This window comes from Tursiops truncatus, chromosome 6 (genome assembly GCF_011762595.2).
Source record: "Tursiops truncatus isolate mTurTru1 chromosome 6, mTurTru1.mat.Y, whole genome shotgun sequence".
NCBI classification, from domain to species: Eukaryota; Metazoa; Chordata; class Mammalia; order Artiodactyla; family Delphinidae; genus Tursiops; species Tursiops truncatus.
In genome coordinates this window covers 74,482,807-74,554,895 of record NC_047039.1, presented here as the reverse complement: position 1 = coordinate 74,554,895, position 72,089 = coordinate 74,482,807, and positions in this window count along the sequence as shown.

The window sequence follows — 72,089 nt, the reverse complement described above, 5'->3', positions numbered from 1 at the left end:
TTCTTAGTTTTCCTTTGATGTTTTGTATATGCTTTTCACGTCTAGTTCTTTGTATGCTTTACATTTTGCAAATATATTTTTTCAGCATTTTCCACGCTTTACATTTTTATTATATTATGGTTTCCTTTATTTCATAGAAATTTTATATTTTGATTTGGTCAAATTATCAGTCTTTCTCAAACAATTTCCACTTTTTGAAATTCATTTAAAAAGCTCTTTATTATCCCAAGTTCATAAACATAATTCTCTTATATTTTAACTCTTTAAATCAACTAAACACACTTAACATTATCAGCCTACTAATTATGTTACCCACACTGTATACTTAATATTTTTTGTCTGCTTCCTCTATCGGTTTCTGTAAAAGAAATTTTTAAATCTTTCACTATTATTGGGAATTTGCTTCTTTAATTTAGTCAGCTGTTGCTTTATACAGTTCAAGGTCTTGTTGTTTTTCTGTGTTCTTATGCTTCATGTGCTTCTATTATGAACAGCACATAGCAAAATTTTATGTATGTGTACATGCTTATCCAATTTGAGAATATCCACCTTTTAACTGGTGAGTTAAAAGACATTTACTGTGAAATTGATATTTTTAGATTTATTTCTATCATTTTTATTTAGTGCTTCCTATATACCATGCATTTTCATGCCTTTCCTCATTTATAACCTGATTTTCAGTAATTTTTTATTTTCTGTATTTTTCTTGATTTTTTCACTCTAATGTCAGCTGTGGTTTAGAAGTTATACAAGACACATCTACTCCTTTAAAAATAACCGTAGACACTTTAATATACATATTTAACTTAACATTCACATATAGAAGTTAATTAGTGTACTTATAAAACTTAAGAAGTTTTCTTTCCCTCACTCACTCTAGCCTTAAATAATATTGTCTCCAATATTTTTAGTTCCATCTTGATTAATAACTCTCAAATTACTTAATATTATTATTCTATACAAAGTTTGTTAGACTTGTCAATGTTTAACAGTTTATTTAATAACCATTTTTTCTTGAAACTCAATTCTTCTCTCTGGGTCCAATCTCTTTCTTCCTGAAATATATAATTTTTGTAATTCCTTCCCCAAGTCTGTTGTTAGTAATGTCCTTTTAGTGTGTGTTTGCCTGAAAATGATTTTATTTAGCCTTGTTCTTTTTTTTTTTTTAACATCTTTATTGGAGTATAATTGCTTTACAATGTTGTGTTAGTTTCTGCTGTATAACAAAGTGAATCAACTATATGTATACATATATCCCCATATCCCCTCCCTCTCTCATCTCCCTCCCACCTTCCCTATCCCACCCCTCTAGGTGGTCACAAAGCGCCGAGCTGATCTCCCTGTGCTATGCAGCTGCTTCCCACTAGCTAGCTATTTTACATTTGGTAGTGTATATATATCCATGCTACTCTCTCACTGCGTCCCAGCTTACCCTTCCCCCTCCCCGTGTCTTCAAGTCCATTCTCTACGTCTGTGTCTTTATTCCTGTCCTGCCCCTAGGTTTATCAGAAGCTTTTTTTTTAGATTCCATATATATGTGTTAGCATATGGCATTTGTTTTTCTCTTTCTGACTTACTTCACTCTGTACGACAGACTCTAGGTCCATCCACCTCACTACAGATAGTTGTTTTGCTTCTTTTTATTTTAGCCTTGTTCTTGATAGCTTAGCTGGATATAGCATTTTGATTATAGATTATTTTTCCTCACCATCTTTTGGTATAATTTCATTATCTTCTGGCTTCTAGTTGAACTTCCTCTGTCTGTTTTCTGACAAACTGTTGCCCTTTGAGGGGAATCTCTTTTTCTGGTGTTACTTTTAAGATTTTCTCTCGGTCTATGTTACAAAGCAGAGTGAGTCTAGGAGTACATTTACTTTTATTACACTAAGGAATACCTGTGCTGGTTAAATACACTTATCCATGACTTTTCTCAACTCTAGAAAATAATCACTTTTATTACTTCTCTCCAATTCTTTCTGTTTTGTCCACTAAAAAATTTCATTAAAATATATTAAGTTTTCTCTATATATCTTTCATATATGTTAATCTCTTAAAAAATTCAACCTGACAGTTCAAAGTTTAAATTGTTCATGGAAGTTTATTTCATAAATTGTACTTTTCATTTCTAAAAATAATTTGTGCTTTATTTATAGAGTCTCATGTTTTTCTATGTTTTTGTCCTTGTTTCATAACACTAACCTTTTTTACATATATACTTCATAGGCTCTCCTATGTGACATTTTAAGGGGTCTAATCCTGCTGTTTGTGTTTACTTCCTTTTGTTTGAGGTGACTTGTTTTTGCTCATGTTTTGTGATACTAGATAGTAAGCTCTTCTCTAGTAAGGCTTCATCAAGTAAGATTTTGTGAGGAGTGTTAGGGTGTAGCCCTCTAGAACAGTTTTATATTTAATTTTTTCAAATGGTCCAGGGGTATTACAAGCCTAGGACACTTTTGGTGGGTTAATTTCTTAGACTTTGGACTCCACATGAAGTTTTTTGTTGTTGTTGTTTTGTTTTGCTGTAAAGCAAGGTTTTATTTTATTTTATTTTTTTGGCTGCACCACGTGGCCTGTGGGATCTTGGTTCCCTGACCAGGGATCGAACCCAGGCCCTCTGCGGTGAAAATGCAGAGTCGCGACCACTGGACCGCCAGGGAATTCCTCCACATTAAATTTTTAACTCAAAATCACATGATGGTAGGTCCTTGGTTATAAAATCTTATGGGAGATTTTTGCCCGCTACTTAGAACCCTATCATGACAGACAAACTTTTTCAATGTCTTTCTGAGTCAGCAATGGGTAGAACTGTTCAGCCTTCCTTTTTTACTGAGAAGACATTCTCTAGATTTATGGGAGTTTTCCATTTTTTTCTGACCAATTCCTCATCTCCTGTCCCTTTCTACACATAATTAAGTCTTTAGAAACCACACCCTGCTTCTTGTCATTGCTTCTAAAACATTGTACTTATCTTCAGGCTCTTGTTTCCATTTTGTTTTTGGTCCCTGGAAATTATTCCTATTTATGAGTTCTACTATGTATCTTAAAAGATGTTTGCTGTATTTATCTGGAATATGTAGTTGGCTTTACAATTTAGGCTTTTTCATATTATCTAGTATTACCTCTTAAATATGTAAAACTATTGTTACTTTTAGTCAATAATTAATTAAATTTAGAAACATTTTCAGATGTTCATGCTTATCATTGTTTTATACATTCCATTTGTTTTCTATTATTCTTTTTTGCAAAGGTATATTCATTATATTAGGGTATTTTCAGGGTTTGTAGGAAATTTTTTTCAAGTATGAAAAACAAATGGTCATTATTTTGCCTTCACTCTTAATGACACTTTAGCTGAATATCTGATTCTCTTGACAGTATATTTTTCCTCAATACTTTGAAGATATTACTTCATTCTTTTCTGGCATCTATTGTTGCTAATAAAAATCTGCTGTCATTGTAATTGTCACTTTACTATATAATTGTAAAAGAAAAATAAAGATATAAAACAGCATTCATAATGTAATTCCAAGTTTCTGAAAATATATGTGCAAGAATGCTTTGTTATTTAATTCCTAAATTCTAATAGTGAGAGTTCAGATAGCAAAGAATATCCATTACCCGAATTCATTCTGTTCCCAAGTTTCACGGTGTAAGTAGTGGATATTTACATAATTTTCTGAAAGCCAATTTAACTATATGTCAAGGGGCTTCAAAAAGCTTAACCCAATAATGTCATTTATAAGACATAGAGATAGACGTTTATTTATAAAATCGGTCATTGCTAGATTCCATGTCAAAAAATGAAAACGATATAAAAGTCTAAAATATTTTAGTAGAATATTATGCAGCCTTTAAAATCACCCTTTTGAAAAAGTATTAATTATATGTAGAGTCATATATTACACCATGAAAATTTTATTAAAAGTATCAAACAACAATTTATGTGATCACATAGACTAAGTGTAAGTATGCATATATTTCTGTGCACATATCTCAGCAATTTGTTAAGAATGCCTTTTTTCTGCATGTTGGGGTTGTATATAGCATTTGTTTTCTTTTTAATTAAAAAATATTTCTAAGCTCTATATAGTGAAGAGGTATTACTTTTATAATTAAAAAATAAGTTAATGAAATATATGCACATAATAACCCTTGCTACTAAGTAGCTTAGAATGTAACATTGTTTATCACATTATTAAATTATGGCAATGGGAATAAAGTTTCTGTACAAATATGAAGAATATGTTTTTCTCACACCTGGATGCAGGCTAGCACAGTACTTTTATGATGTTTCCACTAATGCTAGAAGTACATGGACCATTACATGCCCCCTTCACACACATAGGATCCTGAATCCCTGTCCTAACTTCACTTGTTACATGCCTTCTTACTTGATCTGTTCTTTGTTTCCTGCCCACCCTACCCACCCCCCGCCCCCGTTACATAACTGGCATGCCACCTTCTACCTTTAATTCCTACTGCCTCAATTATGTTCAAGTTACTGTCCTTCTCAACTAAGGCTGTCCATCTCTACTTGGCTTTTCTTTTCTCTATATTTCTGGTTCTTCCACAGTTACCTAAGGCAATCCCTTCCTGGATAACCAGACTGTCTAGATCACCCTTGTCATTTTCTATTCCAATTTTCATCCCTTCTTTCCCTCTATCTATCTTTTCAGCTGCTATCATTATGGAATGGTATATTGGGCATAAAACCAAATTATCAACCAAATGAGCTTTTTTAAAATTAAATGCTTTTAACAAACTAAAGAGAAAATTACTTCATTCATGTTTTTATTTTTTATAAAATTTGCAACACCTTAAATTTTTAAAGTGCTCTGTCTTAAGTGAAATATATAAATGGAGTGAAAGATTTCATTTCTGTTAACATTATGAAACTTCTCATTTTTCTTTTTGCCAGGGTGAACCGATGTAATCCAGGATTTTGTTCTTTTCAAGAGAAGATGAGCAACTTTATAAGAAATCTTAAGGGAGAGGAAAAAAACTTGTATAACAAGTACAGCTTGAGTAACTGATATTTTTACATGAGGATTTTTGGCTCAATATAAGGAAGAGGATTTTTTAGCCCCAAATAGCAATCTGAAATCCTTCAAACTCATATGGACAATTTTGAATATTAGGAATTCTGTATGATTTCTTTTTAGAACTAGACAAAATTGAATTTTGATATCTTATTTTTTTAAATTAATCTGTCTTGAGAGAATACCAAATGATTACATCCAAACTGTATATAAATCTGAGTGTTTCAATGTTTCCTATCAAAAACTGCACATTATTTTGATATTAATAATATTAAAGACTAGAGATGTACAATTTGGATTCAAGTTTTGGCTTTGGCCTACTTGCTGTATGTCCTTAATCTTTCAAGGTGCTTCTTTAGAAGTGACTATTAATATCTGTCTTAGCTTCTTCACAGCATTATTGAGAGGGGGAAGAGTCAGATAATGTATGTAAAATGCACTCTAAGCTTTCAAGCACTCTATTGATCCATGACTGATATCAGATAGGACACCCTTGCTTGTGAAATTTCATGTAACAAAAATATACCTCCTCCATATCCAACCAATTCTCCTTGGCCAATAAAATTTTCATGCAACTGGCTTGAATATTCAAACACCGATTTTCTTACTAGAAATATTCTATTACCTTCTATAGGGCAAGGAGGTTCTCCTTTAGCTGTCATTTCTCTGCTTCCCAAGTAATAAGATAACTAGTAATAGCAATGCCCCAAGGCACCATGATCACCCTATAATTTGCCTAGTGATGCTATTAATAGTCCCGACAATAACAGTTAACCTTTGCTGTATGCTGCCTGTGCTTTAAACACTGTCCTAAACACGTGAACAGACATTATTTTATTTAATACTCAAAACCAGCCTATGAGACTGATATTATAATTATCCACTTTCACAGCAAGGAAACTAGAATTCAGGCAGTTTCGTTCATTTGTTTATTTAAGAAATGTGTGTTGAGTGCCAAATATGTACCAGGCACTGAACTAGACAGGGAGAAATAAGCAAGATCGAGAAGGTCCTGGAACCCATGGAATTTATATTATGGTGGAGGGAAAGACAAAACAAAGAAATGTGTACAGAAAGTTATAAGTACTCTGCAAAACACTGAAACTGAGTGGCTACATTAGGAAGTGGTTAGGGAAGACTTTTCTGAGGAAGTGTCCTGAAAGATACAGCTTGAATGTCAGGAAGAGGCCAGTCACTTCAAGAAGGTCAGCAGAGAGTCTACTGGGCTGAGAAAATAATAAGTAGAAAGGTCCCAAGATGGGAGTAATCTTGAGGTAATGATAATAATGGACAGATGTGGACAAAATGAGGATGTTTTAGAATTAGAATTGAAGGATTTTCTCCCAGGTTGTAGATGGGAGAGAGGGAAAGGGATGAATCAAGAGTGAACACTTTGTTAGTTTGTTAAGATTAAAGTAGGTGCTCTTTGGGGAAGCTGATGAAGAATGGGTAGGTTTGGGGAAAGATCAGGAGTCACCTTGTTTTTCCCCTTTTAAACATTTTTTTTTATACTGGTAAAGCATACACAATGTAAAATTTACCATTTTAACCATTTTTAGTGTACAGTTCAGTGGTATTAAGTACATTTTCATTGTTTTTAAACCATCACCATAATCCATCTCCAGAACTTTTTCTCTTCCCAAACTGAAAAATCCATCCTCAAAAAATAACTCCCCATTCCCCTCTCGCTCCAGGCCCTAGAAACTACCATCCTATTTCCTGTCTCTATGAATCTGACTACTGTAGCTATCTCATGGAAGTGGACTCATACAATACGTCCCCTTTTGCAACTGGCTTACTTCACTTAGCCTAATGTCTTCAAGACTCATGCATACCTCAGAATTTCCTTCCTTTTCCTTTCTTTCCTTTTTTTAAAAATAGGCTTTATTTTTTAGAGCAGTTTTAGGTTCATAGAAAAGTTGCACAGAAAGTATATAGTTTCCAGATATTTCCTGCCCCTGCCATACACAACACACAGCTTCCCCTACTATCAACATCTCCTACCAGAGTAGTAACGGTTGTTGTAGTTGATGAATCTATATTCTATAGGTTAACAATTCTATAGGTTAAAAATTATTGGGTCCCAACTGGAGTGTAGGAAGAGCAGAAAGTTAATTAATAATGTTTTTGATTATTTTCTTTCTCTGTACCAGTTCTGTCCCATATAATGCCCACTAGCCACTGGTAGTTATTAAACAGGATGAAATATAAGTTAGTCTGATATGCTGTAAGTGCAAAATAAACACCAGATTTTAAATACTTAGTAAGAAAGCACATAAAGTATCACATTACAAATATTTTGTATTGGAAAATTATTGAAATGATAATTTATTTTCAATTTTTTAAATTATGATAAAATACACATATCTTAACCATTTTCAAGTGTACAGTTCAGTGGCATTAAGTCCATTTACGCTGTTGTACAACCATTACCATTATCCATTCATAGAACACTTCATTTTGCAAAATTGGAACTCTGTATCCATTAAACAATAACTCCCCATTCCCCCCTCCCACAAAGCCCTTGGCAATCACCATTCTACTTTCTCTCTCGATGAATTTGACTACTCTAGGTTAAAATGATACTATTTTGGGTTTATTGGGTTAAATAAAATATATTTTTAAAATTTAATTTTGCTTTCTTTTTAGTTTTGCTTTTTTAACGTGGCTATTAGAAAATTTAAAATCTCATGTGTGGCTCACAATATATTTATTTGGAACAGCATTACTTGCCTCATATGGCTACTTAAATTTAAATTAATTAACAGTAAATAAAATTAAAATTTCAATTCCTCATTTGCAGCAGCCAATATTCCTGTACACATGTGGCTAGTTGTTATCATACTGAACAATGCAGATATAGAACATTTTTATCATTACAGTAATTTCTGTTGGACAGTACTGCTCTAGAAAGCCCAACTAAAATGGAAACAACCACAGAAAAACAAGGAAGTCTGAAACATGGTCAGGTCAGTTGAGCAAGCAGTTCATGCAGGCAACAAGGGAAAGTGATAATTAACTGACTATGCAAAGACTAAAAAGTATTGTGAAACTTGCAAGTTGCATTTTTTTATTCTAAAACACATGGGCAACAACAGACAGCTTCACATGTTTTTCCGATGAAATTTTAGATGTTGCCACCAAATGCATAACACACTACTGTGTACTGTCATAAGTCAGCTAAAACACTTGTAAACATATGTCATGTCAGTCATTAAGAAGAAGGGTATAATTACACTTTTAAATGTGGCAAAGCATTTTGAAAGTAGTGTATAATTTTCTAGAGCAGGAACCTCTGTGAACATATGTTTCCCTAAGTGTTTATACAGCCTGACATCTTCAGGTTTGTTCAAATCAAGAGCCCCACTGTGAACAAGCTAGCAGCAGACAAAAGAAGCAATTTTTTTCTTTAGGTGCCATTTCATTGAGAGAACCAGAAAGAAGCAGTGAGGTAGGCAGTCACAGACAGAAAATCAAGACACGAGAGGGTACTACCCAATTACAGCAAGCAGCTGAAAACTTTGTAAGATCTGCTTATGTTAGAGGAACAAATGTTTAATGATTGCTTATGAGCAAGATGCTAGCATAACAATACATAGTTAATCCTATAAAAATTGATGCCTTTGCACTTTTTTATTTTTTACAGCTCTGAGGTATTTCTGATACAAAAAAACTACATACTTCTAATACGTACAATTTGATGAGTTTGGATGTATGCATACACCTGTGATACCACCACTGCAATCAAGGTAATAAACACATCCATCACCTCCCAGAGTTTTCTTGTGTCCCTTTGCCTTTTTATTGCGTGTGTGGTAAGAACACTCAGCATGAGATCTACCCTCTTAAGATGTTTTTAAGTGCCCAAAACTGTACTGTCTACTATAGGCACCATGTTGTACAGCAGATCTCTAGAACTCGTTCATCTTGTATAGCTGTAACTTTATACCCATTGAACAACTTTCAATTTCCCTGCCAGCCCTTGTCAACCACCATTCTATTTTCTGTTTTTATAAGTTTGACTATTTTTAGATACTGCATATAAATGAAATCACGCATTTGTCTTATAAATATTAATGTGCTATATTAATATAGCATATTATTTTATATTAATTTATATAGTATATACACTACTATATAATTATATAATATATAAATATTATATATAAATATATAATTATACAATAATATGTAATTATATATGATATATATATATCACATTTTCTTTATCTCAGATTCCTCTGAGGATACTAATTATAATTCTTCTAAACCCTCCCTTGGACTAGATTATGAATTATACTTTCTTAAACTTTCAGTTCTTCTTCTTGTATTTTCCATTTAGTCTATTGTTTTTCCTAAAATGCTTGTGATTCTTGATCACATGCTTACCTTTTCATCTAATGCTCTTGCTGTGTGTATATTATTAAGGGTGGCATTTGGCACTCCCTATTTCTTTTACCATTATGGAGAAGATCTGAATAGACATTTTCCAAAGAAGACATACAGATTGCCAACAGACATATGAAAGGATGCTCAACGTCACTAATTATCAGAGAAATGCAAATCAAAACTACAATGAGGTATCACCTCACACCTATCAGAATGGCCATCATCAAAAAGTCTACAAATAACAAATATTGAAGAGGATGTGGAGAAAAGGGAACCCTCGTATGTTGTTGGTGGGAATGTAAATTGGTACGACCATTATGGAAAACAGTATGAAGGTTCCTCAAAAAACTAAAAATAGAACTATCATATGATTTAGCAATTCCACTCCTCAGTATATATCTAGAAAACATGAAAATATAATACTAATTCAAAAAGATACATACACCCCAATGTTCACAGAAGCATCATTTACAATAGCCCAGATATGGAAGCAACCCAAGTGTCCATCAACAGACAAATGGATAAAGAAAAAATTATGTTACAAGGGTTATCAAAGATTGCAGATCTGCCAAGTGCTTGGTCTGGCACATATAAGCTGTTTTAACCACATGGTTGGTTTTTGTTTTGTTTTTTTTAATTTAATTTTTTTTAGTACAGCAGGTTCTTATCAGTTATCTATTTTATACATACACGTGGTTGTTTTTCATTGTGGTATTATCTGCTCTGTGCATTGGCATAAATGACTACAGGGAATCAGGTCCTGAGAAATGGGAACACTCACTCTATTGGTTGCCTATAGAAATTGTCTTGAGTTAGGTACACTTGCAGCTACCCTCTACATGTACTGTTCTTCCCCTCTGTTCCCTTGCCATGCAGCAGGAAGACTGTCCCTTTCTGGGTTACTGAGAGAAGAAGAAGGTAAAGGAGAAAGAAAAAGAAAATTCCATTGTAGAAACCAAAAGTTGCATAATACTCTTGAAGAGTTTAGAAACACACTTTCCTTCACAAGCAGTGTTCTCTTAGCCTATCTATCAGACATTAAGATTTTACTAAGCTATGAATCACATCCAAAAATTTCAAAATACTACTTCAACATTATGTGTCCCTTTTTTTTTTTTTTTTTTTTTGCGGGATGCGGGCCTCTCACTGTTGTGGCCTCTCCCGTTGTGGAGCACAGGCTCCGGATGCGCAGGCTCAGTGGCCATGGCTCAAAGGCCCAGCCGCTCTGTGGCACGTGGGATCTTCCCAGACTGGGGCACAAACCCGCGTCCCCTGCATTGGCAGGCGGACTCTCAACCACTGCGCCACCAGGGAAGCCCATATGTGTCCTTTTTTTGTTACAGAACAAATGTCTCTCTTCATCTTAAAGAATGATTTCTTTAAGCATTCTGGTCAGAAATCTGTGAATTTTGGATGTAACTGGTTTCACAGCTTAGATCACAGTTTACCCTTAGGGAGGTGTATTTGAACCCTAGGAACATAATTTTGTTGCCTATAACAGTCAAAGAGCCTCCTCAGTTATGCTTGGAGCATCTCCAAGGATATGTCAGTTATTGCAACAGAATGCATCACAATAGGACCTTTAGCAGAGATGAGTATCTGGGTTATCTACAACTTCAAGTACATAGGACTATCTTCTGCAATCCCTCCTTTCTTTTCCCTTACATTGTCCTTGGTTGGTATTTTTATGGGGCGGGGGCTGAGCTATTGTCATGGCTATCTAACTGATATTCCCCCAGCTGCTCTCCATTTTCTAGATTAACCTATTTTTATCATATGGGTCTGCACTCAACAACCTTCAGTGGTTTCCCAGTGCCTATACATAAAAACCAAACTCTTTGCCCTGTACTGAAGTTGATGCACTAACCGCACTAACCCCTGCTCCCTAAAATACATCTCTTCGCCAGTCACAGCTGACACTCAGCTTATTCCTCTACGTGCCGTAGTGTATTTTCCCTCCTTGCTTTCCTGGCACCATTTATTTGAGTGGAATGCTCTAACGTATCTTTCCTATCTTTGGAAATTCTACCCACACTTTCAAGCCTATACCTTCTTCCCTAATCACCTAGGCAGTTATGGTCTCCAGTGATCTTTCTTATTAATTGAGGTATGACTGACATATAATTAATATAAATAATGATTAAATATTTGTATACATTGCAAAATGATCACCACAAAAATTCTAGTTAACATTCATCACCATACATAGTTACAAAGTCCCTCCCATCCCACTGATCTCTTTTAATATCCTTCTACACAATACTTAATATAAAGAGCTTAAAACAGTGCTTCTTAATAAAATGCTCAATAATGGCCATATTTTATACTTAGTTTCTACTTTTCTCTCTTTATGGTTATGTGTTCTCAAGGGCATGACCATCTCTAACTCATCTTTGAGCCAGCACAGTACATACCCAGTGCCTACTCATGGTAGTTCCTCAACAAAGATTTGTTCAGCAACGTAAATAGTGCCATTTGCTACTCACTGGCAGTTGCTTCTAGATTTTCTTCAATGGAACAAATTGAAAGATATTTACCAGAGAGCTATCTGTTCATCGAATACATAGATAGATACGACATTGCTGTTGGCAACTAAGATTGTCCTTTGGTACCAATTCATTATATTGGCTGAGTCAAAATAACCCTTTTTTTTTTTTTTGGCGCTGTTATTTATATCTTATTTAACTTTTGATTTCTTTAGTATCAACTCTGTTCTCTTTGTATTCTTGTCTCATTCCTTGTATTTGATGCCACTATGTTTTTCCCCAAGAATGGCCTTGGCTCCTCCTAACTAGAAGTTGGCGGAACAGCTTTTTTTTGGTCATATTTCCCTTAGTCCCAACACTCTACATCCTCTCAAATCCCTCAATCCTTGTTTTCCCAGTGAATTAACAAACTTGGGAGAGCCTTACCTTTCCATATCTCTCAAGGAGGGATACCCCAGCTTTGTTTATTTCCTAGAACTATCAGGGGAAACAAATGAATCAACATCTAAGAAAATGTACAAACTCTAAATTCAGAGTTATACCAATCCAGGGTATTATTTTAAAATTATGCTATTAAACATATTCCTTGGTGACATATCTTCTGCAGCACCTGACAATGCAGGCTATCCTAAGCAAGAAACACATTTAAAAAGAAATGTAATTTTTTATCTTGCAATGAAATTCTCTGTTTAGTTTTGTCTCCTTTGTATGGACAGACCTAGGCTGCCCATTAGCCAAGGCAGTAATGACAATTACAGAAACTGAGAAAAAAAATTTGATTAGATTAATAGGAGAAAGCTTAAACCTCTGAAGGAAAAACTCTGAAAGTGTACGTGAAAATCCCTTTTACTGGGTCACCATTACTCAAAGAAGGGCCTGTTGAAAATAAGAAATTCACAGCTGTCCTCCTGACATGGAGAGAAAGAAATCTTCAAACTAAACCTTGAAGAAATGATTTTTAAAGTAGTAGAGTTGAGGCTTGACCCAGTAATAGATTTTGAAAGGGTGTTTGGTATCTCTGTGGTAAGTCGGGTTGTCCAACAGACAAGGCTCCACACCTGAATACAACCAGGCTAGAGGCACCTTAATAGTGATATTGATTGACTATAAACAAAGACAGGAGAAAGTAACCAGGATAGCAGAGAAAAATGTATTTGGGGGAAAAAGGTTATTATCCTCCTTCAGGATGACTAATACCAGAGCCATAGAAATTCATTTTACAACAAATATTTTTTGAGATCCTACAACATGCCAGGCACTGGATAAAAGACACATTTCTAACCCTCAAGGCATTTTCAGGCTTGTTTATGTGTTTTAGGGAGGTCGGTGGAAGGAGGGAAGAATCCATGGCTTATACACAAAAATCAAACCTGCCACTTTAGCATTATCAGTAACCCACACTCTACTGAATTGCTCTGAAAAAAAAAACCAACAAAAAACTTTGCCACACAGAATGTCTCTCATTTTGTTTCTGTCACAAAATAGCTGGGTAATTTAGAGCAGTCACTTCATTTTCCTGAGTCTTAATTTCTTCTTGGCCAAATACAGGGGGCAATAGGGGGATGAAAAAGACAGTCAACAAAAGCTATTTCTAACTCTCCTTCTAATTCTACAGTTTAAATTTGGTCGGCAATTGATATGCATCTGAAGGTTAGGATGTGATCTCTAATGATCTCTGTGAACAGAATACAAGCCCTCACGCCTTGTAAGAAACCATTTGTAGCAAACCTGTTAGTGGACCTATTGAGGACAGGTGGGGATTTTGCCGCAGGGCCATTTCCGTGTCATCAGCACACCTACCACTGGTTTCAGGCTTCCCGTCTCTGAAACAGGCAGAAGCAGCTCAGGATCAGCCAGGGGGAATCGTGGTGCCGAGTGAAGCCCTTTTCCTTTGCTCCCCTTGAAGGATGAAGATTTTCCAAAGACTAGGATTTAACTGATTATTTTGGAGTCATCCAAGGTGGAGTAACTCTACAGAACAGGATACTTACTGGTGGCTGAGGTTTCTTTTGATCCGTGTATAGGATTACCTTCCAGCCCTTGCAATGGTCTTTGGTCAATCTGCTAAAGCTAGACTAGCACCCCTTGTGCTCCCAAGCAGCACAAGGGGTGAACCGCAGCAATAAAAGTAGGGAAAACCCAAAAAACCTAGTTGGGTGGGACCACTGTCTTTAGAAGGCACCCTTGTACATCGCAGGTATTTAGGACTTCACAGTCACTCCAATTTAAAAATGTTTAAGCACTTAATGTGAGGCAAGTAGCGTTCTAGGGCTGAAGTGATGGGCAGGAAAAAAAAGACAATTTGATCTTGCCACCTAAAGGGTGAGAGAGGCAGTACACACATGTGAAATCCAATTAAAAAAATAATCTTTGATAGCAGCAAGTACTATGACAAATCACAGCTCTACACGTGACTCTGGCTTTGACTGTGGCAATGGCTTCTATGCGAGCTTCAACCACCTTCCTACGAGCACAGCTTGCTGGTGTCTCTCCTTGGGCCTGGTGCCTGCTCTAGAGCTCCTCAGCATGGCTGCCCCTGGTAGCCTGCCAGGCACTCACTCACAGAATTGCCACCCTGAACAATGGGTGATGGATGATAAATGTGCTTCCTATTTCATCTCCATAGGGGAAAGTTCTGAGCTGCATTTCATTAGATACCTCAAGAGCTTTGACCCAATTGAAAAGTGCATTCTCATATGTGCTTTCCTTCCCTGTTTCACTCTCCTGTCCCTCACTCCTGCTTCCTGAGGTCATTCCTGAATAAACTGCCTTCATGCAAGCTTCTGTCTCATGTTCTGCTTTAAGATGATAGCTCGGCTACTGTATTATACAAAATACTTGTGCTTCTTTTCTGCAGCTCTGTCTACTGGTGAACTCCTTTGAGCAGAGCAGAATATACTTGGGGTAGGGGTGGTACAGGGTGGGGGGTCGGGTGGAAGAGAGGGGAGGTGTGGTGAGGGGTTGGAGGGAGAGATTTGAGGATTGTGCTGCAATAATGAAATTTCTTTGAAGTCAAGTGGTTTATGTTAAAAATTCATGTGAATTTTGCCCTCTTCACAATATTTCCACGTATGTTTTAATGTAAAAATATTAACTTTACAACATCTCCATAATAACTAAAGTCCTGCAACAGCTTATTGGTTGGCCTCGCTGTTTCCAGCATTGCCACAGCCAAACCGTGCTTCATAACACCCTAAAGCGCAAATTTGGTCAAGTCATTCCTTGGCTTACAACTTTGAAAGGGACAGACCATTTGATGAAGTCCTAATGGAGTTCAAACTCCTTAACATGATTTATAAGGTCTTGCATAGTTTGGCCCAAGCTTCCCTCCCCAGCCATTTGCTTTCCTCTCCTTGACATTTATCATCCAGCCATAATGAATTTCGTTTAATCCCTTAAGCTCTCCATGCTCTCTTGCCTCCAGGCATTTGCTCATTCTGTTAAATCAGTCTGTAGTCCTCCCCAATGCTCTTCAACCTGCCCTTCCACCAGTTCTTCATTCCTCAGCTTCCTCCTAGAAAAAAGTCACCATCTTTGTTTGAGTTAGATGCTTGCCCTGCACTCCTGTTACATCCTAATCTTCCCCATCACAGTTCATGTTTCACCCTTTTGTTCTTGCCTATTAGTCTGGATCTCCCATGGAACAGAAGCCTAGAGCAAAGGTCACTTCATTTGTCCCCGTTGCCTAGTGCCTTGCACAGTCCTGGGAACAAAGCTAATGACTGTCAAGATAGGGTCCTTAGAGTCACTGAGTTCAAATATTGCTCTTTATACCTGCTAGCTGTAGGACTGGGCAACTCATAAGCTCTTTTAGTCTTAGTTTCTTCATCTGTAAATTGTGGAAAACAATAATACCCTGATTATAGGATCATTAAGAATAAATGAGATAATTCATGCAATTTTGTACAATGACCCATAGAAAGCAGTTAAATGACAGCTACTATTATTCTAATAATAATAATTACTATAATTATCAAGTATTCAATATATAAGTGTGAAATTACTGAATGAATGCAAAATAAAAGAGAAATATTTCATACCTTTCTCATTTGTTAATGAGCAATTTAGTTTTCATTGTCTATCGATTTCTTAGAAAACGCAGTGCAAGAAGAAGCTAATAAAGCATGTAAGAGTCAGCATCCAGGAAGTATTCCTTCACTGCTCCATTGTCACAAATGCACATACACATGTGGATGTAACTGGCATTAGTTTTTTCAACCTTTTTATTACTAGGTAATTAGGAAAACAAAGAAGGGTGTGGTCAGCTAAATAATGCTCCGCTCCCCCAAAATTTCCATGTCCTAATCCCTGGAATCTCTGACTACGTTATCTTACATGGTAAAAGGGACTTTACAGACGCGATTAAATTAGAAATCTTGAAATGAGGAGATTATCCTGTATTACAGCATTCCCCAATCTTTTTGGCCTCAGGGACCAGTTTCGTGGAAGACAATTTTTCCATAGACTGGGCGGGTGAGGAGGTGGGGGCGTGGGGGGGGATGGTGTCGGGATGACACAGGTGCATTACATTTATTGTGCACTTTATTTCTATTATTACACTATAATATATAATGCAATAATCATACAACTCACCATAATGCATAATCAGTGGGATCCCTGAGCCTGTCTTCAGTTGCCACTCACTGATGGGGTTTTGATATGAGTCTGCAAGCAATTGATTTATTATGGTCTCTGTGCAGTCAAACCTCTCTGCTAATGATAATCTGCATTTGCAGGCGCTCCCCAAGGCTAGCGTCACCACCTCAGCTCCACCTTAGATCACCAGGCATTAGATTCTCAGAAGGAGCACACAACCTAGATCACAGTAGGGTTCGTGCTCCTATGAGCATGAGAACCTAATGCCACCGCTGATCTGACAGGAGGCAGAGCTCAGGCGGTAATGTGAGCAATGGGGAGCGGCTGTCAGTACAGATGGAGCTTCACTTGCTTGCCCGCCACTCACCTCCTGCTGTGCGGCCCGGTTCCTAATGGGCCATGGACCGGTACCGGAGCCCTGCTGTATTACATAGGTGGGTGCAATATAATCACAAGGATCTGTTTAAGAGTCAGGCAGGAGGATCAAAGTCACGGAGAGAAGGTGATGTGATGATAGAAGCAGAGGGCAAAAAATTCACAAGAATGTGGGGCCAGAAGCTGGAAGAGGCAAGGAATAGATTCTCCCTTGGAGTCTCCAGAAGGAATCAGTACTGCTGACACCTTGATTTTACCTCCATAAGATTTATTTTAGATTCTAAACACCAGAACTCTAAGAGAACAAATGTGTATTGTTTTAATCTACTAACGTGGTGATTTGTTGTAGTAGCAACTGGAAGCAAATACAGATTTGGGATATACAGTATATTGACTACAAAGTGGTCTAGCACAGTATTTTTGGACTTCTGAGGATAGAGAGATTGACAAGCATAAATTTATACTGAAGGGATGATCTCTTATTATGTAAAGAGAACAGAAGACACTCTGGAAATATAATTCCATCTTTTGCTGGCTATATAAATCAGTGGGAAGTGTTAGCCTTTTCTTATTCTAAACTCCAATATACGTTTACATATAGTTGGATCTGTAATCATGCTGTTTTAAATATTGTGGCTTTAAAATATATTTTATTATAATGGTAGAACTAGTCCTAAATCATTATCTTTCTTCCAAAAGTTTCCAGCTATTGTACATTTATGCTTCCAGGTTAATTTGTAAATATTCTTACCATCTTAAAATAATAGTATTTTAATTTTCTTTTGGTTTTATTTGACTTTGGAGAATTTTTAGGAAGTACAAGCATCTTAATTATATTGAGTCTTTTATTAACAAATAAAGTATATTTATACATTTATCCATTTTTTTTCTCCCAGCCACTGACGTCCTTCCTAGATTTCCCCCTGCTGTCCTTCCCTTTCCCAGATTACTATTATTAGTCACATGTGGATATTTTGAAAGCCCACATATGCCCAATGTTATATTAAGTAGCTCTGTAGAGGTCTCAGAAGCATAAATTCTTGACAAACCTAACAAAGGTAGTTGTGAATTTTACTCAATTTCTTATAAGGCTTACAAACTTTTCTTTTAAAACCATGTGGAAACACTGATTCATATTATTTATGTCATCAAATTTGCATGTGCATGGTATGATAAAAATAACTAGTGAAATCATGACTCATCAGGAATTAGGCAGTAAATTTTTCTGTGTAGCAAGCAAGCTGTCTGGAAAGTGGAAAGGTTATCTCAATGGCGCTCAAAATTTTTTGGCACTTAACACACACATACCATACTCCCTTCAGCCATGTCTTAGTACATACAGTAACTGTGAACAACACATACTCAAAATTTTTATTAAGTTGTCTTCTTCTATTTAAAATGGATTTATGCTTATTGTGTGAAATGCTGAAAATAAGAAGGGAGGAAACATGAGCATCCCACTAATGAATAATTTTTCCTCTGTGTGCCTCAACAGAGCATTATCTTTTCTTCAAAATGGGTCTGCATATTTAACATTTGATTTATTTTCTAGGTATTTTCCTGTTGTTCTTATCAACAGTAAGATTTTCTTCTATTGTCATTGCTATAGACTGAAATGTGTGTGTCCTCCCAAAATTCATATGTTGAAGTGCTACCTTCCAAGGTGATGGTGCTGGGGGTGGGGCCTTTGGGAGGTGATGAGGTTATGAGGGTGGGGCCCTCATGGATGAGATTAGTGCTCTTGAAAAAGAGATCCCAGAGAGCTCTCTCTGTTCCTTCTACCATGTGAACACACAGTGAGAAGACAGCCACTGGCTATGAATTAGGAAGCTGCTTCTCATCAGACACCAAACCTGCTGACTCCCTGATCTTCGACTTCCCAGCCTCCAGAACTGTAAGAAACGAATTTCTGTTGTTTATAAGCCACCCAGTCTATGGTATGCTGTTATAGCTCCCCAAATGGACTAAGTCACATTGTCTTTTTCTGAGCTCTCCCAGTTTTCTTTTCATCTCATTTTGTTGTCAGAGGAGCTCATGTTTGATCTCTTCCTTTTCTACTTCAGTCTACTCGCAGAGTCTGTTCTCTTTCATTTTCATGACAAATGCATTTGTTTGTCCATAATTTTCTTTTGCTTTCTGGGATAAATATTCTGCTAGAGTAAATTCCTCATTTTTCTCTTGTGTGCTGTATTCCTTTCTTTTTTGTCTTTTTTATTTCTAAGGAAATTTTGTCCTCAGTGTTTTCTTCCATTAAAAAAGTAAGCTTATTCACTGATGATGGATTCAAATCTGAGCATTCTAATAACTCTCTTGATAGTGTATGGTTTTCCTCTTGACCCTTCCCTTAGGTTTCATGCTCCATTGCTATCCTTCCTTTAGAACAAATTTAAGAGATGGCCTGGGCCTTTTTTCCCCCCAAATCTCTTAAGAACAGGAAGGTAGGGCAGAATAGCAGATCCTGGCAGCTAGAACTGGTAAAACAGATTCCCTCCCCCCCCCACCAGAAGAATAACTTAGTATAAAAACCCTTGTTCTGTGAGATCAGATTTTGGAAGGCACATGGAGGTTTATTTTAACAGTTCCAACTACTGAGGCTATCGATATGCACACACCATTAGTGGGATCATGTTACCAACCCAAGCAATTACAGAAGACCCTTGGCTCCTGGCTATTACCACATATCCACTTATTGACAAAGTAATGATATTTTCAACTTTTATTAAAGATTTGTTTTTTCACCTGACCTACATTGTTTTTTCTCAAAAAATGTATTTGTGTTTACCACATATATGAAATTGAGTGAAGAACACAAAATTCTGTTGAGATGCAGATGCTGTGTGATAGCTGCTTTCACTAGTAAAGTGACTTTTATACAAACTAACATCTCTGTCTATGCCAATTTAATTTCTTGCCACAGCAAAATTATCAGTTACTCTAGATCATGGACCTTGAGTATTCTACAAGGATAATCAAAGTTGTGAATCTGAATGCTGAAGTTCTACTATATTCACTGTAAATTTCCAGACTTTAAAATTGCATAAGCAGGTAAGGTGTTTCATGATAAGCCCTGTAATGAAGCAGTTCAGACCATTTTGTAGATAGAAAAGAGTTCTGAAAGCAAATTGTATCATTTAAGGTAAAAAATCATCAGGTATGCAGAGATAGTTACCATATAAATATAACTTAACCCTTCTGAGAAGCTTCTGGTCATAAAATGGACACACCCCCTTTTTTTCATATAATTGTGTGGAAAGTATCTGAAATATGGTTTAAGAGTCCAAAGACTAAATAGAAATGGAGAAAGACAAGATGGGGGAAATTAGAAAAGACTTGAACTATGCAAATTTTTTTATGTTGGTACTTAAGTTTTCCTTTTCACAGGCCCAAGGAAACCACTCTTTCCTGACACCTCATCCACTCAGATTTACACATAGAACTAAAATAGGCTGGCAGAGAGTGCAAAGGTCATTGAAGGACAAAGCGTCCGGAATTCAGCTTACAGCACAGGACCACTACTTAACTGGTTTTCTGTGTCACTAACGAGTTTTGAAATCCCACACCTAAAGGAAATAAAAGGATTCCAAAAGGAAGCTTTCCTTTGTTTCCCTTGGAAATGATACTCCACTTATTTAAGAAGCTCCTGAAGTAGGTATGTGAGCAAAGGTACTACAAAGAAATCGTCAATGGGATAGGACCGGCAGACATTCAGTAATGACCTTTGAGACATTCAGTAAGAAAACAAATTTAAAGATGACCATTTCTGCTTCAGAGAGGCAACCAATTAGTTTTCAGTCCTGTAAAATATGGAGAAGTGTACCCCAAATTTTGATGTTATCTTATACTTTGTCCTGCACTTACGGTAATCTCTCTCTCTCTTCACATGTAACCTCATTGCCATCACATACTGAAATAAAAATAGATCTCATTCAACACAAATAAAGAAATTTCCTAAAAATCTAAGAGAAACTGAGGGTGATAAGCTCTTGGACATCTATTCCAAGCATCCTGTTACACTGCAGGAAACCTCATTGCTGGAGGAGAAATTATTACATATCAGCAAGTGCAATTGTATTTGGGTGGTAATATCCTTGACTAAGTAGACGGTTGCAGTTTTCTGATGTACCAACCTGACAGCTGCTTCTATGATCTTTAGTTTTCTCAGTGCAGTCAACAGTAATGCTATTTCTTTGACTTCCAACATACCCCATGGCTGTGCGCACCACTGACAGATCTGTACGGATATATGTCTTCCTTCATATCAGAATGAAAAGATGAATCTTAATGGAAAACACTCTCAAGTTGACATTTAAACAAGTAATTTGATTTGGGGGAGAGAAATAATTTTAATTTATTGTCATTTTGAATCTGTATCATCCTAGTGAAAACTGATAGCAAGGCAAGATAAAGCTCTTCAAAAATACCTATGTCTTGTATAGAGGCTATGTACAAGAATGTCCTTGCCTCTCACTGTTGTGGCCTCTCCCATTGCGGAGCACAGGCTCCGGCAGTGCAGGCTCAGCGGCCATGGCTCACGGGCCCAGTCGCTCCGCGGCATGTAGGATCTTCCCGGACCGGGGCACGAACCCGTGTCCCCTGCATCGGCATGTGGACTCTCAACCACTGTGCCACCAGGGAAGCCCTGTCCTTGCTTTTAAGTTTACGGGTATATTATTAAGATGGTTTTATATATATGTATATATATATACATGTATATATGCACATGTTATATTCGTGCACCTATAGAATGCATACATATGAAGAAAAAATAGGAAGTATTAACAATTGTTAAGCCTAGGTACAGATATGCAGGAGTTACTTGTATATTTACTTTAATTTTTGAATTCTCAACTTTTTTTATAATTAAAAATTGTAAATACTAATATCAATATTAAAATCTCAAGACACAAACAATTTGCATTAAGATTTTTTTCCCCCTTATGTAAGGCCATGGACTGGAGAATGAAAGGTAAGTGTTAAAAATCAGGAAAGCACCCAGCCAAACCAGTTTGCTTTTTGAAAGAGGCTGCAGCACGGCATGGGAAGACTCAGGATCTTGAAACAGCAGTCAAGTACACATCCTTCCTTTCTTGCCTCCACGCTTCCTGATTCCGTCTGCTGCCTGCTTTTCTGCAGTCATAGCCAATAACATGCTTGGGATAGAATCGGAACTCTTTTCAACTGGAGTCTCCCATATGTTCATTATAGAAAATGTGTTTGCATTTTCACTGCAACACACCGCATATACTGACGCTGCCTGACTGTGAATTCATAGCTGGGAGAGAAGAGGGACTGGCAGATGAAGTGAAAGAAAGTTGCTGCGAAGTAGAATTCCAGCCCAAGAGAGTTTCAGAGTTTCACAGGACTTTGAAGTTCTTCTGCTTGGCATCGTTCTCATTACAGAATGCCTGGGTTGTTGTTATTCCCTCCCTGGGGCCCCTTTCCACTTAGACACAGCTATAATTTCATCAGTTATAGCAACACATGAACTTTCTCAGCATGGTACCTTGTTTGTGATAAATGTGTCTAATTTCTGATTGGTTGAAGTCTGTCTTTAAAGTGATTTTTTTTCCTGGCCACTGACAGTATTGATTCTTGTTTCATGAATGCCTGTGGATTCAGTGTCCCTGACATATTCTACTTTACCTCTGTATTATGTAGATGAATGAATGGATGGATAGATGGATGGGGAGAGAGAGATCGAGAGAGAGGTAACCATATTTTTGTCTTACTTTGGCTGATCTTAGAACCTGCTACTACAGAACACACAGGAAAGGTCTAGAATACAAAAAAATGAGAAAACTTTGTTTAGTGAATCCACATTTCTATGCTGCTTCTGAGACAGCTGTTTGGAACTTTGCAGCACCTGTCTTCATAAAGTTCTTGACTTTCCAAAGGTTTCTAACTCCTATTAATCTTGACTATCATTGAAATATTATGACCAAATTTATTTTGTTATGAATTACCTGAGATTTTCAGTTGTCTGCTATATTAGTTCGCTAGAGCTGCAATAAAGTATCCCAAACCAGGTGGCTTAAAACAACAGAAGTGTATTTTCTCATGGTTCCATAGACTAGAAGTCTGAAATCAAGTTTTCAACAGGGCCATATTCCCTCCGAAGATTCTAGGGAAGACTCTTTCCTTGCTTCTTCTTAGTTTCTGGTGATTGCTGGCAATCCTTGATATTCCTTGGCTGGCTGATGCAGCATTCCAATTTCTGCTTCTGTCTTTACATGTCCATCTACCCTCTGTGTGCATTTCTGTGTACTTCCTCACACAGCCTTCTTATAAGGACACCAGTCATTGGATCTAGTGCCCACGTTAATCCATTATGATTTGGTCTTAACCAACTACAGCTGCCAAAACCTTATTTCCAAATAATGTCACATTTTGAGGTTCCTGGGGTGTGTGTGTGAATTCTGGGGAGACACTATTCAACCCCCTAAACCCACCAAGAAATAAATGTATCTTTCTAGTTGGTGGGTTTCTGTTTTGAAGAGTTCAGAGTAAATGTCTTTGTATGAGATTTTTAAAAAATATGTTTTTCCTCTTTTCAGTTAAGAAGATACTTTCTGGATTTCTTCGTATCTTGTCCTTCTACAAACTGGGTTTCTAAATTTCATTTTGGTTGTGAAAGAAAGATTTAGAATGTTTCTGAGAATGGGCCCATTAATTTTGATTATTCATTACTTCAGAAATAAAATGTATGGACTGACTTAAGTGAGAGCTTAGAAGTGAGGTGACAAGTTTCACCCCTACACCCTCCTTTGTGAAGCTAGAAATCAAGGTACTCCAGATTCTGGCTATTAATATTGGCTGACTCTATATCCTCATGTCTTTCTGCCCTTCTTATGCTATTCCTACCAGTTGTGATGTACTTCCCCCATCATTATTTTCAAAATCCTACCCATTTTTCAAAGACTCAACTAAAAGGCTGCTTCTCTTCCCAGTTCTCTCTTCCCTACTCAGTCTCCCCAAAGATTGCATTGATTTCTCCATCCTCTACTGCTCCTATCAAAGAAGTCAGTCTCTGGCCAAAGTTTCACTGGGTCTATCTCCTGGCACCACTATTCTGTACCTGTATGACTTCAGAGAATTTACTTAGCCTTTCTTGGGCCTTGATAAACTGAGAATAATACTATCTACTTCTATGTAAATTGCTTAAAATAACACTTGGCATAAAGTAAGAGGTCAATAAATGTTAGTCCTCCTTTGTAATCATTTTCTTCTTTGTCCTGTGGTTATTTGTGAACAAACGTGCATGCTCCACTAGACAGGGAACTATTGGAAGCCAGAGGCTGTGCTTTATCTATCTTAGCATGCCATATGCCATCGAGTACATGCTTGTTATGTAGCTGTGCTCAGTACATTTTTGCAGATTTAGTAGAAAAAGGAACCCTTTTCAGATTCTGCCTGAATTCTTAACTCACATGACAAGTTTTTTCTTGTTCTCTAATGGAGTTCTGCACAGATCACACACAAGATACACGCAACAAACATTTTGTATATTTTCTTTTTTTAGGTATGCATGGTAGAAAGCTTTTAAAATAATCGTAATGCCAATAAGTTTGTATTTATTAGACACTTAATATGTGCTAGGCACAGATAATATGTTATCTTCTTATCCCGACAAGAACCATGCAATGTATTTGCCATTATTCCTGGTTTACAGAAGATGAACTGGAGCTCAGAGAAACTAAACCAGCTATAGTGCCAAAGGCCACAGTTAGAACAGGTAACAAGTCTGAGATTTGAACCCAGTTTAAGCTGACTCTAAAGTTCTTAAGCTTTGCCCTCTATTGTGTTGTCTCCTTCCTTCCCTCCCCTCCTTCCTTCCCTCCTTCCTCCCTTCCCTCCCTCTTCCCTTCCCTCCCACCTCCCTTCCCTCCCTCCCTCCCTCCTTCCTTCCTTCCTCCCTTCCTTCTTTAACTACAACACTACAAAAAACTTGAGAACTATCGGGAATTAGCTACTATACTTTCAACATCTCAACTCAATTGCTGTAAACATTTTGCATATCATCTTCTTCTCTTCTCCATTTGCCTATCTATTTTCCATCATTGATATCATAGTACACACATCACTTTGTGACTTGCTTTTTTCAACATCTCCAGCTTTTTCAGTACATATTTGTCCTATGCCATCCACCAATTATCACCATTTTCCTTTTTCTTTGAGTGACAAATTTAACATGTGGTCAATCAAATAAAAACCTTGCTGTGTTTTTCATATTCACTGTTGTCTTGACCTAATTTGGAAGGCTTTTTTTTTTCTTCTTTCAGGGAAGAAGGAGAATTCAGAGTGAAACTCAGCAGAGCACAGCCATAGATGGAGGCAAGATGACGTCTACTCTCAACAGGGAAGTTTCCTGTCATTGTCTGAAGAATATTTTCACCTCTGAAACAATCCTGGATTTCACTCTCTACAGGAAAAGCAAAACAAAACAATCACATAGCAGAGAGAAAGAGCGAGAGAGAGAGCGAGAGCAAGAGAGAGAGCGAGAGAGCGAGAGAGCGAGAGAGCGAGAGAGAGAGAGAGAGAGAGAGAGAGAGAGAGAGAGAGAAGCTCTTCTGTGATGAGTAGAGGAGAGAGAAGAGTGATGAAAGCCAGGGGATAAGAACAGAGTGGAACAGAGGGGAAGAAAGGGAGGGTTGGCAGGAGGTGGGATGAAGGGAGGAAGGGAGAAGGTGATGCCCTTGCCGTTCTCTACTTTCTTTTGAGTGGTACCTATCACTGAAGATCAACAAATGTTCTCTTTTGTCCCAAAATGTGTTTGTGGTTCTATAGACAACATCTTACCCGCTCCCCCCCACTCCCCTTAGGAACTTCTAGTTGACACCATTCTCTGTATGGATAATACACCTTCCAGCAGAGGTACTGTCATATACTCAGCATCTATCTGGAGGTGCACCCACCACTGGCCCCTGCTCCTGGTGGGAACACTATCGAGCTGTGGTTTGTCATTCAACATTGCCACCTTTAACATCTAATCCAAAGTTACAAGAAAACCATGACAGTCCCAATACAAGGAAATCAAGTTCCTACAGCCTACTACATATAGTTTACCCACACATAAATTTTTAATGTAAATGTTTTAGTTTTGTGACATTTATGTATACTCACAATAATAAAGTTAGATAATGCAGAAAATGACAAAGCTCAGAGTAAAGAAATTTACAAATAATCTATTCTCTTGGAAATTACTACACTTAATGCTAAGTGAACATTCTCAACACATGCCTATGTGATTCTAGAGAAATGTGAATAAGAGGATAAAGAGACAGACAGACAATTTTGCAAAAACTGAGGTCATCCTTTACATAGTACTTAAGAGCATACATCAAATTTAATTTTATTTGAACATAACAGTAAAAAAGAAGAAGAACATAACCAAATTAAAAGTGAAGGAATAGCAAAATTCTCAAAAATATTTCTTTATCACTACAAATATGAGTTTCCAAACATATTTCTGTACGGTGAAGAAAAGTGATTATGAAAAACACTGAGGATAAAGTCATTGTGAATATTTCAACTACATATTTTTAGACAGCGTCAATTACTTCTTGCCATGAAAAATGAGGAGAATAGCACACATAATCTAATCACATATCTCTTCTCTCTACTCCTTAACTATCTGGTACCCTGTCAATATTTTCTTATTGTCAAGGTTTATTATAATCACTTCCTTTTCTGTAACAATAATACCCATGATTGTTTAGACCTTAAGTGCTTTCGCAACCATGATTTTTTTCCTCCATCCATGTAATTCTTTTTTTTTTTTTTTCGATACACGGGCCTCTCACTGTTGTGGCCTCTCCCGTTGCGGAGCACAGGCTCCGGACCCGCAGGCTCAGCGGCCATGGCTCACGGGCCTAGCCGCTCCGCGGCATGTGGGATCTTCCCGGACCGGGGCACGAACCCGCGTTCCCTGCATTGGCAGGCGGACTCTCAACCACTGTGCCACCAGGGAAGCCCCCATGTAATTCTTTTTTCCCCTACAGCTTTACAGAAATATGATTCACATACCATACAATCCACCCATTTAAAGCATACAATTCAAGGATGTTTAGCATTTTCACAGAATTGTGCAGCCATCACCACGATCCAATTTTAGAACACTTTTAGCACTCCCCCAGAAAACTTGTACAATCATGCCCCTCTCCTCTCCTAGCCCTAGGCAACTACTAATACACTTTCAGTAGATTAGTAGGGAAGTAGGAAAGTGAGAAGGGAGTGGAGATAGTCAATACAGAGTGTGTTATCTAGAGAGTTCCACCATGCATGTCTAGGACTTCATCCCACTGCAGAAAGTCTACGATCTACTTTAAAATATATGCTCAGAGACAGCCCACTAGTGGGCTTAGAAGCTGGGGTATTCAGACACCACCTCTTTTCAGTTATCAGCTGAGACTGCTCCTGAGCACTTAACTCTCTGGTATTTTTCCTAGAAGTCTGCAAAAGTAGATTTATGATTGCATTAAAATTACCTCAGTCATACCAAGGTAATTTGCAAGTAGATTTAGAATGTCCTAAGTTGAGGAAGTCTTTCTGAAAGTCTAAATACCTTTCCTTTTATGTCAATAAGGTTCAACAGAAATATAATACAAGCCACAAATATGAGCTACATATGTAATTTTAATTTTCTAGTAGCCACACTAAAAAAAGAAATAAAATAGGTGAAATTAATTTTAATAATATATTTCACTTAACCCGATATATTTAAAGTATTATAATTTCAACATGTAATCAATATAAAAATTATTAATCAGATATTTGATATTCTTTCTTTCAAACGAATCCTTCAGTATCAAGTGTGTAAGCACTTGATACTGCACAGCATCTCAGTTCAGACTAGCCCCCTTTTAATAACTATGTGTGGCTAGTGATTATTTTATTGGACCACACAGCTCTTTGTAATAGATAATCTGAATTTTTAACTCTTGAAGTTACCCTAAAGATTATTCTTAACATAATTATTATACTTCAAAAGTGAAGTAAAAAATACTTAGAGAGGTTCAGCGACTAGTCCAAGGATATAAAGCAAGAAAACTTAAATCTGAGAGTCTGGGGTGATTATTACACAATTCTCTTCAACCCTGCAGTAGTACCATATTTGCTTCTCTTTTGTGGTAAATGCTGCTAATTGTCTACCAAACACCCATTCTCCTCTTCTTCTTAATAACTAAGCTATATTCTTGGGGGAGGAGAGGCAGTAATATGCTTAGCCATAAACCTACACTTCTCAGCTTCCTTTATGTGGAAGGCTATTAATGAGACATAGTTCTGGACAGTTTAAGTTAAAAGCAGAAATATGAAGGCAATTTCAGGGCAAGTTTCACTTTTCTAAAATAATGCCTCATTTCTTGTTCTTCCTTGATTTCATTTTCTACCTGCCTGGAATGCAGATATGAGACTAGAGGTGAGGCCACCATGGCATGACACCGAGATGACCATGGGAATGAAAGCCACACTCTACATATGATGGATAAGAAAGATCAGGATAAGAAGAGTGTCAATGACACAGAACTGGTGTGCCAGCCATAAACTGTGTGCTATCAAACTTTTTATTACCGAAGTATAAGCCCTTGTACGGTAAAGGGCTTCTGTACTTATATGCAGAATATAAGTACTTATATGTACTTATATTCTGCTGTACTCTCATGCAGCAGAAGGTCATTTGCGACTGATACTTTCACTTCAAACATCATTAAATTATTTCAAGAGTAATAGACTTTTAAAAACTTTTTAAATAGATTGTTTTTTAGAGCAGTTTTAGGTTCACAGCAAAACTGAGCAGAAGGTACACAGATACCCCTACCTCCACACATGCACAGCTTCCCCCAATATCAACATCCCTCACCAGGGTGGTGTATTTGTTACAACTGATGAACCCACACTGACACATCATTATCACTTAAAGCCTGTAGTTTACACTGGGTTCACTATTGATGTTGTACATTCTATGGGTTTGGATAAATGTAGATTGCCATGTATCCCCCAGTGTAGCATCACACAGAGTAGTTTTAAGTGTAACAGACATTTAAAGTAAAATTTTCAACTAAATACTGATAACTCTCCGCAGGCTAATAATTTTTAGTAAATATGCCAAATATAGAAAGAAAAAATAAGAAAAAGAGAAAGATGTATTATTTTCCCTTTGTCCTGTACATAGTCCTGAAAAAAAATTTAACCCTCTACATTGCTTATAGAATTTACTAGAACGAAATATGTTTACATCATAGCAGTAATACACACTATGTTCATATATGTCAACACCTGTTAAAATGGAGAAAGAGTTCTCTTTTGGATTGATGATGTGCTAGGAATTATGAGATCTTGGTTCTTTTCATGGTTCTGTCACAAACAAGTTGTCTTTGGGCCATTAAGGTAGACTCTCTGTAACTCAGTTTCCTCATCTGTAAAGCCAAAGATTAAGGTAGTGGAATCCTAAATCCCTTTGCAGCTTTAGCATTCTGCGAATCTGTAGAAGCACTTCTTCCAGGAGACAGGATTCACAGCCTGATTTCCCTCCATGTTTGGCCTCTAGGGCTGTGCGAGTTTAAATTGTTAGATTAAATTTTTGGCAGTGATAACTCTTAACCATCCGCCATTTGCAACTCTTGACAGTATTCCTTCTGCTATGGAACCCACCCTTTTAGAAGACTCAACTTATTCAGTATTGCATAAAGCACTTTCATAAAATTTCAAGTGCAAAGGATTTCGAGGAAGTCAGATTTAGTACCTATTTTCTCTTTCAGAGGTTCTGGGAAATTATTTTTAGTTAGTAAAGAAAACAGGGACTATTCATACAATTTAACATACCCTGCATGTGTATGTTTAAAAATATTAGTCTCATTTTTTTAGTTCTATTTACTATTAGGCATTATTGAAAATTCTACCTCTTTTCATTTGCTCCTAAAAACCCCCAAAGAGTCTTTTTCCAATTCTGAAAACTCTTGGCTAAATACTGGTGCTATTTTCAACTTAGAGTAACTGGCAACCTCACATTTTGTAAAGTTCAAGAAGAGCAGAAACTCAGCTTCCGAATCTGCCACTCTGTCAGCCAGTTAGAATGAACAGAAAGCAGACAATGGAAGGCAAATTTCTGGAAGCCAAACCCTCCTTGCCTGTGAAGAGCAGATTTGAATGGAGGCTAGGACGTGTTGAGGGCTGGAGGGGACCCAGTTCTAATCATTCTTTTCCATCCAGGTCATCAGTTAGACCTCTCATTAAAACTTCTATTATAAATAAAATAGTTTTTAAGTACTATTTATTTCAACACTGTTGCTATCAAAAAGCATGCATTCTTCCTCACAATATGCCTGCAAACCATGGTTTCAAGGAGACAGTGTCGCCTAATGGCTAAGAATGTCTAATGGTTAAGAATACAGGGATAGTAGAAAAACAGATCTGTCACATTGAAAAAGACTCTCATTCTTTACTAAGCCTTAGTTTTCTATTTTCCATTGTAAAGTGAGGAAAATTAGAATCTCTACCTCATATAGAATGATTTGATGACTATATGATACAGGTAAAACATTCAGTTACTTTTGGCCATGGTCAATATTTAATGACTGGTAACGGTATGTTAGCATTATTATTATATTTATCATTATTAGTTGTAGTAACAATATTTTATAGCATTAATATTTCTCAAAATAGTTTTCCTTAGTGATACCATTAAATACTTCCTCTCTGCTATTACATAAACTAGGTAGATTTCTCGAGTCATTTCAATAAACTTAATTTTGATGTTTTGATTGGTTTTGTGAAACAATCCATGCAGGATCCTGGAGAGTGACAATAAGTTGTAGTCATCATTATATGCTTAATGCATAAATGTTCACTGAACAAAATCACTTTTGGGTGACAGGTAACAGAAATGCTTTCTGGTGGCAATCACCTGCAATTTTATTCTGTTTCATAAAAAACTATCCGTTGGGGGCTTCCCTGGTGGCACACTGGTTGAGTATCCGCCAGCCGATGCAGGGGACGCAGGTTCGTGCCCCGGTCCGGGAGGATCCTGCGTGCCGCAGAGCGGCTGGGCCCGTGAGCCATGGCCGCTGAGCCTGCGCGTCCGGAGCCTGTGCTCCGCAACGGGAGAGGCCACAACAGTGAGAGGCCCGCGTACCGCAAACAAAACAAAACAAAACAAAACAAACAAATAAAACTATCCGTTGATCCTAAAGTAACAAGATGTTAAATGGGACTCTTTCACTGTCTTATAACTGAGTCAGAATTTCTCAATGGAGAGTAACAGATGCCAAGTACCTCCTCATTCTAAAGAGAGCAACTCAAGACCTCAAACACATCCTTGCAGTTCTTACAGAAGCAGGAAATCTGGTACTGTGACCATTATTGCCTATCTCCTCCAAGCCTCTTTTCAGAGATACATACAGAGAATTTGAGGGAATGGTAAAGTCTTAAGTCAGAGAACTAGGGCACGAGTAGGGGAGGAGGGCTCACCCCTCCAAATTAGCCAAGGAAGAGGTATGCAAGAGAATGATTTGCAGAGATTGATGTTTGCAAGAAGGTAAAACTGTCCTCTCATTTCCTGAGAGGTCTCTCTTAGATGGTAGACTTTCTGTGCCTTCTTCTGCTTTATGTGAGAGAGAGAAAGAGAGTGAGTGGGAGAGAGAGAGACTGGAGATTAAGACTGCAGAGTGAAATGAGACAGAAGGGGAGGAGCAGACTCCACTCTCACCTCTGATAAGATGTGAGAGTTTCCCATGGGCCATAGTGGCCCCTACAAAGTGGCCCACCTTAAGCCACCTTGCTGTTGCCCCACTCAGGAGGGCTCCAACAGTACAAACTGAGTGCAGGGAGTTTCTCAGGGACCTGGAGCTGAAGAGGGTATCTGAGGGTGTCAGCTGGAGAACATACTCACAATAGGGTCCTGTGAAGTGAGCAACCATTCTTAGGAACTCACACAGCTGCCCAGGGGAAGCCAACATTGGGATGCTGCCCCAGAAAGGGCACCAGGTAGTGAAATGTTTTGGCTCTTTGCTTGAATCCTCCCTATCTAACTCCTAATTGGGGAGCAGGCAGAAAGAAGGAAGAGGCAGAGTATCCAAAGGGCACGGAAGAGAAAAGCCTTGAACTGGATACCACACGGAAGTTATAAGACTGGATGGCAGGTTTTTCATACTTGAGTATTAAAAATTTGAAGGTGAGACTGTTCTTATGTGACTAATTCCCTCTGGAACATGCTCAAGCTGTTATCAAGGGATATGAAAGGAAAGTTCAAAAGGTCAAGCATGAAGGCAGCGATGGAAGAAAGAATAGATCTCTTTCCTATGTACTGTATGTCATCAAGACTGTTCATTGTACCAACTACACTCAAAACCCTGGGCAGGGAGGAGAGAGAGAAGCGTGAAGTAGCGAGGTGGGTAGGCAGGTCGGTCAAGATTAACTATTAAATGCACCCCCTGTCATTACAAAGTGAGTTAGCAAAAGCAGGAATTCTGAAGCCGAACTGACTGTGCCAACCTCTCTTTCCACTGCACACTCATCGCACCACCTCCTGTAATAAGGGCTTCCGCTTAGATTGCTCTTTAAAATTAAAAAAGCACTTGGGTGAACCAGTGCCTTGCCAAGAATGTTTAGTCTGAACAAAATTCTGTTTAACGAGGTGTCAAAACAACCATTAAAGATGTTTCTAAGAGCATTATCTTAGCACAGCAGGGAGTCAGCACGATACAGAGAAAATACAGGATTGGGAATCTGGAGCTCTGCGTTCTGGTCACAGCTCAGTGAGGAGCATTGCAAAAGGAGTAAGGCATTTGGCATCGGATTGAGATCAAAATTCTGGCTCTGCTAGTTAGCAGCTGTGTGACCTAAGGCACAATTCTTAACCTCCTTAATCCTCAGTTTCTTCATGCATAAAATGGGAAAATGGCATCTACTTTATAGGTTTGCTGAGAGGAATAATGAGATAATATCAAGGCCTAGGAAAATGACTGGAACTGAACCCAATAAAGGTCCAATAAGGTGTGAGTTAAATCAAATCTTCATCAGTACATTTTCTGCTCTGCTGAGCTAAGAGAACACCTGTGATGATGAAACAGAACAATATATATGAGAAAAAAACTTTCTAAAGTGAAAGCTATTTGAAAGTACTTATTTTTCTTGCTCTCTTTCTGGGAGACAGCTCTCTTTGAACTACAAGAGCACAGAGTGAAGACCAGATGAGGAAATTCTTTCTCTTTTTTTTTTAGAAAGCAAATTCTAATACCTCAGAAGCAATTTGCTCTATATTTCATAGGCTATAGTTACTTTTATTAGTATTCATATATATTTATCATTTCTTCTCAATTATAAAAGACATACATATTCTTTATAGAAAGTGTGGGAAGTATTACAAAGTATTTCCTTTCAGTTTTTTCTAAATAAGAATATTTTTAAGGATGGGGCTTATATGTATATACAGTTCTGCATCCTGCTTTGTTAAAGTTTACACTATGCAACAGGACTTTCTGACTAATCATTTGAAACTTGGTTGAATATCTGAGGCAGTAAACAATAAAAAGAGAAACTGTAATTCATTAACAAGACATACAGGATGTAAAGATAGTTCCTTAAATGTGTTTATTTTGTTGAAACACACATACAGAAGAAAATATAAAATGTAAGTGTACAATTTATAGAAATGTAAGAAACCAAACAGCTGTGTAACTACCTGACGGGTGTAGGAATAAAATATCTCTAGTAGTAACCTCTATGGGAGAAAAAAAAAAAAGGAGTGAGACTCAAAATGTTTGACAATACTTATGGCATGTCATTTGTCATGTTGCTGACAACAGTCTTTTCTTGCCAGAGGACAGAGGCACCAGGATGTGAGCCATCTCCCTGCCACTTTTCCTGTATTTTGATTTTGCTGATAGTATTCTTTGCCATGTCATTTATTAAACTTTATATTTAACTGAATTTTACAATCTTTTCTGTTATTATCTCTCCCTCTTTTTTTTTTTTTTTTACAGTTAGCTAGAAATGCTTTCTCCACAGCTAGGTTGCTAGGTTATAAAGGAATTCATCAATTTTCCTGTAGTACTCATATGATTTCATTCTCCACATTCAGAGCTCTGAGTGATTAGCAGTGCATTCTGGTATATGGTGTGAGGTATGGATCTACTTTTCTTTTTCTCTCAGTAATTTGGGATGACACTTTCATTATAAATTAAATAGACTGGATCCATTTCTATATCCTCTTTCATGTTCATTGTTGTGTTTGTCTATTCATGAACCAATATACCACACTGTTATGACTACAGGGACTTTATAACTTGTTTTAATATCTGATAAAGAGAGTCTCCCTTATTGTTGTTCTTTTTGAGGGCTTTTCCAAGTAACTTTTCAAGTTTATTTTCCATGTGAACTTTATAGTCATGTTCTCTAACTCCAAAATAAAACCAAACAAGACAAAGTAATACTGTTTGTGTTTTACTGCAATTGCATTATATTTATATGTTAACTTGGGGAGAACTACCATCTTTATAATGGTAAGATGCCCACCAAGAACAAGTCTTTTTCTTTATTCAAGGCTAGTTTTGTGTGCTTCAAAGAATTTTGAAGTTTATTTCTTGTAGATTTTGTCTATTTCATGTTAACTTTATTACTAAGAATTGTGTAACTATTATATGATGGAGTTTTTCTTTTATTATATCCTCTAAACAGTCATAGTTTATTCATAGTAAGGTTTTTGATTTTAACTTTTAAAGTATACTACTTAGTGATTTGTTTATTGTTTCTTTTTATCATTTATTCTCATGGATTTCCAAGTATCCTGTCATCTCATGTACAAATAGAGATAGTTTTAGTTCTTTTCCAATTCTCACACCTCTAATTTTTTACATAGTAGTATAGATAGTCAGTATTCTTGCCCTTTTCTTGACTTTAGGAAAGTATTTCTAGTGTTTCCCTATTAAATTAGATAGTGGCTTTAGAACTGATAAATTTAGCTTACCCCCTTCTCCCCCCTCACAAATCTGTAGAACAATCTAAGTTACACGAATATATATAAACATTTTAAATAAAATATTAACGAACGGAATCCAACAGCACATTGAACATGTGTACTTTTCATGGAGGTATAGTTCAAATACAGAAAATCCTAGATTCCCCATATTTACAGCCCAAACAGATAGCTCATATAATTAGCTCTAGATGCTGATAAAAAGTTCAACAAAATTTAACTATAATTCCTGATGAAAAAAAACTCAATAAAAAATGGAATTTGTGAATACTATTATAACATGATTAATCTATCTATAAGTATATTCATTGATAGATAGAGATAGACAGAGAAATAGAATTTAGCTCTAAATGGGGAAATACTAGTTTTCAATGGGCACATTTCCTTGAAGTCAGGAATTATTATTTAACATTGTGTTAGAAATATAACCAATGCAATCAGATGAGAGTTATAATCTTACTTAAGCCTGCACAGCTTGGAGTTACAGAAGTATGCACAATTATGACTGTTTTACCTGTAGGTTGGTTATGGCTTGGATGATATCCATGTGAGTAGTAGTAGAATATGAATGGATTTATTGTGAAACAAAGGGACATTTCTACTATCCATAGAATTAAGGAATGATTCATCCTGGGATCCAAAACACCCAGGGGAGCTTATACCTGTATGCTATAGACTGAATGTTTATGTCTCTCCAAAATTCATATATTGGAACCTAATCCCTAAAATGATGGTATTAGGAGGGAGAGCCTTTGGACGGTGATTAGGTCATAAAGGCAGAACTCTATGAATAGGATTAGTGTCCCTATAAAAGAGACCCCAGAGAGCTCCCTTGCCCCTCTGCCATGTGAGGACACAGCAAAAAAATACCTCTCTACGAACCAGGAAGTGGGCTCTCACAAAAACACCAAATCTTCTGGCACCTTGATACAGGACTTCTTTCTCCAGAACTGTGAGAAATAAATTTCTGTTTTCATAAGCCACCAATCTATGTTTTGTTTGTTGTTGTTGTTATAGCAATGCAAATGCACGAAGACAGAAACTGGTAACAACAAGTTGGAGTATTGCTGTAACAAATATCTAAAAATGTGAAGTGGCTTTGCAACTAGGTAATGGGTAGCGACTAGGAGAGTTTTGAGGTGCATGATAGAAAGAACCTACACTGCCATGAACAGACCTTTGAAGGCAATGAGCTGTACAGAAAGCCTCAATCTTCTTGGAGAGTACCTAGGTAATCCTGAACAGAATGTTGGAAGAAATATGGATGGTAGGGCTATTCTGATGAGATCTCAGATGGAAATGAGAAATGTGCTATTAGAAACTGGAGGAGAGGTGATCCTTGTTATAAAGTTGGCTAAGCTGTGTTCATGTTCTGGTGTTTTACAGAAGGTAAAACTTGTGAGCGATAAAACTGGATTTAACTGAAGCTATTTCTAAGCAAAGTGTTGAAGGTGTGGCTTGACTCCTCCTGATCACTTATATATTAAAATACGAGAAGAGAGAAATGACTTAAAAGATGGAAGTGTTAAGCAAAAAAAGAAGCAGAACTTAAAGATTTGGGGAGTTCTCAGCCTTTCCATGTTATAAAAAAATGAGAGGGAGAGAACACCAAGGGTGTGGCCAACTGACTATCTGATGAGATTAGCGTGGATCAGCCATCTCAACAGAAGCCAGGAGCTACTCTCCAGGACAACGGAAAAATGATCTCAAAAGCAATTCAGAGATCATCAGGGTTGTCTCCTTGGTTTCAAAAGGGCAGGGTGGGGACCATGGCCTAGTTTTCAACAGACCAGATAACCTTCACCCAAAGCCGGTGGGGAGCAGGGCCACCCAGAGTCTTGGGGGCCCAACTCCTGCCCAGCAAAGCTGTGGGGACAGAACCACCACCCCCGTGGGTTCAAATGGTGGGACCTCCATCTCTGGGCAGTAGGGCAGAGCATTGAGCAAAGAGGATTATTCCTGAGCCTTAAGATCTCAGGGAGTTTACCTTATAGTTTGGACTTACTTGGGAACAGTTACAGGCATACCTCATTTTATTGCACTTTGAAAATTCTTTTTCTTTTCTGCAAATTGAAGGTTTGTGGCAACCCTGTCTTGAGCAAGTCTATTGGTGCCATCTTTCCAACAACACTTACCCACTTCCTGTCTCTGGGTCACATTTGGGTAATTGTCAAAATGTTTCAGACTTTTTCATTATTATTATTTCTTATGGTGATCTAAGATCAGTTACTTTGATGTTACAACCCTGTCTGTGGGCGCTATGAACTGTACCCACATAAGACAGTGAACTTAGTAAGTACTGTGTGTCTTCTGACTACTCCACTGACTGGCTTTCCCTTATCTTTCTCCCACTTCTTGGGCCTCCCTATTCCCTGAGACAGAACAATATTGAAATTAGGCCAACTAAGAACCCCAAAATGGCCTCTAAGTGTTCAAGTGAAAAGTCTCTCACTTTAATGGAAAAGCTAAACACGATTAAGCTTAGTGAGGAAGGCAGGTCAAAAGCCAAGACAGACTGAAAGCTGGGCCTCTTGTGTCAGTTATAGCCAAGTTGTGAATGCAAAGGAAAAGTTCTTGGAGGAAATTAAAAGTGCTACTCCAGTGAACACACAAATGATAAGAAAGTGAAACAGCCTTACTGCTGATGTGAAGAAAGTTTCAGTGGTCTAGATGGGAGATCAAATCAGCCACAACATCTCCTTCAGCCAAAGCCTAATCCAGAGCAAGGCCCTAACTCTCTTGAATTCTGTGAAGGCTGAGGGAGGTGAGGAAGCTGCAGAAGAAAAGTCTGAAGCTGGCAGAGGTTGGTTCATGAGCTTTAACGAAAGAAGCCACTTCCATAACATAAAAGTACAAGATGGAGCAGCACATGCTGATGTAGAAGCTGTGGCAAGTTGTCCAGAAGATCTAGCTGAGATAATTAATGAGGGTGGTACACTAAACAATAGATTGTCAATGTAGACAAAACAGCTTTCTTTTGGAAGATGCCACCTAGGACTTTGATAACTAGAGAGGAGAAGTCAGTGCCTGGCTTCAAAGCTTCAAAGGACAGGCTGAATCTCTTGTTAGGGGCTAATGCAGCTGGTCCCTTGAAGCTGAAGCCAATGCTCATTTACCATTCCCAAAATCCTAAGGTCCTTAAGAATTATGTTAAATCTACTCTGCCTGTGCTCTAGAAATGAAACAAAAAAGCCTGGACAACAGAACATCTATTTATAACATGGTTTACTTAATGTGTTAAGCCCACCATGGGGCCCTGCTGCTCAGAAAAAAAAGATTTCTTTCAAAATATTACTGCCCATTGACAATGTACCTGGTCACCCAAGACCTCTGATGGAGATGTACAAAGAGATTAATCCTGTTTTCATGCCTGTTAACACAATGACCATCCTCCAGCCCATGAATCAAGGAGTAATTTTGACTTTCAAGTCTCATTATTTAAGAAATTCATTTCATAAGGCTATAGCTGCCATAGTGATTGCTCTGATGGATCTGGGCAAAGTCAATTGAAAACCTTCTGGAAAGGATTCACCATTCTAGATGCCAGTAAGGACATTCATGATTCATGGGAAGAGGTCCAAATATCAACAGGAATTTGGAAGAAGCTGATCCCAACCCTCATGGATGACTTTGAGGGGTGCAAGGCTTCAGTGTAAGAGAAAACTACAGATGTGGTAGAATAAGCAAGAGAACTAGAATTAGAAGTGGAGCCTGAAGATGTGACTGAATTGTTGCAATCTCATGATAAAACTTGAATGGATGAGGAGTTGCTTCTAATGGATAAGCAAAGAAAGTGGTTTCTTGGGATGAAATCTACACCTGGTGAAGTTGCTGTGAAGATTGTTGAAATGACAACAAAGGATTTAGAATATGACAAAAACTTCGTTGATAAAGCAGTGACAGGGTTTGAGAGGATTAACTCCAACTTTGAAAGAAGTTCTACTGTGGGTAAAGGGCTATCAAACAGCACTGCATGCTACAGGGAAATTGTTGATGAAAAGAAGAGTCAATAGATGTGGCAAACTTCATTGTTGTCTTATTTTAAGAAATTGTCACAGCCACTCCAGCCTTCATCACTTACCACCCCGATGAATCAGCAGGAGTCAATACTGAGGCAAGACCGTCCACCAGCAAAAAAGACTATGACTCGCTGAAGGCTCAGATGATGGTTAGCATTTTTTAGCAATTAAGTGTTTTTTAATTAAGGTATATACATTGTTTTTTCAAGACATAATGCTATTGCACACTTAACAGACTACAGACCAGTGTCAGTATAACTTCTATATGCATTGGGAAACCAAAAATATTCATGTGACTCATTTTACTTTTGTGATAGTCGCTTTATTGTGGTGGTCTGGAAAGAAACCTGAAAATCTCCAGTATGTCTGTACCTTTCTGATTTCTCCCTTTTGGAATTGAAACATCTATTATCCTGTGTCTAACCCACCACTGTATTTTGGAAGCACATAACTATATGGTTTCACACGTTCATAGCTGGAGAATAATTTGCCTTAGGATGAATCATACCTTGAATCTCACCCATATCTGATTTAAATCATATTTAGATGAGACTTTGGATTTTAGATTTTAGTGTTGATGCTGGAACAAGTTAAGACCTTTGGGGATGTTAGGATGTGATGAATATATTTTTCATGTGAGAAGGATTTTAGGGGACTGGAGGTGGAATGCTATGGATTAAATCCTTGCTTCTCCCCAAAATTCATATGTTGAAACCTAACCCCTACCATAATGGTTTTGGGAGGTGATTAGTTTATGAGTGGGGGGGACCTCATGAATAAGATCAGTGTCCTTATAAAAGAGACCCTAGAGAGCTCCTTTGCCCCTTCTGCCATGTGAGGACACGGTGGAAAGACGGCTGTCTATGAACGAGAAAGCAGGCCTTCGCTAGACACCGAATCTGATGGCACCTTGCTCTTGGACTTCTTAGCCTCTAGAAATGTGAGAAATAAATTTCTGATTTTATAAGCAACCCAGTCTATGTTATTGTCATAGCAGCTAATAAACTAAGACAATGTCCATATGTCATATATCTCTTACATCTGGAAACAAAGCCTTCCAGACCTGATCACTGAATATGTAGGTCTAGGATGCTACCTTGGAAGCTCTGTTTTAACTATGTGTTTCAATGTGCAGACATGGTTTCAAAACCCCGATTTTACCAAGCTTTATTTGTTTGTTTGTTTCCCACCTTGTTTCAGAATGGATTTAAGAACACATTAAAATATAGCGAGATCAATTTAAAGTAAATGTTTAAAAGAGAGAAAATTAAAACTAAGAAAGTGAAATGCTGGTAGAGATGAAGCTTATACAAAGGTCCACACCAGTGGACTAGAAGGGCTCTTGCAGACAGAGGGTGGGACACAAAGCCAATATTGGGATGTTCTGTGGAGTAAATTACGTGTCTCTCTCTCTCCAACTTGTGGTATCTGCATATGCGTGAAATGGTTTAAAATAAACAACAAGAGCTACTGTAGGGATAGAGGTGGCATAAAGGTTTATCACAGCCTGAGAAATGCATGTGCAAAAGCCTGGAATAAATCCCCAAACCTAGGTTATTCAGCAGGAGTCTGGGGTCTAGATGGTGGGCACAGCATCTTAGATTTTTATGTATTTAATGATTTAGCATGGCTCGGCAGGATCAATTATTTCATCTCCAGCATCTGTATCTATGAAGTTTTATTTATTATCTATGCCCTACAGCTACTATACAGAATTTAAGGAAGGTTAAATGACAGCAAACACACAGAGGTTTGTGTATGTACACACTTACAACACAACAGTTAACATACAGATAGAAAAAAAATCAGAAATCATATAAAGTAGGGAAAAGCAGAGAAATCTACAAGATACTTGTTATACAGTTTTGACTCCAATTGGTTATTACATTTAGATGTTCATTGACTAGCCAATAAAGTGAAAAGGGAAACATAACAGAAATTGTTCTTCTCTGATAAAAACAATCTTCATTCTCTTTAGGAAAGGGATTTTTTTCCCTGCTATTAAATTCTAAGAGGAATTTATCAAATAGAGCTAGCAATGAACAGCACTGAGTCATAATTCTACAGCCTTTACCAGGACATAGGCTTCTGTCTCACTGGTTTATAGTCAGGTCCTTAGCTAGTTCCTTACATATGTTTCTCCTTACTTAGATTAAGAGCTCTGTGAGAATCAGACTATGTCTGCTCATCTTCTTAATGTTGCAGTTTTCTGGAGACAGTGGGGGCTCGTAGATGTTCATCAAATGAATGAATGAATAATAAATGATTAAGTGAAGAATCAGTAGTTTGAATGTCTAACCAAATGAATTTCTCAGCTGTTACCCAAAGAACTAGGCTTGGGGTAGTTATTTAACAGTTCCTTTATTTAACAAGTATTTATTGAGCACCTACTATATGCCAGGCACTATTTTTAGTACTGGGATATGGAGCATAAACAAAAGAAATTTTTAAAAAAATCCTTCATTCATAGTATTTATATCTAAGGTGAGTTGGGGAATAAATAATGAATTAAATATTTAATATGTTAGATGACAAGAAGTGCTTTGGGGAAAATAAACTGACAATGAAGAAAAGAGGAATAAGGGGTTCTGATCTGTGTGTGTGAGAGAGAGAGAGAGAGAGAGAGAGAGAGAGAGAGAAGGAGAATAGAATAGAATATAGAATCCAGGAGCAAAGGCATTACTTGTACATCCTGGCTTCTTATGGAGACTTATCTAAATAGGAATAAAAAACACAATGAGTTAGCTATAATTGTTCCAAGGCAGGTAATAGTATCGAATGAAAGAGGTTTAACTTACACCCAGAAACGAGGATTATGGGTATTTGCCTCACTTTGCTGCAGAGAGATTTGAGGTATATCCAAATCACACCAAGCTGGTTAGGTGCACACATTTTGGGGAGTGGGCTAGGGAAAGTGGCTGGGGAGAAGGCTAGGAGGAGGAAGAAATTCTTGGGCACACTGGGACTCCCTGTAGTGTTGCAACAGTAATATTTTTCAGGAAAGAACTTGAGAATTAATTTCCAATTGGAAATCTAAATGCAATTTAGGTAGGCAAAAAGTAATTTCCTGGGTTGGATTCGAGCCAGGGCATTGGAATTAACACCTCATCTCTTGCAAAGATTGCCAGGGGATCTTCAATAATCACAAGCAAGCATGACCTCAGATTTACAGCTCTAGCGCAGGCTGTTATCTTTAGAGGGCAGCTCCACTTAGCACTCGGAACAAACTCCAGGTGATGAATGACAACTAAATGCCACTTACTGATTTACACGTGCTCCGTGCTCCCAACAGCCCCTGTGTTTTTCCTAGCGAACTCCTGTGCCTAAGGACCACCAAGACTTTTCTCTGTCAACTAGTACAAGATCAGATCAAGTACACCAAAGGACCTATGCAGCCAAGAAACCCCCCCAAAAAAAAGGAGCAAGCAAGAGATTCTTGCCATGGTAACTGTTATCTTTAAGCAGGTAAATATATCAAAATGAATACTGCAGAAATAATACAGATGGTGAACGCTGAATGAAGTTTTCACCTCTACAACTCCCAAACCACGTAAAATCCAGCAAGTCACTTTACCTCTTGGAACCTCAGCTTCCTTTTCCATATGAGCCTGGAACGAAATTTAAACAACTGACTTGTCCCCCAAAACCACCACCTGATTTATCACCTGATTGTCTCTCTAACTTGAACATCTGTTCCTATCCCCCTCTCTCCTATGATCCCAGTCATACCAGCCTTCTTCCATTTCTGCAAATGAGCCAGACTTGTTTGGAATCAGGGCCTTGGCACTTGCTTTTCTTTCTATGTGAAACCTTCCGCCTCAGAGTTGTACATGGCTGACTTCTCATCATTTAAATATTACCTTCTTAGACGCTTTATCTCATCATCCAATCCAATGTAGCTTCTTGCTCTGCTAATTTTTTTCTTAGAGCATCCCATTTTATTAACTTTACTTTCCAAAATTATCTTTTTATGTAATTGTTTATTTGTTTAATGTCCATCCACAACCCTTCCCTTTATAGAATCAGAATTTCCACAAGGAAAAGAGTCTTGGATATCACTCTCACCAGTTTATTCCCAGCATTTAGGGCAGCAACTAGTGGAGAGCAGACTCAACAAATAAGAATAGGTAGAGGAGACTGGACTCAACGATTGCCTTGGGCCATCCCAGCTCCAGCAGTCTGGGTGCCCACACATCTCTAGTGAGGACAGTTCTCAGCTCCAGGCAATATCATAAGCTAAAGAAGTTGTTTTTAGTGTCTTCCCTCACCTGTCCCCACTCCCTACTTATTCTAGATTAAACCTCTTTCTCCCAGGGGCCGTGTTCTCAGTTACAATCACATAGAGAGGAAGATTGTGGGGTAAGGGTCGCATGAGATGAAATTAATGGAAACACCTAAAACATTACCCAGCTCATAGTAAGCACTCAATGTTTTCCCCATTTCTCCCTACTTAGCAATGGTAACATTTGATATAAATATTAAGTAAAATGTGGAGTAGCTGAATATGTCTTAATAAACTAAAAGTGAAAATTTTAACTTTGATAAACTTTCAAAATATTGAATAGTTGATTTTCAAATGCCATACATTTCTCATAGGATGGGAAAGCCAGGGATTGAGGAAGAATGAGTGTGGTTGAGATTAAGCATAGGGCATAAGGGCTGTAGGGTATTAACTGACTAGGGGTGAGGGTGGGGTAAGACCCATGAAATCCAAGGCAAGAATGTGACTGATCACAATGGTGGGAAAGGTGACAGAGACAGAATGGGAGTATGGCAGAAAAGCAGGTGAGTGATTCTTGCTAGCCAGATGAAGCAGTCATCTGAAAAAGTCTCAAAGGGGCAGCCCAGAGGGCCAGATTTGGCAACAACTGTTTTTTTGTGGGGCTCATATGGACTCAGCTAAAAAACAAAAATTGAATACCTCTAGTCAAGGCACATCATTTAATTAAGATCTCCTCCACCACCTTTTCACTGACTTCCATTGCTATGGTAAGCAAGCAAGAAGCAAAAATCTTACAGCTGGGAACCTCTGAAAGCTGGAGATGTTAAAGCACTATGGCAAGACCGAAAATGGTACAATACAACATTTTTTTTGCATTTGCATTCATGAGATATTAATGACATTTCTGGAGCAATGCTGTCTTTTTAAAGAGTTGGCTTTGAATATCTAGACTTATCTCTATTCTAATGTAATGTCTACATTTTCCTCCTGTCTCCTAAAAAGGCACTAATAGCAGATGGGTTCTAATAGATTTGATGTGAAATCACAAGAGGCAGAGAATAGGAAAGAGGACAATTATGTCTTTGACTGCACCAAGACAACTTCTTCAGAGAACTTCCACACACCAGTTTTATCAGAGACCATCTAAGAAAACAAAGTTTATCACACCAAGTAATTCACTAGCAATCATTTAAGATGGTCTATTGGTTACTAGAGGTAAGAAGAACTGGAAGATCAACCAAGACAAGATGAGGCAACACAGAGATTAGCAACTGCAGGAAGTTGCCACCACCTTGAGGACTGGAGAGACGAAGCAACGTACCTGGAGCCCAGGAGCCTGAGCCACTATGGACATGGAAGAACTGTGGGGTAGGCTGGAAGGAAGGTCAGACAAAGGTGGGTAGTGCCACAGCCATTGCTGAATATATGCCTGAAGCAGACAGAAAAAGGAAAAAATCTTTCTGACTTCCAGCTTCCAGCCAGTACTTCCCATTGCCCTAAAGGAGCCAGAAACTAGTTGGTAACAGGGACTGGGAAGCAGAGTTTGCAGGGGGTAAATCCCTATGATACAGTGGAAGAACAGGAAATGGATCTGAGAGCTACCAGGTCCCAAACGGCACAGCAGAGGGCTGAAACACTGGCTCCAGTCCACCAAAGCATAGTCTGCCCACAGTTGACTGTTCCATCACCCCTCAGGTGCTCCCTTTTTTGTTTACTTGTTTTCATTTATAAGATGTTCTTTATGGGTATGCTGTCAGCACGATATTGCCATCTCACTTTAAAAGTTCCCTCCTCACATAAGTGAAACCATTCAAGCCCTTTCTACCTAGATGGGTGGTTTCTTTCAATGCCAATTTAAAATTATTTTCATAAATACATATGCATTTGAAACCAGGGAGAAAAGAAAAGGAACAAATATGAGAAGAGAGTGGAGTGCTAACTCAAACCAGAAATCCATTATGGTGTACTTTGCAAATACTGTAGGTAATTAAAGACTTTTAAGGGCAACTACAGTATTATTTACTTGACAGTGGAACTCTTACACGCTATTAGGTAAATACACATTGAGCACATTTTAAAAGTGCATGCTATTTACTATTCATAAGTGTTGTTAATATGTCTTTCATTTAACCCTAAGGAGCCATTTCAGTCTCTTGTGTGAATTTACATTTATGAATGTTTTTATAAAATTCATATTATTTACCCAATAGGCAGCTCTGCCATAAGAAATGCTAGAGCTGATTGCCAATTTAACTTCACATGAGTTTCCAGGCAATTGTTCCTTAGGTCTGCCTGCATAGTTGGGCATCTCTAAATAGCCCTTCCTTTCAAAATCCTGCAAGTTAAGACCCATGAGCTGTTCAGTTGAAGGAATTTTCCACTCTGTTTCGTTGGTTCTGGGGATTTTAGTATCACATAAAAAGAGGCCAGGATATATATCTCATCTTAGAAAATAAAATAAAGATTTCAGCTCTGAAGATAGCAGTCTATAAATTACATGTGTGTAATCACCTTGTTTGCTCTGTGTACTGAAGTCAACATCTACAAAATAAAGATGAGTAGGCTCTAAAATGAGATAATGAAAAAGTGGATTTCCTTTTTCCCTTCCTCCCTCCCTCCCTTCCTTACTTCCTCCCTCCTTCCCTTTCCTTCCTTACTTCCTCCCTTCCCTCCTCCTTCCTATCAGGATGGAATACTTCCTGCTCCAGTAATTTTCACTAAGACACAAATACGATCCACCACCACCCCCAACACACACACGCATACCATGTGCAGAATTTACAAAGGGAATAAATATTCTCTGCCAATACATACACCATATGCAGAATTTACAAATGGAATCTGTTCCATGACTCCTGTACCCCTCAGCCAGATCAGAGACATAAACAGGGATCGGAAAAAAAATTAGAGAGAACAGACTGGTGAAATGATTTCTTTGGAGAGAGTCTCTCCAAGCTGGAAGTCCCCATTCCTTCTTTTTGGGGGAGGAGTGAGTGGGTGAGAGTGCCACTTCCTAACCCAAAGCCTGGAGGGACACACTGAAAACTTTGAAATTTGTTGATATGGGAGAAACAGAGACTTGGTGCTATTCTTATGACCAGTAAAGCTAACACAGATTGAGAGCCCAGATCGGACTCCCACCCAGAAAACCAAGAGAGCAAGAGAAAGCCTGCTGAACTGTTTTGATGGCAGATCTAGGATGTTGCTGTGTTGAGATTGTCCTGCAGTTCTGGAATTTGTCAGGACAAAGACATATTCCATATTCTTTGGTAGTATATTCTATTGACCAGATGCGAGACATAGTGCAGAGAGAGAGCAGATATCAGGTTGTCTTGGGTTCTATTCAAGAGGCTAGAGGTCTGAAACTGGATGCCTGGGGCCAAGGGAGAATTTACAAGCAAGCACTCAGACTACAAGTGCATCTGGCAAAGGTCAAGAATGACAGAGATCTCTAGTGACAAGAACCACTGAGGAAATTGTGACTGTGTCCCAAACACAAATCAACATTAGCTATCTGCTAGGTCCAGGGAGCCAGGAGCCACCTTGCTGAGTAAATACCCATCCTCTCATCTCTCTTCCTTCCTCCGTTTTTGATCCTGGTAGAAAGTGAATAGTAGCCAGAGACATGGAGATTACATGAGAGGGCAAAAAGTATCGAACAGAAGTTCAAACTCTTTGTGGTAGATTGCAAAATTGGCCATAATCCTCTCCCTTGAGATGCAGTATTACAAACTGTTTCAACAAAAGGTGGAGTCTATTCCTCCACACCTTCCAGGTTGACTTGCTTTGGCCAAGTCTGGAAGATGCTTAAAGCATTTGCACATCTGGGGCTTTCCCTCTCTTGCTGGCCTTGGAAATCCTGTGACCACCACCCTGTGAATGAGCCTGGGCCCGCCTGTTGGAGGATGAGAAATATGTATCCCAGTGCCCCAGCCAACAACCAAATATGTATGTAAGGTTACTGATTGCCAGCTGACTGCTGACCCATGAGTGAGTTATGAATGGGTTCAGCTCAGACCAATAAAAGAACCACATCACTGAACCTCGTCCAAACTGCCAATCCACAGACTTCTGAACAGATAATGATTATTGTTTCAAGTCACTAGTTTCTTATGCAGCAGGAAGTCACTGACAGCCTCTCTGTCTCAGGCAGATTTTTTAGTCTGAAGCAGGCCTAAACCGGGGAAGAGGAGATTCAAAATGTCTGTGTGTCTAAACATGCAAATTTCTGAACTGAGACTGTGTTTATGACTTAATGTGACTGTGGGAGCATCTAATATCTAAGAATCATTGGCCTGCATTTCATCTATGGACAAGGGAAACTCACTCCCAGTGAACGAAGTTTAAAGAGATGGTAAAACATAAATTTTGCATCGCATTTGGATAAATCCACATGTCACTCTTGTTTAGCATATTGATTACACATTAATAAACATGCCCAGTGTAACATATTCAGCATGACCTCAGAACTAAACACATGGCAATTCAGAACTTCCTTAAACTCAATAACTTCACTATTTGTTTACTGTTTACCATATGGACTCAAATGTGGATTTTTTTCAAAGATATCAGAAAATTAGAATGGACTACAGAATGTTAGACATTAAGGCTTTATAGGTTATTTTCTGAGTATTTAGTAACAAGAGAAATGCCTTTATCAATAGCTTTGAGCGTAATATTAGATTAAGTCATGTGAAATTGCCATTTTTATAAATCAACAATGTAGAGATATTAGAAATTTTGTATAGTTCAGTCTAATATAATATTGACAACATACAGGCTGGTGAACACGAGAAAGAGTAGAAAAGAAAAAGAGATAAGTGAGATTTGGCAGACGTTGATTTGAGATTGGTAATCCAGTATTTTCCAAATATTTCTCCACCTCTACCCTCTCACACTTCCTAGAGTTTGGAAAAGAAATTTACCTTTCCAGCCACAGTCAGGTATAGTAATATGACATTTTTCTGACATATACAACACAAGCCAGGGCTTGTGGAAAGACATTTGTTCTCTTAATAAAAGGGGCAGATGAGGCTGGTACCATGCTGTCCCTTCTCTCTCCTTCCTGTCTTGGATTTGATGCTGTAGCTGTCAGCTGTCTAAAAGGTGAAACATGCTGATCAGGAGGATAGAAAGAAGCTGGGTCCATGATCACACAGTGCCATCATACCTGCCCTGGGCTTTCTACCTCCAGAATTTGGTTAAGTGAGAAAAAGCAGCCTGCGTTTACTTAAGCCATGCCTGTTGAGTTTTCTGTCACATACAGTTGAAAACAAAAACAAGAACAAAAACGCATTACAAAAAAAACCAACAACAACAAGAAAAAAACACTGAAAAAAGATTTTCAGTTAAAAAATCCTATCAATGAGAGTTAGGAAAAGTGCTTTTTGTAGCAACCATTTATTAGAGTTTATTTTAAATATGTCACATTTCTCTGTGTTAGTGAATACAGAAAGCATGATTTGACCTTTTTAAAATGATATTTCAACCATAATTTAGTGTCACAGGCTCATCTTTCTGAACACCAAAAATCACTAGTAGGTTAAATATTATGAAATAGCTGCAGGTCACCTGGTTTTGACCAGCATAAATGATGACTTCATTAGGGTCAACATAATACACAGTCCCTATCACTGTAAGTGTAAGAAGTTCCTGAGATTTGGCAACAGCTGTGTGGATCCCATGACATACTCTGGGGGTGACAATTTTACATTTTATTTATTTATTTGTCTGTTTGCTTACTGAATAAACTAAAATTTTCTTGTTTTCCTGCAATTTTGCTTTTATACATGAAGGGAAAATCCAACAAAACTTCCAATTAATTATGGTTTGGGATCTCCTGATACCCAACATAGTGCACACAAACATTCATTCCATTATTGATAATTGATAACTGAAGATGGGTTTACATGTCTAAACATGTCATATACACACAGTCATACACACATACATATATCATGTATATCTTATAAAGATTCTCTTTAAACCAAATTATTTTAATTTTTAGGCCACACGAAAATTTTTTCAAAATAAGAATTTTAAAGCAAAATATTCTAAGCTTATTAAATGCCAGTAACAGTGACACCACCTTTGATAAGGTATTTAGTAGAATTGTATTGGTTATTTATTAATTTGAATCAAAAATAATAAATATTATTAAAGTTTTTTCTTTTAACAATACACTCAGTTTTGAAATCTGTCTGGTATGTCAAACATAATGCATTTTGCATTAGTTCTACATAAATTTTCATTGAATTCAAACTTTTAAATAAATCTTCCAATATCTAATGTATCATATTATCAAAGCACAAAAAACCCATTATATGATTATAAGAAGAACCTCAGAACTCAATGTCTTCAAATTTAATGGACTCCCAGTGCTTTTTTTCCCCCTGCAAAGACTGTTTTTAAGACATTTCACAGTATTTTATACATTATAAATGGATTCCATTCTTGGCTTAGTAATTCACCTAATGGACAATGGATACAAGAAGCTGTAACTCCAGGGACATTAAATTGGTTCTAAACTCTGAAAATTACAGCTTTTACAAAAAGAAGAAAATACTAAAAACATGTCTAATGCAACACTGCATCTAATTTTCCACTATCTCCAGATTGTGTCTAAAAGCTCCTAAACTTCTTAATGACACAATATGTTAAAATTGCGTTCCTGTATATTTAGATCTCAGAAAGATCTCATCCATTTTATAACCCCAAGGAGGGCTTACCAGCAAGAAGGGAGTGTGCGTGTTGGGGGACAGAAGGAGGAACAAGTGTGAGGTGCTACATCGATCCCAGAGACTGTGAATTCTCCTGCTGGGGAAGGAAACTAGCACCCATGTATCGCATCCTTTCATGCACCAAGGCAATTACAAAGCCAAATTCCCTTTTTAAGCACTGATCATTGGTATTTCAGTAAAGGAATAGTAGGGGAACAGAGGAAAATACTTTTCTAGACACACCCTGTGATCAACTCTAAGAGCAGCCTCTAATTTGATAATACTATTATTTAGATCCTCATCCACTCGGGGAACACCAGCAATTCCCCCTGAAGCTAAACAATACATTCTAGCAGTGGGGGTAGAAAAGTTCTTCCACTGAACTGTAAAAACAAAAGACCTCACATGTTGTGAATTCGCACGTGACTATAATAAAATATGACCTGCAACTGAATGCAAAGAGTCTGTGAATTGGCAGATTTTAAAAATGCATAGCATGGGGTTGGTTGGCTACGTTCTTCTATGAACTATGCTAATTTCAAAAAGGACACCTCCCTGCTCCCCTTCCTCTCCCTTTTGAAGAAACAGGTGATGCAGAATATGATCACTGTAATATAAATCCCTCCATTTAATCTATTTATCTTTTTCTCTACCTTATTCTGAGATTAGGAAGTTTGTTTCTCCAAGTAATTATTTTTTGGTGACTTTTTCCCACATCATCATAGTTAGAATAAGCACAGTATGGAAAGATAGCCATCTTAAGTGTTCCTCTGATATCTTGGGCGTTTTACTTTATTGATTATTTGTGTTTGACAGAGTGCTATTTTGTTTTAGTTTTCACTCACTCCTTTTCAACTGCTGATGGATCTATGACTAGGTTTGCACATCTTTTAGAGAATTTGTGTTTCTTTTAAATTAGCACCAAACCCACCTGGGTAAATAAAAACTTCTCTTTGCCTAACACACTTTATTACTCCATATCAGACCTATTATAACAGAACTTTACCTTGTCTGGGCTTTTTGGCTGTCTTGACTTCAGTACTTCAACCTCCTTGTAATATGTTAATAGTTTATTAATCTTTTTTTGCCATGCTGAAGGAAAAAAAAATCGTGTCAAGCTTTAATTCTCGGTTTCTCTCTTAATTTGTACCTATTCTTTCCTTAAAGGCCGCACATCACCTTGCAGTTCTCAAGGAGAGCACTTGATTTTAATGAGAAATTACATATTTTTGTGAGAGGCTTAGTTACTCTGTTCTTCCCTTGATTTGGTCTGAGAGATCTTCACAAGTGAATTCTTCCTCTTCTTCCTTAAAACTTTCTGGATCTCTTTCCTCATCAGTCACACACACCACACCTTCATATTATGTGAGGTAACTATGGTAAGCATTTCCCACCATTTTTATAAAAAATATTTGTGTGAAAATAGGCCTTAGTTTCTCTACATTCTCTCTGTGCCCTTTGTCCCCATCCTTCATCCCCTATTATCTAATGTTCTCCTGGGTTCTCCTGAATCTAAACATCTGAAATAATTTGACTGTCTCTCACCACCATCCAACAATGCCACAAAAATCCTGGGAATCCTAGTCCCTAAATACCTCTAGAATCTGTTCCCTTTGCTCTCTTCCCTATTATTTTATGCACCTATAATGATAAACTATATGAATTGCAAAGGATAACATCGTAAGGTTGCTTTATTTAATTCTACATTATTTTATTTTATTGCATCAGATCATTCCATCATTAGAACAGCTCTGTAAAGTAGCTACTGTTACTCTTCTGCTCCACAGATGAGAAAATTAAGGCACATGTAAGTTAGGTAATTGTTAGAGGTCCCCAAACCAAGGGCAGATTCAATGTTTCAACCTAGGTGGATCGATTCCAGAGCCTATGCAACATGGCTTTCTTCTTGGTTGGATTATTGCAAAACGCTCCAAAGCGTTCTTCCAAACTCCAGTGTCACCTGCATCCCTGTCATCTTCCACAAAGGCACTAAGCTGACTTTCTGAAATATAATTCTGAACACATCGTCCCTCTGCTTAAAAAGTACTTCAGGGGCTTCCCTGGTGGCGCAGTGGTTGAGACTCCGCCTGCCGATGCAGGGGACATGGGTTCGTACCCCGGTCCGGGAGGATCCCACATGCCGCGGAGTGACTAGTCCTGTGAGCCATGGCCTCTGAGCCTGCGCGTCCGGAGCCTGTGCTCCGCAATGGGAGAGGCCACAACAGTGAGAGGCCCGCATATCGCAAAAAAAAAAAAAAAAAAAAAAAAAAAAAAGTACTTCAAAATACACATCCATTGAATTAAAAAGTAAAATATAGTGTGAAAATAAAAAAGTACTTCAGCAGCTCCCCAATGCTCAACCTTTCTGAAATCTGACCTAACCTCTCCCCCAACCCCACTTATCCCACCTGGATGCTCCAGTTTCTGAAAGCATCGCGCTTTCTTGAAGCCATGCCCTTCCACATCTTTCCACCTAGAGTCGCTCTCTGCTTGCACTTGTCTTCTCTGAACTAACCACCTTGGGCACTCCAGATCATCATGTACACTCCTTGTGAATGCCTGGTCATGAATGTCACCTCTTCTACAGAGACTTCCTGAAGTCTATGAAGACTTCACCTCTTCTATGGAGACTTCCTGAAACAGACTATCAGAAATCATTCCCTCCACTGGGTTGTCTGAGAATTCCTTCTTAACTCTATTGGAGCACATCTGTGATCTCTTTCTCTTGATTTTGAACCTGTCAGGGGACAGGATCACATCTTTATCATTCTGTCTCTACAGTGCCTACTATATACTGTGGGTGTCCAATAAATATTTGTAAAATAATGCCCCCATCCCTTACCTTTTTAATAGCATTATTTTATTCCTTGAATAAAAATCATATGCTTGAAGACATTACCCAGGGATCTTTAATAGAAATGTGAACTTTCAGACAGAATTCACACCTTGAGGGATGCTATTTGATCATTTTTTCCCCTTGGGTCCCTTAGAGTTCTTGTCACTGAATGTCCTGATAACCCTCTAGATACCAGCCCTGCAGCACAGCAGTTTTCAAAGTATGTTCCAGGGACGAGTTGGGGCCCCTGAGACGCAGAGGTCCATACGGTCAAAACTATTTTCATAGTAATACTAGGAACTTATTTGCCTTTTCACTCTTATTCTCTCATGAGTGTCCAGTGGAGTTTTCTAGAGGCTACCTGACATGATACTGTCAATCCATGGCTAATGGAATGTGTTTGAGTATGCTTGTTTTTTTAAATTTTACTTTATGTTTTCTTTTTGTATGCTTGTGTTTTTAAAATTTCAGTTTCCATTTCTAATTCAGTAAATATTGATAGATATGCTCCCACATAAAGAAAATCTCTTTGGGCTCTTCAATAATGTTTAAGATTATCAAAGGGTCCTAAGACCAAAAAGTTTGAGAACTGCTGCTCTAGCAGTATGCTGGCCTACAATGAATCCTTGTGTGTGATAAAGAATGGCATATAGAATGGATTCAAAATTCTAAAGCTTGCACGTACACTCTCATTGTATATTTTTAGTTTTGTAGTATATCCCGAAATACATTTTTATCATACTTCAACAACGTTGCCAAAAATCTACTTTCTAGAAAGTCATGTTGGCTGCTGACCCTAGATGTTGTGCTTTTATAGGAAATTACAAACTACCTGATGATTAGTTCTAGTATCTGCTGACGTATCAAAGTTAAATTGTCTCTTCTACAAGTATAAGGTTTCTCCCTTATAAAAAATAAGGATGCATGCACATTTTCTTTATTTGGGCTCTTAAAGTATTCAGTAATAATATCCATAGGTAGTATTTTAAAGAAAAAACCTACTAATTCCTAAACTAGTCTCTGAAATATGTAGTATCTGTTCATGCAACAGGGTAAACTTTATAATTTCCAGTTTTCTTTCATTTAGTCTAAATATACAAACCTTTCTCAAGGTTATTGCCATTTCAACCAGCTTCCCTACATTCTATAGTTATGCACATTTTAAAGTGAAATATTGCGTCCTTGTATTCTTATGGTTCTTAAATGCAGTAACAAGGAATATGTGAAAAAAAAGTCTATTCTAGGATGAAACTTTATGCTTTCTTTCTAATAATCCAGATTTAAAATTTATGATTTTTCTTATGTAATTTCTTCTTTCACTAAGGCATATACACAAAAAGAAGTGCTAAGAAAGATTTCTACTTATTTCTGCTTTCTAAAAATATCATGCATATATTCATCTTGGCTAATCTTTCTGTATGTGGTTTCAAATAGATTACTTTATAACATTTTGACTAGAATGAAAATCCTTTACGAATTTTCACTGATATTAAGTCATACGGGACATAAAATGCTTACAAAGGAGTGTTTGTTTCTTTTCAAAGTCATGCATTATAAAACTTAGCTTACATCAAAAGATGATGTGACAGAATTCCACAAAAATAAAGAATAATTAGAAAACTTCAATATTTTGTATCTTCTGGGATTTGGAGGTACCATCAAAACACTGTGTATTGATTCTAGCACAAAAGTAAGAAAATTATTTTCCTCCCACCGCTATCATTCTCATGGAAATTTCTAGCTTCTGAAGATGCAGCTTAGATAGATAGTGTAAGGGAAAAAACTCTAAAAATCTGATCATGAAACCATGTTGAGATAAGTCTTGTCAAGTCTGAACTTTCCAGGATTACACTTAATTCTAAGCTCATTGCCATGATATAATCTTTCACACATGGCTGCCCTTTAGGGCTCTGCCCAACCCCATATAGACACCCTGTTGTTTCTCACATTTTCTTGTAATTTGAAGGATAAATGGTGCCAGCTGGCTCCTGTTTAACTCAAGGCAGGATGATATTCAGCTCTTCAAGAACTTGGTACACACCTCAGAAAACTTGCCAGAAGAAAAGAGAAGTGATTGGTGTGTGTTTTCCATTGGGGAGGGAAGAAGTAGAGAGGGAGAAATACCTGAATTGAGTTGCTGTAGTAACATTCTTTGGGGGATTTAATAGCCAGATTAGCAAGAATGCTCATAAATCATAAGTGAAGCATATGGAGATGGACTGAAGTTCAATACATCAATGTGAAAACACCAAATATATAATATACTTGGGAAATTTTTTACATCAATTTTACTTGATTAAATCACTTGTTTTCTCAGTTGGACAGATCAGTTGGGGAAGGAAGGTGGTAGAGGGCTATAATTACAGTAAATCTTTTTTTGTGTGTGTGTGGTATGCGGGCCTCTCACTGTCGTGGCCTCTCCCGCCGCGGAGCACAGGCTCCGGACACGCAGGCTCAGCAGCCACGGCTCAGGGGCCCAGCTGCTCCGCAGCATGTGGGATCCTCCCGGACTGGGGCACAAACCCGTGTCCCCTGCATCAGCAGGCGGACTCTCAACCACTGCGCCACCAGGGAAGCCCTACAGTAAATCTTTAAACTACTTTTCTTATAGGAAAATCTCTGTTGAAATAAATATCAACAAATAATAGCTGATGCTTCTTGAGGGCTTAATACGTGCCAGGCACTATTCTGAGGGGCTCATGTGGAGTAACTAGTATAAATTTCACAAACACCTGATGCCCTGAGTAACTATCATTATCCCCATTTCACTAATGACATGAAGAAACTGAGGCAAGGAGAGTTTTAGCTCTTTCCCAGAGAGCACAGAAAACAAGTGGTAGTGCTGGGATTTGAACCCAGGAAGTCCGACTCCTTTAGTTACTTACTATTGCCTCAAGACCATGTACAGTGCCAAAATCAAATTTCTTTTGCAACTCTTTCATGATGCTTTATGTTTTTTAATTTAACAAGTTTGAATGCTGACTACTTTTAAGTATTTGTCGTTATTCTTCTTTTCATCACCCAGATAGTCTTCCTTCCTGTGTTGAACAAATCAAGAGAAAAAGCCCTGTAACAAATTCCATGGAAAACTCAAAGGCTAACTTGCACATAATTGTAGCTAGGAATCCATTTTTGTAGTGAGCAGATCATAGCTTAGCAATCAACACCGAAAAATACGTGTTCCACTGTGTCCTTATTCACATCTATTATAAAAACTCACATTTAAAAAGTAAAGTTGAGGGCTTCCCTGGTGGCGCAGTGGTTGAGAGTCTGCCTGTCGATGCAGAGGACAGGGTTCGTGCCCCGGTCCGGGAAGATCCCACATGCCGCGCGGCCGGGCCCGTGAGCCATGGCCGCTGAGCCTGCGCGTCCGGAGCCTGTGCTCCGCAACGGGAGAGGCCACAACAGTGAGAGGCCCACGTACCACAAAGAAATGAATGCAAATCAGGACTGGTCAACAGTAAGGTGAGGAGTGAGCTCACTGTTACTGGAAGTGGAGTGTGAGAAAACAGGGATATCACCTAGCCCAATTTGTAGGTGTCATGGTATCCAAGTGGTGATGGTCAACTGGATCCCAGGAGAGTTGGGGGAGTCCTGACTTATAATGTTTGCCAATTTCCATGGTGTAAATACTCCCACCATGGCTGATTTCAAGCTATCAATATCACTGAATGTGGAGTTAGACTAGAGGCACACATCAGCTCTGGAAAACAAGTACAAGCGAGACCCAGTACAACACTGAGAGTGCTCTCTAAGATTTGTGCTAACTCTAACAGTCTAGAACAATTTTAGCCAAGGTGCTATAGCTCACATCTCCATGATGAAGTTAGTTTCCTTCTCTCCTTGCAAGAACCGCTGCATTTGCCTCCCAGTTGGCTCACCAATATATCTGGTCTTCCTCCTACTTGCCCGTCACAAGGCAGCCAGGGTGACCTTTTTTTTTTTTTTTTTTTTTTTTTTTTGCGGTACATGGGCCTCTCACTGTTGTGGCCTCTCCCGTTGTGGAGCACAGGCTCTGGACACGCAAGCTCAGTGGCCATGGCTTACGGGCCTAGCCGCTCCGCGGCATGTAGGATCTTCCCGGACCGGGGCACGAACCCACGTCCCCTGCATCGGCAGGCGGAGTCTCAACCACTGCGCCACCAGGGAAGCCCCAGGGTGACCTTTTAAAGACACAAATCTGAGCATGCCGTTTCTTCTGCTTAAACAGATGTAAAGCCTTCTGTACTGGGCTGAAGAGTGGCCCCCAACTGTGCTCTGCTTCTAGTTATCACAGGCTATGAATGTTGCCCTACATGGCAAAAAGAACTTTGCAAATGAATGTGAGCGATTAAGTAAGGACCTTGAGATGGGTAGATTGTCCTGGATTATTACCTGGGTGGGTCTGATGTAATCACAGTGGTCCTTGTAAGAGAGGTTCATGAGAGTTTAGGGTCAGAGCAGAAGGTGATGTAATGGGAGAAGCAGAGATTGGTGTGAGATTGGAGTGATGCATTCTGAAGATGGAAAAAGGGACACAAGCCAAGGAATATAGGTGGCCACTGGACCCTAATAATGCAAGGAAACAGATTCTCCCCAAGAGGCCCCAGAAAGAACCAGACCTGCCAACACCCTGAGTTTAGCCCAGGAAAACTAACTTTGGACTTCTGACCTCCAGAACTATAAGAGAACAAATTTATGTTGTTTCAAGCCACTAAGTTTGTGGTAATATTTTACAACAGCAATAGGAAACTAACACAGTGTCCCTTCTTATGGGGTAAAGACAGAATCCCTTCAAAAAGCCTATGTCCCCTCTATAATCTCACTTCTACCTACTCTCCCATGTCCACTCATCACGTGTTCTGATTTTTTCTGCTCCAGCCCCACTGGTTTTCTTTCATTCCACTATATTTTCCATACCTTGGCTGTCACAAAAACTTTTCCTGTGCTGTTACTTCTGCCTTGAATGCTCTTTCATTTTTTCTAGTTAATTCCTAATCTATGTCAATTCAAGCATCACTTCCTCAGAAAGACTTTTTCTCTACCGAGTGGATCAAATCTCCCTATACAGATAATAGATGCACACATACACAGAGAAGAATATTTCTCTCTTTCACGGTATTTGTGAAATTGGAATTTTACATGTGTTTGTATGATTTTTTAAAAATTAATTGCCTTCACCTCTACTGGGTATGGTCCATGATGATTTTTAACTTACCTTTGTATCCTAGGGGCCTGCCCCATAAGTAACACTTAATAAATATTTAGTATATGACTGAATACTTCCCAGCTCATTTTTCTCTAGCAATTGTGATCTATATATTCTTTGTTCTTGTAGCATGCATCCAACCAACATTTACCAAGAATCGACTTTACACAAAGACCTGATCTCACATATTCATGCAATTTCTCTAACAATAACAATAACAGAGAAATAGTAATAACCACTAAATTTAACTGAGAATTTTACTATGTGTCAAGCACTGTAATAAGTGCTTTAGATATACAAGCTCATCTTACTCTTGTAAGATGAGTGTATTATAATTATCATTTTCAGATCAGAAAAAAAATAGGCCTTACAGCATTTATGTAACTTCCAATAGACCATATGGCTAGAACTAGATTTAGTATGTAGATCTGGCTGGCTAAACCTTTATTTCTCAGCACAACATTATCGTTTGTACTTTCAAGGCCCCATACTTACATACAGGAATTATTTATGTATTTATGCTTATTTATTAATGTATTTTCTTAGCCCATTCTTGTTCCCCCCACTCCACTCTCTCTCTTTTTCCTCAGCACTCTGTTTTTAAGAATTATCCATGTTGCTGGAATACATGTAGTTCATTGATTCTAACTGCTGCCACATTTTACACAACAACTAATTTTTAAAAATTTTCTTGAATGAGGTAGAGTTGATGTACAATATAAGTTTCAGAGGTACAACATAGTAATTCACAATTTTTAAAGATTATACTCCATTTATAGTTATTATAAAGTATTGGCTATATTCCCTGTGCTGTACAATGTACCTTGTGGCTTATTTTATACATAGTAGTTTGTATCTCTTAATCTTCTACCTCTAATCTTGTCCCTTCCCCCTTCCCTCTCCCCACTTGTAACCACTGGTTTGTTCTCTATATCTGTGTGTCTGTGTCTTTTTTGTTATATTGACTAGTTTGTTGTATTTTTTAGATTCCACATATAAGTGATAACCTATAATATTTGTCTTTCTGTCTGACTCATTTCACTAAATAATACCCTCTAAGTCCATTCATGTTGTTGCAAATGGCAAAATTTCATTCTTTTTTATGGCTGAGTAGTATTCCATTGTACATATATACCACATCTTCTTTATCCATTTATCTGTTGATGGAAACTTAGGTTGCTTCCATATCCTGGTAACTGTAAATAATGCTGCTATGAACACTGGGGTTCATGTATCTTTTTGAATTAGTGTTTTCATTTTTTTTGGGGGGGGGGGGTAAATACCCAGAAGTTGAATTCCTAGGTCATATGGTAGTTCTACTTTTAGTTTTCAACAATATATTTTTATCATAATCTTACTCACAATGCCAGAGAGGGCTAATTCTTCTCCAATATCCATTCCTCCTTCTGCCTTTAGTAATAGTGGACAGCTGAGAATATGACTGTCCAACTAGAAACTACATTTCCCAGAGTTCCTTGAAGCTAGATGTGGCCAAGTAAACTATGCTCTGAATAATTACATATGAGTATTATTAATGTGTCAGACTTCTGGGTTGCCCTTCTACATGGAAGTGATACACCTTCCACTTTTCCTTTCCCTTCTAACCACTGGCTGGAACCAGAGCAATCATTTAGACAGCAAGGCAGAAGTATGTGTTGGGATGGCAGAGAGTCAAAATTGAAGGGACATTTGCTACAGACACCACAGAGCCGCCATATTAGCCTTGGACTACTGAACTCAGATGGCGATACATACATTATGTCTTGTTTAAGCCACTATTAGTTTGGCTTTTCTCAGTGCAGTTGTACTAGTATTCAAGCCAATACATTTATCCATTCCTCTGCTGAGAGACATTGAGTTTGCTCTAACTCCCCACCACCACACTAACAATGCTGTATAATGTCTTCACACATGTTCCTTATGAATCTCTGTGAAACTTTATCTAAGCTACGTACCCAAGAGTAGAAGTCATGGGCCATGACTTATAAGAATACTTAATTTGATTTAAAACTGCCAGATCAGTTTACCGAATGGTATTTTGTTCTTAATCATTAGTCTATGTTTTCTTCTTCTAAAACATTCCCTCAACTCAATTTTTAAGTTGTATTTCACTGTACAACTTTAGTCATCCCAACCCTTACTTGGTTTAAGTTCTATCAAGGGGTAGCAAAAGAGGATGGAATAAAGTTGGTGGGAACACATGGAAATGTGATAATTTTCTAAATTAATTTGGTCGGCAGGGAAATGTTCCTCAGAAGCCTGGACTTCAGGTTTACATCTTATAATGAAAGAATATATAATATGAATATGCTCTTATGTATCAGAACAGATTAATTTTATAATCCTTTATAATTTTATAACCTGACTTTATGCTCAGAACCTAATATCTTTTTGATTATCTCAGGTTGTTAAAAACTAGGCCTAGTTACCAGCAAGAAGATTTTACTCTAGGAACCATCATGGCACGATGAAGATTTGCGGCCTGGAGGTTAGACTGACCAGCTACCCCTGCCTTTGCCACCAAGTGGATGAATGAACTTAACCAGTCCCTTCCCACCATTAGCCTTTCTCGCTCCTACTCATAAGAGAGGCAGACTAAAAAGATCTCTAAGCACTTTTGCATGCATGCTTCCCATTCAAAAATAAAATGACATAAGTGTTCACTAAATCCCAAACACCATGCTAAGTGCCAGGATTAATGTGATGCAGTCTCTCCCTTCAATGATCTTATCATCTAGGGATCAATGTAGTAAAATGAACAGGTAATTCAACACTGCAGTGTGTCAGATGCCTGTTGTGCCCCACTCAGTATCTTTTCAGCCTCACTTCTGATTCTAGCCATGGCAGGAAATATAGTTCCACGTGGACCTATGGGTGAGGTCATAGAATATGTGGATCACTGTGTTTCATGTGAATGCTCATTGCAGATCATCCACAGCAGAGACGGCTCATTCTCAAGAGTCACCTTACATAATATCACCTTAAAGTAAGGGATAAGCTTTATGGCAAAGAAGGTGAGATATGGGGTACATGATCACAGGATCCACTAGTTCTGCTGTATACTACATCATAAGAAGGAGCTGATCTATAATATGATGGTGACTAAAGTGCCTACTTGAGGGCAACAGTCTGCAGTGTTGGTTCTGTCTTCCAGATGCAGCACTGCACAGGGCCAATAGCCAACATCTTGCATCCTGGCCCCCAAGGCTAGACTACATGAATCCAGGAGTCAAGGGGTGGAGGTTGCCTATTTCACCATTGCTCTCAGTGACCCACTGAGGAATTACTGCTTCTTGTCCTCACACCTTAAGATCTTCTCAGTTAGTCACCATGGTTCCCAGGGAAGGAATGTTTCCATCAGAAGACACAATAAGGATTCCATTGAACCTGAAGTGGCAACTACCACCTGGTCATTTCAAGGAACTCACGCTGGTAGAGAAGCTGCCCAAAACCAATATAACCACAATAACAACAACAACAACAGAAGTTACTCTTGGATGTAATGTAACTGACAGAATGTCATGAGAAGCTCAGGGTTGGTGCTACAAAATAGGAGCTGACAGAAGCTGTCTGGAGCTCTTCACTGGGGTATGTCTTGCTTCCATTCCTGGTGGTAGCAATGAGAAAATAATTATAACAAGCAGAGCCAAACAACGGCAAAGAATTTAAAGGCTCATTCCCTTCAGGAGTGAAGAGCTGGCTCACTGTACCAGGCAAACAACTCAACAACTACCTGAAATGAGGGAATCTAGAATGGAGAGTTAAGGAGGGAGACAAGTGAATTATCACTGATGTGCCTGAGACCATTTACACCCATAGAAACTGGGACTTTTTCCACTAATCCTTGCGTCTTAAGTGTTTGTAGAGATTGGAGAGGCCACCACCTTGAAGACTAACAGACAGACTTGATTTAATGTAGGCACGAATGGGTATGAAAACTGTAAAGGTTGGACTATACCAAACACCTCTTTATCCTGTCTCCTCAGTTTGGCCTCACCTCTGCTTTCAACCCCGGCTTCACTGAACAGTTCCATGTGAATCTCAATTCACAACACAATGACAGCATCTTACACTTACTTGGTAGGCAGGAATGTGCAGCCTGGAAGGGCAGAGGGCCTACCTCAAATAATACAGAGCAGAAGGCAATGTATACCTGCTGTTCCCTTTCAATGCTTAAGTGGAAAGTCTAAAAGACATTGTATAACCTCAGAAAATACAGGCCAAAATTGGGCCCCAGGTGCTCACTGTGGTGATCAATTTGATTATGCATGCTTATATTGACTTTTTCTCCTTTCCTGTTCCACTCTCTTCAACCCCTCACTCCAACTTCCTGGGTTCACCTCCAGCACAAAAGTTCATGGCTCAGGCTGTTCATCTGGAGAAAACCCAAGCTAAGTGATGAAAATATATATAATGAAGGGCCCCAAAGCCCTTGTCACTATCTTGGTAACTGTTTATCGCCTGTGTGCCCCTACTAGAATGGAAGTTTCCTGCAAGCATATTTAATGACTATTTCCCTAGTACCTAGCATTGTGTCCCCATATAAACATAGAAGGTGCTTAAAACATATTAGCTGAATGAATGAATGACTTCTTAGTGTGGCAACAACAACACTTTAGGGAAGAAATACCTCAACATTTTATCAAGCAGATGAAACTTTAGATGGTCTGGCATGAAAACAAGGTCATGAGTCTTGATCCTCCTAGATGTGGCCATGGAAGTAGCCAGAGCCGGTGCATACGAACCCCAAAGGGCTAGATGGATAAGGCCAAGGGGTTGCTGAGATATGAATTGTATGGAGGATCATTAAAGACTGGATGAGACAACAGATACCTCTGGGAATACCTGTGTGGACTGGACCAGATGCCCCAAGGCTTGGTAAAAAGTCAGTACTTAGAATTTAGACCCACATTCACCAGAACTGGCTGATTTCTTTGGGAAAAGTACTCTTTCCTTTGCCCCAAATGTCTCATCTATTAAATGGGAAGTGAGGAAGATTAGGAAGAGATTAGACTAGCTCTTAGAAAGGTATCTGGAACAGGATAATGATGTGTGAGGGTTTGTTAAGTGAAATAAAATATATGTCATACATCCAAGCTTTGGACTGATATTTGACCCATTTTATGTGTACTTATTTTTAAAAGGCAATCTAAATTTTATTAGGCACTGCAATGAGAGGACCACTTTAACTCCTACTTTGCTTCATTCTATCGAGGCAAATAATTATTACAGTTAAAAAGGTTGCAACATAGTCAAAAGTGAGCTATTAATCTAATTATCTCATTTGTACAACCAACATCTTAAACTACTAGCACTTAGGAAACAAAGCAGTATTTCTGGTAGGTTTGCATTGGAAAGCTAATTGGTTACACTTAACTTTCTCAGGGGATGTTTCCTCCTCCCCTTCAAGGGCTTAGCATCTCCAAGTTTTCATCAGAGGTGCTACTGCTGGAAGCTAGAGAGAAGAGGATAAACGCCTTGCTAGTCTGATGATGAAGCAGGCCTCTGCACTTCACGCCTGCAGTGTCGCACACACAGAGCTGCAGAAAGGGGTTCTGATCGCTGAGCCATGCACTGGCTGCTTCAGACTGAGCCTTGCTAGAAGGAGAAAGTCATGCTGGGAGGGAATTTTCATGTCATTAGTGGCCTGGGTTATGTCTCAGATGGAGGTGATCAAATAGATCTTTTTAGGACTGTGTGACAGCCTCCAACGTCTTGGCCTCATGCTTAAAGGCTCTTTTTCTTTTTTTAAACAATAAATATGATTTGACTTGACCATAAAGCTTCACACCAGTACTTCCCCAGGTCCATTCAATGCTTATAAAAAGCTTGTGTAGGAAACTTCCTGTAATAAAATTGTGGAAAGTTCTGGTTTTACAAATGAAAAGAGGCAACTCCTGTCTCTCTCCATATGGGAGGCTCATCTCCTTTGAGCCCCACTTCAAAGCCCACAAAGATCTGCCATTATCCTTTGTATTGAGGCAAATTTCTTTTTGCTGCAAATCCTTGGATCGCTGTTGTCTTGGAGTGAATGAACTTTTTTCTTTTTCTCATTATGACCTTTTTATACCCAGCTCCTGTATACCTTTGCAGCCTTGTCTCACCAACCCTGAGACCATGCCTCTCCCCACCCCTCCAGTAATTCTAACCTGCTTGAGGGTTGTCTAAAGTTGGCATACCATGACCCTTCTCCCTTCTGTGCCTTTTCACATAATGCTCCCTCTTCCTGGAATGTTCTTCCCTTCCATCTCCCATGCTGAGCTCATTCCTATTTATCACTCGGACTCAGGAAGACGAGTCAGTTAGGAAAAGCCCCCCAACTCCTACCTGACTTCTGAAGGGTGATTCTGTGTGTTCAGGTCTCTCACCTTCCAGACAACACATTAACTCTCTCAGAACAAAAGGGTGAATTTGCTCCAAGCAGAACATGTCCTCTTTGTTTAATTTCATATGCAGTTGTGCAAACCAAAAGAGTTTAGAGGTAGATGAGTGTTAGCTCCTCTAACACACATTCTAAACACCCAAACAACTATTTTCTTTTCTACTGGCTCCTAAACAGACACATCACCAAGGCTGATATTCAGCAGGTATGCACTGATATTGAACTACGTCATTCCAGTTGGTAAAAGCCACCATCCTGACCCTCATTGTCATCCCCCACCACTGCCTTGGCTACCATGATATCTCACCTTGGATCCTTTCAATAACTCTCCTTTAGCTAAAGCCTGGGCCCGTGGGGTCCTCCAGAACCCAGCCCCAGGGCTCCTGCAGGTGTCCATTGCAATTGGTTGGTGCCAAAACTTTTGCTAAGGTATTTTAAAATATCACTCCTGCAGATCACCAAATGTATCCAAGTTCTGAAGGAGCAATTGCAGGACAGGTATAATGCACAAACGTAAGCCTGAATGTGACTGAAAATCAAATTTGCAGTTAGAAAAATATTCAGTATGGCATCACGTCAGGAGCCAAAGGGATCCAAGAGTCATGTTCAAACTACCAAGGAAAGGCAGATAGGACTGGGAAAATGAATGTTTCAAATTCGACATGTGAAATGATTTAATCGAAATTATCAAATAGGATAAATACCTTTCATCACCAGAAACGTCTTTTAACTACAGCAGTTCATGTGCGTAGGTGTTAAAGCACATTTTCGTTTAGTATTTAATAACTTGTGAAATGCACATTGAGCTTTTGTGAATTTAGATGCATCTGGCATATGCAGGGGATAATAATTACAGAGAATTTACAATTGGGGCAGCCCCATCGTGGTACTTATTGGCATAAGTAAGGATGGTGATGAAAATAGAAGAGGTGGGGGCAAGATGAGACACACAAAGCTTGACGACTTCAAGCCATATAATAATGCCTCCAACTACTGGAGATGTTTAATAGGTAATGTTGCTTCTATTGTTGTTATTTATGAGAAATAAACATAAATACATAGAAAATATACCAGAAGTGAATAAAGTGCAACAATAACACATACATACAGAGACATAAGTTGATAAACAACGTTCTAGGACTCACGTTTATTTAAATGGAATCTACACTGGCACTAGTAGGAGGGCAATTAGGGCAGTATGTGAAAGGAATTCTTATCTCAGAACACCATTTTCTGAGAGTGGGACCTCAGGAACAGGAAGTAGAGGGTCTAGTGAAGAGAAGCTGTGAATTTCAGAGCCCAGTGGATGTGTCAATTTTATGAAGAGTTGTTGAGATCCTACTATGTGCCAGGTTCCCTGTTTAGCAGTGAGGGATACAAAGATGCATGCAGCATGGGCCCGTCCTTAAAGAAACCACAATTCAGTAGAACAGACAAAGAAATACAAACCCTTCTAATCTGGTTCAGGCTGTAATGAGTGAGGCAATAGAGAGCTATGAGGATACATAAAAGTGAGTCATTAATTCTGCCCGAGAAACACTAGGCAAAAGGAACATTTTGAGCATAGATAGGGACAAATGAGAAGGGGTCTGACTAAGCAGAAAAGGCAATATGTGATTCAGAGATATAAAATCATTTACTTGGAGTGATGGTGAACTAACCAGTCATATATAAAATCTATACAAGCCAGGAAAGGTTTAAAGAAAGGTTTTTTGTTTGTTTTTGTTTTGTGTTTTTCCCACACCAAGAGAAACAAACCAAGGTGAATTTCAGAATATTTCTACAATATTTTAGAATAACCAGTTGTCTCTTTGGTCATAGTCCCTATTGCAGTAGCATTTGCCTGGTGTAACCATCTTCAGAGCATTCCCCTGCCTTCAAAAGTACACAGTGGGGACTGGTATCTATAGCACCAGGGCTTGACAGGCAAAGAGTGGGATAAAGAAAGGGGAGACACGCAGCCTCTTCATGGGGAAGAAATCAGCACAGGAGAGAGAAGCTGGGAGACTTGAGAGGGAGCTGGGTTCTGGCACCACAGAAAGACTATACTGTCTAATACAGTAGCCACTGACCAGTTACTTAAATTTAAATTTAAATCAATTAAAGTTGAATGCAATTAAAAAGTTAGTTCCTCAGTCTACTAATCACTTTTCGGGCACTCAACAGCCACAGTGGCTAGTGGCCACCATACTGATTGATGCAGATATAGAACATTTCCATCATCCCAAAATATTCTATTGGACAGGGCTGGCTTCAAACTACAAGTAAAAGAGAAGAGAGTGTTAAAGAGATAAGCAATGATAAAAATAAAAACAAAACAGAACCAAGACAGAAATCTTGAAAAACAGTACTAAGATTATCAGATCTTGAGGCTGGACAGGACACTGGCTGAGGACCTTTTTCTCCTCTTATAAACTATTGTCAAAGGGTGGATGAGACAAAGGCTAATTAAAGAGTCAGGAACATGTGACATTCCTGGCCTTGTTGAACCAGTGCCATAACAGAGGGTGGACAAATGACAAAAGCAGTTAGGAATGCGGCTGTTTTCATTTCCTTCCCCCCTGAATAGGCTCTGTTTCCTAGCTGTGGGGTCCCAATAAGATCACTTAAACTCTAGGAATTCACTTTTTCATTCATAAACTTGTGCTAATAACCTCACTTCAAGCAACAGTTTAACGATCAAATGAGATAATGCCCATGAAACTTCATTATAAGCTGCACTGTTCTATGTAAAAGTTATTATAACTACTCATTCTGATGCACTTTAGTTATTCCTTGGCATCTTTATTAACTTTGTCTCTCTTGTTAGATTATAAAGGAATTTGAAGGGTAAAATGCAATAGAAGTAACAAAGCCCTATGTAAAATTTTGATTTTCACTTTTCGACATCTTAGTTACTTTTTAAAATGTTTTCTAACTAGTTCTCTTTCCTTAGATTATAAAGTGTTTGAGTGTGGCTCCTCATTTCTGAAAAGGCCAGGTCAATAATTTTCAGAATATTCATTAAAGTTATTTAATTTTAATAATTTAGTGGTCCACTTAGTCAAACACTTCAGGGGTACTGCAGATTGGGTTCCTCAGGAAGCAACCTTGAGGCTGGATATTAGGAAGCAGGATATTTATTAGGAAGTTCTTATGGGACGCACACCTGTAGAAGGAAGGGAGAGGAAGCATGACTGGACAAGAGGGTGAGGCTGAGCATATGACAGCCCAGCTCATTAGCAAACCCCAGAGAGCAGGAATGATTCTTCAGATTGGAGGTTAGGGGGTCTCAATGTCCCTGTGTTGATCAGTGTTTGGTTGCAGGCTCTCCCTTGGTGAAGTGTGACCTTGGGTGAAGCAGTTGTTTGCTACCAAGGCAATGTCCAAAGAGGGCTGGCAGCCAAGGGCCAGCTTCTGGAAGCAGTCCCAGCTGCCAGGGGGAATAGTGCTTCCTCCTGAAGGGTGACCTGGGTGGTACCCTGGAGCATTCTGCCTAAAGGAGGAACAGAGCGAAGGAAATACGTAAAGAAGAAAGAGAAACTGCATTCAGAGATATTAGAGGAAAATCAGAAGTAACAGTTGAGGGATATGAAGGAAAGTGAAAGCTCTAAGAAGAGTGAGTGGCCAAAGGCATGAGATTACACAGAGGTCACTAAGGCAAGGATTGGAAAGTGCCAGTTAGATTTGACATGAATGGCTGATTTTAGCAAAAGCAGGTGCGATAGAAAAGGGAGAATGGGAACTAGAGGGTATCAGATAAAGGAGTAGATGCAAGATGCTCATTTTTTTCAATAAAATGAACAGTGAGGAGAGAAATGGGATGATAATTAGAGGTATTCATAACTCTAAAGGAGGCTTTATTTTATTGTTATTTTCTAGGAAAGCATATTTTATTGGCTAGAGAGCCATTTTCAATAGATAAGTTGAGGGTGAGGTGTGGAGGTTGCAGGTGGCAGTGGGGAATAAGGAAAAATTGATGGAAAAGGTACCTTAGGAGGACATAGAATCCAAAACACAGATCAATCTCATTCTCTTACATGGGATTCTAGGAGTCAGAATGACTGTGGAGGGAGAGGAATCTGCAGGGGTTCCTTGGCAGGGAAGCAAACTGGGGGTGGTCCTTGCCTGATGATGTCTGCATCCCCTGAGAATAAGGAGGTGGGGTTATCAACTCCAATAGATTGTGAAGTGGTGGAGTTGGCTGACCAATTGATTAATTGATTGAACATTAGCAGGATACATTTTTAAAAATCTTTTTCAACAAAACTTCATTCAATCAACTTGGTGTCTTGGTACAAATTAAAAATGATTCTTGTAGTGATTGACTCTGGAAGCTCAACTGGTTCACCAAGAGAAGAAGCATACCTCAGAGCATTGGAGCAGAAAAGAGCATGCCAAATGGATCTCTCTAAGATAGGCAAATAGTCTGTGACAATGACTGATCAGCTATTATTGGTCATTTTCACACCAGACCCAGAAAACTGCCTCTGAATCTCCTTTTGCCCTAGGATCACTATCACTTGTCAAAACAGAAAAAAATACATGGGTAGACTCTGCTGATGTCCACTATTTTATACATACAGACACAGCCAGCTACTTATTTCCATAGGGCCTCAATATGTGACCAAAACTGCCTTCTTAGAAAGGACTGAAAGCACACTCTAGGTGGACTTCAGCGTTCTCCTAAATCATATATGTGCCTATAGCTGACCAGGTTTTCCAATGCCGCACTGATCCACCGCTCATTCTCAAATTTACAGGCAATTGTTTGATTTCTCCATTTAAGGAAGGAAGGAAGAGAAGGAGGAAAATAAAGGTAGGGAAGGAAGAAGGAGGGAGGAAAGGAAAGCAAACAAGCCACTGTTCAAGATAATATAACACTACAGATGAGCATTAACACAGCCCTTCTCCATTCCACTGTCATCCACGCTCCCGCCATCTCCACCGCCACCTCCCCATGCCTGCCTGCTCAGCTACCAAGCCACACAGTGCTAACGTGCACTTAGAGAGACGTATTTTTACAACTTCTGGCAACGATCATTTGTATGCCTTCCCTTTTTAGTCATTTAAAATCCTTAGATTTCCCCCCATTCTCTGATGGCATTAAAGTAACAGATTGAACAGTAAAATGAATAAAAATGTCAAAACATTTTTTAAAGTTAAAATTTCAGACCTTTCCATATTGTATTAATAGATGACTCAAAATATTACTTTGAAATTTGCCCAGAATTTTAAATAAAAATGAATGATTCTTTTAAAAAATGTGATAAATGGAAAAGATAAAACAATTCTTAATTGTTATTCTCAATTATTCTTCCTCTCTATCATCCAAAGACAAGCTGCTTAAAATATAGCCATAGATTTTGAAACAGTTATATTTAATTCAGGAACTTACCTGATACATACAACAGTGAATAATTTTTTTCAAGGAATCAATGTTGCTTATTTGATTTTAACCAAATGCATATACTTTAGATTTCTCTATTACAGATACATTTGCTTCCACTTAGATAAATATGCCTGTTCTCTTATCTCACACATACTGTCATTGAGAGCAAGGAAAAGGCAAAGAAATGTGAAAACCACTCCTAAGATTCTGTTCCTTTTCAACTTGAAATGTACTACTGGACTTTCTGGTATAAGTCTAATGCTTGGTGTTTTCTTTCAGACTAAGGCAATCTCCTAAGAAGAACTTTCTTCTTGTTGGAAACCAAAATGAAAGCTATCCTTGCTACATAATTCTATTATTTATTGTATAGCTCAAAACCTTGTGTCACCATGAATCACTTGCATTTTTATTTTTGAACTTCTAAGGCAATCCAAGTTGTGACTACTTTGGACCGGGTTTGAAAAGTTTGATGGTTGTACTGCAAAATCACTGTAAGGCAGGTGTATTAACCAAAGCAGCAGAGAAAGAGAGGAAGAATGAGCATGGATGGTTTTCAAAATCAGGGGAAGCCAACTAAATGAACACAATGACACCTGCCTTTTAAAATCTTTGGATTAGCAGAACCTCTTAAGAACTGCAGTTTTAGTCTTCATGAATTTTCGGTTTTACGCAGAAATGCTGAACAAGGTCATGCTGTGGACTGAATGCTTCGGTCCCCACAAAATTCATATGACAAAGCCTTAATCCCCAAGGGATTAGGAAGTTGGGCCTTTGGGGGGTAATTAGGTTTAGATGAAGTCTTAGGTTGGGGTCCTCATGATGGGATTATTGTCCTTATAAGAGGACTCTCTCTCTCTCTCTTTCAACCCTTCTCTCTCCACCGTGTGAGGACACATCAAGGAGGCAGTTGTCTCCAAGCCAGGAAGAGGGTCCTCACCAGAACCTGACCCACGCTGGCACCCTGACCTCCGACTTCCCAGCCTCTGGAAATGTGAGAAATAAATGTCTTATTTAAGGCACCAAGTCTGAGGTTTTTTTTTTTTTTTTTTTTTTTTATAGCAGCCCGAGGTGACTAAAACCAGCCACCACTGACTAAGAACAAACTTCATTACTTTAACATATAATAAAAGTCTTTATGCTATACATATAGTGACACCTTTAATGACATGAGGTCTAACAGTTTTCCTGTCCCCTGCGTTCTTTCCTCCAATTCTCATTGGTGCTAATTCTTTACTATAAACACGTTTCATTCACTTCCACGTGACCTAATCTTACTCACCAATTAAGTCCAACTAAAGTGTCTTCTCTAAAGAGATTTTCCTATATCCCTTTCCGTCCCACAGTCTATCTAGTCCCTTATCTGTGCCCCTCACAATGTAGTCATTCAAAATGCATTTATGAAGTGGCCACTACAGTGTGGTAGGTATCCACTAGGACGGCCCCCAAGATCCTCACCTCTAGAGCAATCCCCTACCCTCAACTGAGGGCTATACCTTGTGGCTTGTTTCTAACAAATGGAATAAGGTGAAAGTGAGGGGTGTCATTCATGAGACTAGATCCAAAAAAAGATGTGGCTTTCATCTTGCCGTCTTGCTCACTCTCCCTGGCTCTCTGACTTGCTTGCTCTAAGGGGAGCCAGCTGCCATGAGCTGCTTGTGGAGACTCCCAGGGGTCAAGGAACTCATTCCCATAACCTGTGAGGAACTGAATCTCGCCAATAATAAGGTAAGATGCATCTAGATCCCTGCCTCATAAAAATTGTGAGATAATATACCTTTGTTCTTTTAATGCATCATATTTTGGGGTAATTTGCTATATAGCAACAGATAAAAACACAGAGCTAAGCATACTAATAGAAAATCATCACTTTTTTTTTTTTTACTATTGTCATTTTTTATTCATGTATGTCTTTTGCTTGCTGTTAGATTGTAGGCATCTACAGGACTCTTCTTTGATGAAATAAAAAGTATAAACATGAGTGTTCATAATGTTCACAAAAATACCCTCCTTCACCCAGCCCACCAAAGAAACCCTGAAGCTGACAACTCAATTTTCTCCCTTCTCACCTCCTCCTCCAACCACCTTTTTTCCACCTCCACCACCCCAAAGTATCTATTTTACTAGAAAGAGTCAAAGGTTTTGTAATGCTACAACAAGGAAGAGTTAGAGGGAGGGACTTGTGACGCTGGAAGAGGAAGGGAAAGGACTTAAGCAAAAATGCTAAAGAGCTGGAGGAAGGGAAGAAAGGCAAGAATGTAAGTCAACTAGCTGGGAACACAGAGGGGGAGTTTTGTTGGTACTTGACAAGGAAGATGTGCTTAAAGAGAACAAAGAGAATATAATAAATAGCAATAACAACAGCCGGTTTAGACTGTTATCCTACATCTAAACAACAGACCTTGTTCAACAGCCTCAGTCACTTACTCATCTAACACACAGGTATTTATTCAGTGCACTCTGCTCTCATGGAGCTTATGTTCTGATCGGGAGACTGAAAAC